The sequence below is a fragment of the Oenanthe melanoleuca genome, chromosome 4, assembly GCF_029582105.1.
Source record: "Oenanthe melanoleuca isolate GR-GAL-2019-014 chromosome 4, OMel1.0, whole genome shotgun sequence".
NCBI lineage: Eukaryota > Metazoa > Chordata > Aves > Passeriformes > Muscicapidae > Oenanthe > Oenanthe melanoleuca.
Window position 1 is genome coordinate 60,974,475 of NC_079337.1, and position 62,881 is coordinate 61,037,355.

A 62,881-nucleotide genomic window follows, 5' to 3' on the forward strand; every position below is an offset into this window, starting at 1 on the left:
ACAAACAGTGGAGTTACTTACATCTGCAAGTAGTTTTAAGATCACAGCTTAAGCCAGAAACAATTAATGGACACAGTGCTTGCAGGGCTGCACATTCCAAACAACTTATGAAACTGCTGGATAGCCTGACAAAAGCATAAGCTGCCCATTGTCTGACATCCCATGCCAAACAGACTGGAAGATGCATCAACACAAAGTCAGTGGTGCCAGGTTAAAACACTCACACCTCTCTACCTCTGCAATCCTGCAATACACAGCAATAAAAACAACCTGAGGGTTGTAGGGCAAAGAGCAACACTGAACCCACCACGTTTGGGTGTCAGAGGCACTTTTCCTACAGGTAAAATGATAAATATGTGTGTGCCTTTTGGTCATCCATGTTTGTGTTTCAGTGCTGTAAAGAACAAGTTAACAGCTCTTAAGGCATTTCCATTTTCTACTTAGCACTCATTACAAAAGTGGCTGCCATGTTTGGTTTTTTGTGAAAGGAGACTGCTTCACATCCAATCAAGAAGTTACAGGAGACTTTTCATGCCCCCTATTTTGCATTTTTTGCAGGCAAGCAAAATTTTTTAGCAATAACATTAGATTGAAAATCTGGTCTTCAAAGTACAAGGGGTTCATCTGCCTGCAGTAGTTCACAGATTCACAGTCAGCTGGTCAGATTTGCCTCAAACACAGGAATTCTTGCTCAAGACAGCCCTGCCCAAGGTTTCTACAGGAACTTATCTTGGTGTGTTCATTCTTACTGCTTTGATAACTTCAAACCCTTTAACCTTTTCCAGAATGGTCATCTCTGCATTTCCCTCCCTCCTTTATAACTTTTTTTTTTTCTAAAAAACTCTCTATTTTCTGGACCTTTTAGCATGAAGCTGTCATGCTTTGTGAAAAAGTTTATGGAAATCTGAGAGATTTTAAAACAAAAAAAAAATTTCAAACAGGAAGCAGTATTTAACCCACCACTAAGTTGACCCAGTACTGACTCCTCAGTAATGGAATATTGGCAAGGGGTATCTATAAATCAGCTCTTCTGCAACAGCAAGATGGCTCTAAAATACTGCATCAGGAAGGGAAATAAATGTGTTATGCCTAAAGAAAAACATTAAATTAATTCTGCTTTTGTCTAAAGCATGAAAGAGGCGCGTGAAGAAAATAAACTACAGAGGCTTCATCTCTACATTTCCTGTACAAATACAACCAAAATAAACAGAAGAGGTGTATAACTATTCAGATCTAAATTTATTTCATAAACTGTTACACACTAACCCTTAGAGCAGAGAAAAAGTGGAAAATTGCTTCTCGCAGTAAGAAACACACCAGTTTAATGCAACTAATTTCCAAGAGGAAACTTCAATGCACAGCCAGACCAAGCGCACACATCAGCAGGAGACTCAGGAACTACTGCACCTGTAAACATGAATTTAGACACAGTACGAGGCTGGTTCAGTCTCACCCTTGACCTGTACTTTGTCAGCATCAAATCTACAGAAAACGGTCTTAGCAGACCTTCCCTGCAAGACGGGAAACACTTGTCCACCATCTCAATTCATTTGGGATAGCAGTATCCAATTTGCACTGGTCACTTGGGGATAAAAGCAGACAAATTAAATCAGCACATGCCAGGTGTCCTCGCTCTCTGCTGCTCCCAGAGGCACAGCACATCGCTTGCACAGCGCCTACACCTGCAGATGGACGCGAACTTCGTACCTAGACCGAAGCGACAGAGCCGCTTAAAATTGACTAAAGTTGATAGTAACACTAAAGAAAATGCTGTGCAATGCATTTGTACCCTTTGTTTCATTGCCACGATTCAGCTCTAAAAAGTCTTGCCTCATCCTTTAATATATATATGTTATCATTGAAAACATGCTAGGCAATGGCTCCCAACTCAACGCCAAAGACACAGCTCAACATTAGTGGGCAACACAGCTCTTCCATCCTTCCCTTTCCAAATGAAAGCAGCTACACCTTTTTTCTGCCGCCAGAAAAGCCTTTCCTTTCCCCACGGGCGGATTGGCACCGATGACTTTTCTCCATCCCACCTTCCACCTGCGGGTGAGCAAAGCACCGAGGAGAAGGCACCAATCCATGGGACAGAAGGCACAAGGCATCCTCCCGCTGTGTCCCCAGAGCCGCACCTTCCCCAGGGACCCCGGGCGGCCGCTGCTGGAGCCGCCAGCCCCGCGGCTTTCCCCGCCCGGCGCTTCCCGAGCTCCGGGACTCACCCCAGGAGATTCCCGGCTCCCTCCGGCAGCGCCGCAGCGGGAGCAGGGCCGGGAGAGGCGGGCACGGGGGAGCCCTGCCCTTCTCGCCCCGTTCCCCCGGCGGGACAGGGGCTCGCCACCGCGGGCACAGGGCTCACCTCCGCCGCAGCCCGGCTCAGCTCCGCGGGCAGCCACCGCCGCCGCCCATCGCCGCCGCGGTCACCCCGCGCCCGCCCCTTCCTTCACCTGCCGGGGCTGAGCCTGAGCCCGGCCCCGCTCCCGCCTCCCTCCCTCCCGCCGGCACCGCCCCGGGAGCCGCGGAGCTGCGGGAGGAGCGCCGCCCCTCCCGGGACAGCCGGCGGGACTGCCGGGGACAGCCGGGGACACCGGGCTCTGCCGGGCTCAACCGGGGACTGCCGGGCTCTGCCGGGGACAGCCGGGCTCAGCCTCAGCCCCAGTCACCACTCGGCTCTGCCTCTGCTGTGTCCGCACCTGGCACAGCATCGCTGAATCCAGACAAACCTGGCACCGAACATCACCGTGTCAGCCAGACCGTGGCACTGAGAGCCGAGTAGTCTTCCCTTCGACACCTCAGGGACCGTCACTCCATCACCTCCCGGCTGCAGCCCCAGAGAACGTGTCCTGGGGAGCGGTTCTGCCTGACTGCAGCAGGGTCTGACACAGGTGCCTGCCTGGAAGGCACCAGGGGCAGGGAGAAAGGAGGTTACAGCATGGCTAGAGACTGTGACGTTCCTTTGCGAGCGTCCTGTGTCCATGGGGAAGCCATGGAGATGCTATCCCAGATTTCCTGTGTCCATGGGGAAGCCGTGGAGATGCTATCCAGGTGTCCCGTGTCCATGGGGAAGCCATGGAGGAGCTATCCCAGGTGTCCTGTATCCATGGGGAAGCCATGGAGATGCTGTCCCAGATTTCCTGTGTCCATGGGGAAGCCGTGGAGATGCTATCCAAGTGTCCCGTGTCCATGGGGAAGCCATGGAGATGCTATCCAGGTGTCCCGTGTCCATGGGGAAGCCGTGGAGATGCTATCCCAGATTTCCTGTGTCCATGGGGAAGCCGTGGAGATGCTATCCCAGATTTGCTGTGTCCATGGGGAAGCCGTGCAGGAGCTCCTCACTGCCTGTACTGCTAAAAGATGTTACACGGTTGGAAAGGCTTTTTTAAGTTCTCTAAAAGGTGTTATTTAAAATGTGGTAAGATGAACTTTGCTTAATTCTCCCACTTTAAATGTTAATTTAAGATATATTTCTATTTCAGGCAAGATTTTTAATTTTATTGGGCTTTTGTTTGGTTTTCTATTTGCCTTTTATTACTTCTCAGATGTTTGGGAGTGGGGAGTAGGGAAGATGTTGTAGGTAAAAAAAAAGAAGGGTTTTGGGGTTGGTTTTAAAATTTTATGTGGTTATTTTGTTATAAAAATTAAAACCATTTAGTGTCAGAGAAGGTTTACGGTAGATATTAGAAGAAAGGTTCTTCAGCTAGAGGGTGGTTGGGCAGTGGAACCTCCCCAGGGAGGTGGTCACAGCCCCAAGCCTGACAGAGTTCAAGGAGCATTTGGACAACGCTCTTGGACATATGGTGTGGCCCCTGTGCAGGGCCAGGAGCTGGACACAATGATTCTTGTGGGTCCCTTACAACTCAGCTTATTCTGTGATATGACCACTGGTGTGAAAAAACAAAATTACATTTTAAAATGCGCAGAAGGAAAAATAAGAAAAAATAGGAAAAACCTATTTTAAAATGTTAAGCAACTTAAAATGTGTTTTTGTCTTGTAAAAATTATTACTATTAAAAAAATGTTACTATTAAATAATTACTATTCTGAGAGGTGCAAAGTGATCAGTTTTAACTCCATTTACTTTTTTAGCAAGCACGTAACTGAAAGGAGAGCACTCAAATAAGGCAGTATTACTAAAGCATTGATCTGTGTATCATTCTGAGGCTTGTTTGAATAAAAAGCAGCAGATTTCTTTAGTGATTACACAGCTTATACTTCAACCTAGTTTTAAAGCTTTTGACCTTTATGGTGGTACCAGAGTAGTTTCTGTGGTCAGAAAATAAAGTGGTGGTGCAACACTTCCTGTCAGTGCTATTTATTAGTATTTCTCTTTGTCATTCACAGAACTCTGTAGTATGAAGCAGCAAAGAGAATCTCTCTTCTGAATACAATAGAGAGGAGTCTTGGTCTGTGAAATGAAAATCCCTGTGTTTAAAGTACAATAGAAATGACTAAAGCTGTAAATGGTGATGACCATTGATTGATTTGTAACACAGCACTGTTACTTGGATGTGAAGGAGTCTCTATGAGAACAGAAAGATAATTTCTGAGTATGAAGAAGGCATTGGGCTGGCAGGGCCTAAGGAAAATGAATTTTCTTGAGCTTTCTCACAGTTGCAGCCAGCAGCAGCCTCAGGTTTCTGTTGCACCAAGACTGAGAGCTCTGCACAGCCGTGGGCAGGCTGGGTAACACAAGTTCCATATGAAGACCACAGCCAGGAAAGCTGTTTGAATGTAGCTCTTCCACCGATTTTGGTGTGAGTTCTGTGTCAGAACATCCTGACTGTTGGTGGAAATGACAGCATTTATTTTCCTGTCTGACTAAACCCAGAACTTTCAGTCTCTAGAGAAGGCAGATTAGTGCATTAAGCTGAAGCAGGTGTGGGGAACCTTCACTTTGTTGGCTGAATATGCTCTGTGATTTCATTTTATAGGGTACAGCCCATGATTAAAATGACTCTGTGTGTTATTGCTGGATAGCAGAGCGGATGGGCTGCCAAACATGTTGGAAAGGCACACTTGGTACTCTGCAAGGAAAATGCTCCCCAGCCCCAGCCCAAAGTCTAAGTCCTGATACAAACTGGGTTTCAGAGTAACATGGCCTTTCCCATCTCTCTTCTGAGCTGAAATTTGCTTCTGTACAAGCTATGCTTTCTGTGTGACCTAATTTGCATGCAGTGATCCAGCTGGGAGGACTTGGAGGCTTGCTCATTTCTCCTGGAAAAGCTGTGCCCAGTACTTTTTAGAATCACTCTTGTGTAACATCAGGAAATCATAGTTATTTTATGAGCTTGTTCTTTCTCAGTTTTCTCAAACTGATATTACTGGAGTATGAAGGTTTTATCAGTTCACATAATACATACTCTTGAAATTATGGAATCATTGCTTATCCTGAGTTGGAAGGGACCCAGACATGAATCATGGAGTCCAACTCCTGGCTCTGCACAGGAATACCCCAAAAATCACACCATGTGCTTGAGAGCGTTGTTTGAATGCCTCTTGAACTCTGGCAGGATTGGTGGTCATTGAAGCCATCCAATTATTTTGAATTACAATAATCTGCTGTTGTAAGGGAACATTCCAACCTAATTTTATCAGTAAATATAACTATAATACTCTTGTCAAATAGAATGGTCAGGTTAGTCTGACATGGTCTACTTCTGGGGGAAAAATCTGTTTTATCTCATCTATCTCTACATGCTCATATTCTTTTTTTTTCTTCAAATTTTCATATGGCAAACCAGATTGAAGGGACTATAGTTCTGATACTGCTTTCACCTCTGTTCTTCTAGAATACAGAATTTGCATAAACCTCATTATGAAAAACAGGATGTAATTTTTAGCTGAAATGGACTCCAAATCTAACAGACTTATGAAAATACTTATTTGTGAGTTCATTAGCTAGCTCACCCAGAATTCTGAGAAAGACACTGTCCCTCAATGCCTTGTGGCTCTGCTTCCTCCTTCCTGGTTCTCTTATTTTTTTTTAACGTGCTTGCAAAGCCTTGGTTTATTTGCTGTAATTGCCTTCCCATGTCTAATTTAAGTGACACTTGGCAAGTCTCATTTCCCAGCCTGAGACCCACTTTACCACTGGCCATCAGTCTTTCTGTTTCTTGCACAATCTCTGCTTATACCTGATTTCCCTTTTGTGATGGCTCACTACACACTTTGAGCTCCAGCTGCACCAGGAATGTTTCTTTCCTTGCTTTTTATTCAGTCATGTGGCACCAGGAGTCATAAGGAGCCCAGTGTAAGCTGTCTGCACCAAATCAGGCACCACCCAAAGTGTAAACCTGGGGTGGCAATAAGAATAGGGTGCTTGGGGATTTTTGTTTTGGTTATTTGTGCTCTGCCAATTACCCTACAAAAAGAAAAAAAAGCACAAAAACATGCTCAGTCTCAAGGAATGTAAGCATTTGTGTCAAATTTCAGATACTTGTACTGTGCTTGAAAAGCATCAGAGAATGATATAACTACAGAAATAGAGAAGGGGTGATTAAAAGCTGGTACTGTGATATCAATAGGAGTCCTGACTGTGGGATTCAGGACTGGGTTACCTGTCTAAGTATGCAACTCACCTAAGCCTTTAAACATGCTCAGGCCTTTCTCATTCTGTTGTTTATCACAAAATCGTGCTCACTTTGGATTTTGCTTGCTGCTTTTTCTTTAGCTGCTCTCCCATGGGAATGCAGACGAGTCTGGCTCCAGAGACACTATCAAGGGGCCCTAAAGGGGCTCTCAGTAACAGAGCAGAACACATCAATAATGGCTTGCTTCCTCCTTGCTCCAAGAGGGAAAAGGATTCTGATCGTTCTCCTCAACAGACATGCTTTAAAATGGCAAGGTAGTTATGTACAAAGAGGATATTTTTCTTTCTTTGTTCATTAGAATTGCCAGAGAAACTTGAAAAACATTTAAATTCCAAAGATAAAGAGATGTGAAAAAGAGCAAATGTTTTCATTAGCAATATTCTGTTGTGTTTATAGGACTTTTACCAAAACTTTGGTAAAAATACAATCTCCTTCTTGGCTTTTTTTGTTGTTGTCTTTTAATGCTGACAAATACTGCAATTTATTTGTTACATAACCAATTCCAGGGCCCAGCAGTATCCCTGTAGAGCCAGAACAATCCATTATGGAGGAGGAAGCATGCCAGAAAAAGCAAGGCTTCATGAAGGCATTTTGCCTATTTCTGTCACGCTTTCCGGCTGAAGCTTGAAGGAAATAAACTCACTAATACTTCTCCAACATATTTGGCTGACAGCTTGTACATCCCTGTTTGTCTTCAATATTACAGAGTTGCTGATGTGCAGGACAAGGGCAAAGTGATCTGTCTGTGGTTGTTACTGTCCCTGGCATCACAGATTATCTCATTTCTTTTTTGCTGTGCTGCATTTGCAAGCAGATTGTGTCACTACAGCAAACAACATTCTCTCCTGCCTGGCTCTCAGTGTGCTTGTGTGGAAGCAGCTCTAATTTGGGTTTGGCATCTACTCTACTGAGGTCTGTAATGGGAAACTCAGGCATGTCCATTTGACTAACGTGTTTTGCAGTAGCATGAAATATCTAGAAAGAACATGAGCAGTGTTTGAAAAACAGGGTTTCATAAAAATTCCAAGAAAGTAATCTGTCACCCCCCTAGTTTTCAGAGGAAATAACCACACAATCCTCATGATTATACTTATTAAGTGAGGAGAAAGCCATTATTGGGACTAGAAGAATGTATTTTCCTTGACTTGCCTGCCCTTGTTAGCACAAAGTATCAACTTTTCCCACATGACCTCATCTGCTAACCTGTGTTCTGGCAAGCCCAGTGAGAAACATCCGTTTCCATCATGTATTCCAAAGGAATATCTCCTTAAAATACAAAATGTAACCAGTTTCACACTAAGCATATTATTAGAATGACACTAAACACCAAATTTTTAGTTGCACTGAAACATATCTCAAGGCAAAGTAATATTTTTTTTCATTTTTGAAACTGAGCAAACGAAAGATAGCCTCAGCTGCAGGGGCAGAGAATCCCAAATAAGCCACTGCTACACCTCCAAGATACAGTTCATGATTTGAGTGCTCTGAGCTGTGATCTCCTCCTACTCCTTCCAGTCTGCTGCAGCAAACTGCAGAGTGATGGAAACCATCAGAACAATTCCAGCCTGCTGCTGGTGACTAACAACATTCTCATCTTGTCAAAGCCATATAACTTACATGGCTGTGAAGTTTCCAGAAGGAAATTACTACTCACATCACTACAGCCTTTTTAAGATGGCTCACACCGAGAGGAGTGGAGGGCAAGACAAAATCCAGCCCAGCAGTGCAGCCTTTCAGAGCTCTCCTGCTGCAGGCATGCTCAGGAAGGCAAGAGCACCAGCAAGATTGCTGGCTACAGGTTTCAGCACCATGTAGGAGGATTTAGATATGAAATCACCATTTGGAGAATGTGAAAGCAGACATGTCTCAAGAGCAGGCTTTATTTTGGGCACAACAAAAGGAGCAGCACCCCAGAGTTGAAGGCTGCAGCACCAAAACCCCTCTAGTGTGAGGAAGCTGGAGCTCTTGCAGAAATCTGCCTGGAGGAGGGAGCTGAAGCTGCTGCAGTGGGTGGCAAGTACTGCTAGGGAAACCAGGCAGTTTCCAACTTTGCTCCCTAACAGCTCATTGAATAACCCTCATCCTGCCCTTTGATCTTGATGATACCCCCATGCCCTTTCTCAAATCCTTCTTCATATGTGGGCTATGTTTGCCCTGTTGTTCCCACACTTACCTGTAAACACGTGTTAACATGAAGACTTTAATTCTCTTTAACACTGTTTTTAGCATCTTCCTGGCAGGCATCTTCACTGCAATCCTCCTTTTGAGCTGAGCAGACCTGAGCAGTTATTTTCCATCCTGTAAGGATATGGAATCTATCACAGTGTCCTTTAAAACCCCATGCATATGCAAATACATACATAATAATGAATTTTAAAAGCTTAAAAGTGAAGTAAAATAGGCCAGAACTGTCGTCTAAAAGCAACTTGCAAGAAGTATAAAAATTGAATATAAATCCTTTTTCAAATGCATCAAGTGCAGGAAGCAAACCAGTAAAGTCAATCTGTGATTAAAATTTAAAGTTAGCCTCAGAGAAGATAAGATCATAGGAGAGCTGAATAAATATCTTACTTCTCTAAGAGAATTAGGGAAATTCCCATGCAAGACCTTTTCACCTAACAAGACTGTATTTTCCCAGGAGTTCTAAGGTAATATAGTCAAACTGCAGTGTATAACCTTTGGCTTAAAAACAGTGTTTTCTGAGAAGAGAAAGACAATAAATGTGATTGTGATTTTCCTTAAATTGTTCCAAAAGTCAGGATTCTACAGGCGTGGCATCTGGAGCAGAATGAATTAATAAAGAGTGTAATAAAACAATTAGGGGAGGCAATAATGGGTTATGAAGGAGTCAGTACAGTTCTTAGAAAAAAGACTCATGCCTCACAAGTAAATCTGCTGAAGTTCCCTGAAGGAGTCACTGGGTATGTGAACAGGGAGATCCAGCACACATTGCCTATTCAGATTTCTAAAACACTTTCATTGCTGTTACTTTTCAAGACTTTTCAAGAAAATGATCACCAATGTCCAAAAAAAAAGGCAAAAAAAATGGGAAAATAAGGCAGGATTGAAACAGAGTTTTCACTGTGAAGAAAGGCATTTTCCTTCCTTGGGGACTGGCATGGCATTTAAGTTGTTCAACATAGTTATAAACAACCTAATAAAAGTACTATAATGCAAAACTTCCTATGAGAAGGGACATGAAAAAATGTGCTGATACTGAGTTACTTGGGGTAGTAAAGATAAATTCTGGGTGTGGGGAGAGACTTAATCATACTGAGCAACAGAGCAAGCTGAAATGCAGAGCACATAATTGCAAAAATCTTCCTAACAGCAAATAAAATGGTCCTGAGCTGGTTGTTACCACTGAGGAATGAGAGCTTGGGTTGTAAGAGCTCCAAAAACCTGTTGGTTCAATACTCAGCAATAGTAAAACTGCAAACAGAACATTTAGCTACTATCAGCTATTAAACAGAACATTTGGTGACTATCAGCAAGGGAACCAAGAACAAATCTGAGAACAGTCTCATGCCATAGTACAAATCCATCAAGCTTCACAGCCTGGAAATCTTTTAGTGCAAGATAACCCACTGCAAAAAAGGCATAGGAAAATGCCACAAAATGTGGCAATTTTGTGATTAGGCTGTAGATCTCCTTGCTTCAGGATGCTGTGGATGTTAGGAGTTCAGTCAGGTTTCATGTGAGCCTGGGAAAAACTAAAGCAGAAAAACCCATTGTCAATTAAAAAATATAACACTTCTCCCTCCAGAACATTCACCACTTTGAAGGTTTTGGAATAAACAAGTACTGGGCTAGATGGACCTTCCATAGGACCAATAAAAACATTCTTACATATGTTAAAATATGTTATGCAAATTTTTCCTTGTCATTAAGGGAATGCCTCAGCTGATTTCTCTGTAGTCACCTGATGAACTTTAGGTTGACTCAGCACCTGAGTCATTGTGTCACATTTCACCAGGCTCAATCCAGTGCCTGGTACATTCACCATGAATTTTGCTGGGACTTCCTGCAAGACTCAGGTGAAGCTAGTACAAACAGTTAAAACTCAGCAGAGGTAGGACCTCTGAACTTTGGGGATTTTTACCTTTTCTCCAATGGTTAAATAAGAAATATCTGTGGATTAGATATAACTGAATTATTGTGACATAGCAATGCTATCAGGATGAGAGAGATCAGAGCTATGTAGAAAGTCATGTTACCCTTCAGAAAGGTGGTGGAGAGGACAGCTATTTCTCAAAAGGGCACAGACAATGAAAAGGGAGCTGAAAGCTCCTTAGAAACCAGACCTAACAACCAGAAGACCCAAAAACAGTCTTGTGACTGTGACTGCTGTGGACATCTGTCCAACAACTCTGCCAAGAATTCAACTAATAAGCCAAGAACACAGCCAGAACTGAACAAAGGAGTGCTGTCTCCTTGGGAAGCTGTCTGGTACCCTGCAGTCTAGCTCTGAAGAGCACACACTCTGTGACACACAAAATACAGAGGATTCCAGACCCCAACACTCCACTTTAGACTGAAGAATGTATCCAAAATGCAGCATTTTCAAGAGAAGTTTAAACATAAAACTCTATCCGTCCTGATGAAAGTATGAGACCCTTGAACTGAGAATAAGGAAATAGGAGAGACATGGGTGGCATTGTCTGTGACTCAACTCTTGATAATTTTGGTATCCATAAATTAACATGATAGTTTACCAGAAACAAAGTTATTATATCCATGCCCCACATAATCTTAAGGTAGAATTAGATATTCTAATTAGAATTAGATGGATCACTATAAGCAAACACAAGAGATGCTGTGGAGTTACACAACAGACCTGCTGCCAGGACCATTGTGAACCATTGCAGTCTGAAGTTGGAATACAGGAGCAGTTGCAGCAATCTGATCTTTGAAGCCTGTCAGTCAGTTCTACTCTAATATTTATCTGCATATCAAGAACAGATAATAATGGTAAGAAAAAATGGTAGTCACAAAGTGTACAGTAAATTGAAAAACTGGAAGTCTATAGGAAGGCTTTTAGAAAACATGTGGGCTACCCAACCAGCAGTGAAACAAGGTACCAAAAGCATCAGTGCAGCATAAAATTGTCTTTGCCTGTGAGTTCTCATTCCTGCTGCCAAAAATCTGAAGAGCTTGAGCTGTTCCAATCTCCAATTTGTAAACAGTCAGTGTTTATTTTGTTTCTCTATTTTTTGAATATTATGATTATTTCTGCACTTAGTACAATGATAAGGCAGCTCATTTATTTTTCCAAGCCCTTTTTTTTTTGAAATTGAGCCAACCACGTTTTCAGCATGATATGAATTTTCCTTCACCTTGCTTTAGATCACCAAGTGTTATGAAAGTTACTTTCTTGCTGTTTGTAAAGCAATTTGAAATCTTCTTCTGACAGGTATAATATATCCAAATAATCATTCAGCCCCATTCATAGCTGAATCTGCTCCAGTGCATCAGGGCAGAATTACCTGGTGACATGTTGAGTGGCTCAGAAATAGAAGGGATTTCTCCTCTGTTTCTGCTCACACAAAACTCACTGATGCCACAAAGCATTTCCAGTGATTTTCTCCTCCAGGAAAGTGGAGATCATTTGGCCTTGATCAGAACTGCTGTGTTTGCAGAAGTAGAACAACTCTCTGTTTCTGACGTGAACAGACTGGTGCCTGAGAAAGTCTTTGCAATTTCCTCTTTCTCCTCTTGCAAAACATCTCTTCACATCAGGAATAAAGCACAGCAAAATCGAGGTGACAGAAGCTGTAATTTGTAAGGGAGAGCCACACAGTGCTGCAGCTCCTTGCCCACATGATCTCAGTGTGCCCATGGTGGACATTGCTAGGTGTGCTACACTCTCCTCTCCCTGTGGTCACTAATGTGCATAAATTATGTGAGAGCACTGTGGGTCTCAGTGGTGCAAAGGACAGAAAACTGCTGGGACATTCTGCTTTTACAAATAGTACATCTGAACCTAGGACATATCCTGTGTAGGTAAAAAATAAACCATATAAAAGTGTGGCCACAGCAGCTACATTTTGACATGCAGTCTAGAAATGTTACCTTTCCAAACAAACTAAGCACAGCATTAGGCTTGGAAATAATGATTATTTCAATTTATATGAGTCCTGCATCAAACACAGCAAGTGAGATTCAGCTCCAGATTAATATACCAAAATTGAATTATCTGTGTGAGCTGGCTGGGTAATGTTCCTTTGTGGTGGAGTTCTAGGGCTTGATTTTGGCTTTCCTGTTGCACACATAAATGGTTAATATTATTTAAGCTGCTGCATCTGTGACCCCTGCACAGCGGGGGCAGCTATAAAAGAAGCCCTGCACCCCAGGAGCAGCAGCCAGGGGCCAGGTGAGGTACCTGACCAGACACAATGTGCCTCTGTTGAGGCAAAAGTGTCCTATGCCTGATCAATGGCTCAAAAGAGCTTCTCAGCTTACCCAAATGCAGCTCCCTATTCTTTATCTAATTACTAGGGTGCATTCCCTAGATTTCCATTGGTTATGAAGGAAGCTTTATTTGCAAATAAAGTATCTCCACTTAGCTTCCTCAATTATGCTGTATTAATCTGACTCTTGCTCAATGTGCTTAATTCAAATGCCTGATAATTTGCATTTTTTTTTGCCATTTGAGATGCCTTAAGGTATCCTGAGCTTTCCCAAGGAGCTGACAGCTATGAAATAGGAGCTGCAGGAGGCACCCCTGTCCTTGGAGCTGCAGCTGCAGACATGGCCTCACTGCTCAGAGCACCTCCAAAGGCACCTGGGGCTCAGGCAGACCTGGCCCCACTGCTCAGAGCACCTCCAAAGGCACCTGGGGCTCAGGCAGACCTGGCCCCATGCTCAGAGCACCTCCAAAGGCACCTGGGGCTCAGGCAGCCACAAGTGCCATGTGTCCATGTGCTCTCTCTCTTTTCCCCTAGACTGATAAACAGTATACTGATTTATAAGAGCTCAGCCTAGGTTCTGCTGCTGTGCTGAAGGCAGGGTGTGTTAGCCATTTCCTCCCCTTCTTCGTGTCTGTGTGGCCTGTGCACAAAGCCCTTCCTCTGTGCTCTCCCCTGACACAGTGGTCACAGTGCATGTCACGTTCTCAGGATCTGGCAGGCTCAGGCAAACCCACAGCCTGACCTCAAGGCTTTCTGGACATCACAGGCTTGGTTACCTCCTTGCTGAAGACATGTTCAGCTTTCCAGGGGATCACTCACTGCACCAGCAACACCCACAGGCAGCTCACCCACATGAATATCCTAAACATCATAAATTCCCTCCACCCAAACCTGCACTGCTTATCACAGAAATACTTTCCAGCACAGCTAAAACCTTCCACACAGGTACAGATGGGCTCAGCAAACAATCACTGAGCCCTGGTGCCTTCTGGGCTGCAGGTAGCTCAGGTCCTACTGTGTGTGAGTGCCCTTTTTCCCAGGAAGCCCCATCCTGGGAGGATTGTTTTGTAGCTGTCAGAGACAGGTTTTCATAACAGGCTGCCCTGGGGTGGGCAACTGCAGTGTATGGCAGAAATCTGTTTAAAGAAGAAACTGGGAGTGAAGTTCAGATAGCAAGCAGAAATTTTAGACAAGCATTAAGAACAAAGTAAACCCTAGCTATCATAGAAGGCCCATAAGTCAAAGGAAATTATAAATCTGCAGATAACAATGTAGAAAATGCAGAAGTACTAAAGAGTTCTAGTTCTTATTTGGAGGAAGGAATATGATATTCCCACACCACATGAAGATGATGAACTGCGGTCAAGTTAGCAAATAGGTCAGATGATGATAAAAGGCATCTCTTGGGATACTGTTACATAAACAACCTGCATTATTTGCACCTAGGAATAGTGAAAAAGTAGACTGTGGAGTACCTCTGGCTACTGTTACTTCTTGATAGATTTTTGGCATTAACAACATTAAATGCAGGAAATGTGAGATTCCAAAAGACTGAAGGAGTGCAACTGTTGTGCCAACATAAAAAATATGCAAATATATTGGGGGGAGATCTGTGCAAACAAACACATAAAAAATGTGTCCCCCTCAGGTAAAATAGTGGCAAAATAGATAAAGAATCTGATGAAAGAACAAGCATGTGTTCAGTGTTTCAGCCTTGACATCCTGACAGAAATGAGTGATACAAGATATAAATGAAACAAAAAGTGCACAGATTCAGAACCAGCTGAAAGACATCAACAAGTCTTCAGTGAGGCTCACCATGGAATCGCATGGAAGTAAGAAGAAAATAACCACAGAAAAATTTGCAGATGACACAAAGATGGAGTCCTAAATGAACCCAAGATATTTTTATTAGTGGTATGGACAACTAATACATACAGAGTGGAACAAACTAGCTAAGGAAACAAATTCTCCTTCTGTTGATATGAGGAGATTAAGGCCAGTTGCCATTCTGGTGATGATGCCTCAGGAAAGCACAAAATATGCTACACTTCACTAGCACCAATTATCTTTTAAACAAACACAATTTTGCTTACACACCTTTCTGACTGAGTGCTGACATTTGCATGAACATTTGCACAGCATTACAGCTATGATTGGAAAGCCCTAGCAACTTCTCTAGAACATGTTTTCTTTTCTGCCCTCCAGTATTTGTTATCTTTTGTGTGGCAATTGAGGACTTGAGAATTTCTCTGAGAATTTCCTTGCATAAATCTAAACCTGTTATCACCTCTCAGGCAGTTTGCTACAAATTGCTAGATTTGTCTAACCCACGTTAGGTGTCATGGTTACAAGGCTTTGGCACCAGCAGATCCTTTTCCCCGTGGGATCTGAGTCTGATGCTTCCATCTGGTGAGCAGCCTGCTGTCAGCACAGCCATGCAGCATCCTGGCTCTGCTGAGGGCACAGCACCACTGGCAAATAAACACCCAAAAGGACACATCCCCTACCCCCTGCAAAGGCTTCCCTTCTCCCACATGCCCATCCTCTTCTTTGAAGATTGTTGTACAGAGTTTCTCCAGTGCTCCTTTAGGCTTCAGGTTTACCAACATTCATTATGCTTTTTCATAAAGATTTCAGCTCAATTTGAAACACTTTATTCTTTTCCCCAAGTCTTCCTATGCATTTTCATTCCACTGCTCCACAATATATTTCTAAAACATATTTTATGTTTTTAAAGGACAATAAAAGTCAAAAGAAGAATTATTCATAAGTAGCCATCCTTGTTCAACCCTTACATAAGTGATCATAGCTTTGATGAACAGCATTGCATTTTCTTTCCTCTAAGTTTTATACCCATGTGAAGATAACCCACTTAGAGATCTTTTTCTTAAGCCTGCTTTATAGTCTTTATAGCTTTTTACAATGCTGTGTACACTGCTTAATCTTTCCACTGGAATATATGTTTGCCAACACTGGCAGCTACATTAGAAGCAATATTCAAAATAATTTTTAGTGCTGTTATTGCAAAATAAAAGTAATCTCTGAGAAGCATTAGGTAACTTTAATATTAGAAGTTGTTAAATACTTGTGATCTAGATTATCTAGGTTAGGAAGTATGTACTCTACCAGTAAATAATATGGGCAAAATTTGGCCCTTTTCACTTGTCTATCCTGTGCTGGAGGTCTCCAGGACACATAACAATGTGGGTTAGCAATGGCACGTGCAAGCAGTGAGAGTGCTGCAGAGTGATTTTATGGGCAGCATGGAGAATATATTCACACAGACAATGTGCTACTGTCTAGAAATACCAGAGCTGGCTCTGAACAAACTGCCTCAGAAAGCAGATGCAGAGTGACTAAATCAGTATTGCTTTCCACTTGGGCTAATTAGCCCAGATAACACCCAGGCCAAATTAGCTGGCACAGAGCTCTACAACTCTTCACATGGGCTTGTTCCTCAGCCAGCTCTGATTGTGCTATGTGAAAATCCTTTGTGCCACGAAAGCCTGCACAGCAAGTCCCTGTGGGGGTTATAGAATGGCTGTAAACCTTTTATCAGAGGGAATGCAGCCTGGAGGCTGCAGGAGGGTGGTGTGTTTTATATGCAGTGTCATACAATGAAGTGTGTGGAGAATCCCACAGACAGAAACTGCAAACCAAGTGCTGGGTTCTTCTTCCCAGCATCTCCTCTCACAAGCATCTGGACAACAAGGGTTTGTACCACCCCAGACACACAAAAAAAGGCTTGAACCTGGATTTCCCAGAGTGTCACTGCCACCACCACTGATGGAGCAGAAAATAGTGGGGAAGAAGCTCAGATTCATCTCCTGTATGGAAGAAGCTGTGTCCCACTAATTCTGACTGGTGCCCAGGGGCAGGTGTGTTCCAGGACATTGGCTTCCATCAGCAATTCATGTACTCCCAGAGCTCTGAACTTATTCCTTGGGATCAGAGCAGTGCTGAGTTTGCCAGAGAAAGGATTTCCCTACAATGTGGAGTTGGGCAATGCTTTGCCTCAGGCTGACATCTCCAATCTTGCAATATCACCTAGACTGTCCCTGAAAGCTGAGAACTGCTTCATAGGGACACCTGAGGTTCAGGTGAGGTTTGTCCTCACCTTGCCACATGCCAGAGAGCTTCCTCATTGCCATTAGCCACTGGGACATGCTGCTGCTTCTGCTGCTTCCACAGCAGCACCTTTCAAACTGGCCTGTGCAGTTCCTGTGGGCAGCATTCTCTTACCCTCTGGGTACTTCAGACCAGCTGAAAACTTGCTTGAGGTCTTCTGATGTTAAGGATAACAACTTCTTTAAATTAAAATTATGATTAGGAAGCTATTTTGAAACCACTCCTGTCTCCAGAGAGTTCAAGTAAAAATATATATACTTACAAAATTCAAGCCAGAAAACAAAATTTAAAAATGCTGACCAAACATAAAGCTTGCCTCAGGTTTATGAATTATCTTTATCCACTGGAACTTAGATTTTGTATCTATGTGTAACTTAAGAAACAATACAAACATATAAATGGAATTGAAGTATCTGCTCATTATTGGCTTTTTTCTTCCTGAGACCAGTCCAAATGATAGTCTGATGTTCTGCACCAATAATGAATAGAGGAAACCAATTCCACCAGACTTGTCTTTGAGAGGCCTTGGAAGAACTCACTACATGCAGGCATTTTTGATTCCATCCAGAAGAGAACATCACAAATAAAGCATAAAGAAGTATTTCTATCAGGAAGAAATCAGCCCTTGAAGATTTTGACAGTTTTCTGTCTGTTGAAAATGCCACAAAACAAGATGGAGGACATTGAGGTCAGGACATACCCTCACATCTGAGATCAGCAATTGTAAATCTGTTTTTCTTATAGGACAGGAGAGAACATGGGTGCTATGCCAAGAAAAGTGTATGTCCCTTTCATGGAAGATTCTGCCTTGGCAGAAACCATTAAATCTTTCTCAGCACCTTCTTTCCTGTCCACTGCAACTGCCAGTGCTGCCACCCTGACCCATGTGTGCTGTCCAGTGACACAGAGGTGTGACACAGCCAGCTCACATCCTGCAGAGCTGGAACCCAGCTGGAGCCCTTGAAAAGACCCTTTGGAAATCAAGAGACAGAAAATCTGGGTAAAAGTGTGAAGAAAAGCTGTAGGAGAGAATTCAGAACTAAATGTTGGTAACCAGGCATGGCTAATCCAGCTGGTGACCAGGTATGAGACATATTTACAGGATGTTAAAAGCCATGTATTGGTCACAAAAGTTGGGTGTCCAAATTAACCTGCATAATAAAATAAATAAAACAAAGACTGCATGAAAATCAACTTTACCTGAAATGACCAGCATTATGGCCACAAGATAGGGGAAAATTACTCAGCCTGCTGTCAAATTATCTAAAAGAATAAGACATTGGGAAATTCTTTAAACAGACTTAGAGAGGAGAAAAAAAAGGTGAAGGAGTCTGGGGACAGACTGGTCTTTGTTGTAGCTACTTAGGGCCAGACTGAATTATCCTCAACTATTAACAAATGATCCCTTCAAGTTATGGTTCAACAACACCATGTGGGCAATATTCCAGTGTGTGCTCTGCGGGCAGAGACTTTGATATCCAGAGTGTCAGTCCAGGGCTTTTCAGAAGGCACTGCTATCATTACAAAAAAAAAAAAAAAAAAAAAAAAAAAAAAAAAAAAAAAAAAATTAAGGGAAAAAGTCCCACTTTCATAAAAACCCCACTTCATAAAACCCCCTCACACACAAGAACAGGAAAGCCTAGCTAAAACCACACCTCATGAAATTATTTAGATAGATTAATAGATCTGAGACTGAGGCCAGGGGAGTTATTCCACACAGCTGTGATAGGAGCTCAGCCTTCAGTCTTTGGAGAGTTGAAACACTCTCTTGTTTCAAAGGGAAATCACTGAAACTCAAGCTGTAGGGTTTGCATCTTGGTGCAGATAGAAAGGCCAAGCAAAACAAACATCAGAAAAGATCCTGAGAGTCAGCAGAAACTACAGCTATCCTTCCCTTATTAATTCATGTTTATTTTAACTGTCTTTCCTTCTGACATTTTCCTAGACAGAAAGGCTTATAACCAGAGACTCAGAGCAGCACCTTTTGTTGTTACTTCTGTTTCAATTCCAGTTAAGGCCAGTAATAATCCCTAATTATTTGGTGGTTTTGAACTTCTTCCCTGATAGAACATACATGTTTTTAAAATGGAAAATTCTGGCTGAAAATCCTTTCTTTAATATCCAACCTAAACCTCTCCTGACACAGCTTCTGACCATTCCCTCAGGTCCTGTCACTGTCACTGAGAGAAGACATCAGTGTCCTGCTCAGGAGGAATTTGTGACTGCACTGGGCTCTCCCCTCAGTCTCCTCCAGGCTGAACAGACCAAGTGCCCTCAGCTTCTCCTCACACAGCTTCTCCTCTACCTTCCCCATCTTTGTTGTCCTCCTTTGGACACTCTCTAACAGTTTAATATTAATACTTACATTGTGGCCCCAACCTGCACACAGCATTCACGGTGAGGCTGCATTGGTTCTGTGTGTCTGCAGGCAGACAGTACCAACAGAGGAGAACACAGAGATGATCCCACAGCCATTCACATGGATTCACATGGGATGGACATGGGGAGCTCAGCCTGAGGGTCTGACAGGCTCCTGGGGCACTGCTGGCAGCAGCTGCCTCAGCAGCCTCAGCCTCCTCCTGCCAGGAACAGCTGGAGCTCACCTCATGCAAGTGCAAAAGAAAAGATCCCTGCCAAGGGACTGTGGAGCAGTGTGACCGTGGTGCAGGACAGGAACTGCTGCAATCAGGGCAAGTCACACAGGGAGAGAAAGATGGAGCCAGAAGGGAGGAGGATGCAGTGACAGCAGCTTTGCTGGGCCTGGGAGGCAGCACTGGCTCCTCCACTCCCCATGTGAGGGTAGAAGTGTCCTCATGGGCAATGAATGCAGGTAAAGAGCAGACTGCCATTTCACCCCTTAATTTTCTATGTACTAACTGACCATCACAAATAGTCTTTCTTGCTGTGTAAAAATACATGTCATGCTAAACCACATTTTAAACAAGTTATTAAGTCAAAAGGACTAGATCTTCTCTGGCATCTTGGACTAAGCACCCAACATACTCTCTAAAAATTACACAATGTGGGTGTACAGTAAGTGAGTTTTACTAATATGTTCCATTCAATTGTTATTATGAAAAAGGAAATTATCAACAGCTAAAAGACTTTTCATTTGTTTCCCATATTGTTCTTCCTTCTCAAAAGTGACTTGCTCAAATAATCTTCACAGCCCACGCACATCCACCTTTCAAAAAAAAAAAAAATAACAAAGCAACGTTTGACTCGTTATCTTCACTTCTACTATTTGTAGTGACAGTCTTTTTATTTTTGGGTTGTGGCTTTTAAATTTGAAACTAAGAATGGCAGCCACCCCCAGAGCACCATTTGCGTGGGGGGAATGTTTAGTACACAAAACTGTCTGTGACCCTTCCTCCTATCACTCACCCCGCCCACGCCTCCATCCTCCCAGGCAGTTTTCTGTGCAGACCTGAGAGACACACAAAGCAGAAGCCCAGCTCCTGGTGAGGAAGTTCAGTCAGGCATGTTAGCTCGTGACTCCTCCTGCAAACAGGACAGTTCTTCACAGCAGCCAGGTCCTGTCCTAGAAATAGATGTGCAGGGGAGCAGCTTATTCACTTCAATTATATCATCTGAATCAAAGGAGTCGTAGTTATATGGGAACGTCCTGACTAGAGCAGATGAATTTTCCACTGAGTTCACCAGCAGTGTTCAACATTAAAAGAATTGTGAGGAAGGCACAACAAAACATCAGATGGAAAATTAGAAAATAACTTCCCCATAAGTGAGACTTCCTTTGCTAGATACTTCTTTCATGCCCTGAAATATTTGTGTATCTCTGAAATATCATCCCATCGAATATCCTGGAATTTGTTTCCAGCATTGTGGACCCTGAGCCCTGGCTCCTGCTGCACTTTTGGCTCAGTGAGTCCCAAGCACAGGATTCTGAGCACACACCTGCTCACACTGTGCCACTGTGCTCACCACCCCCATGACTAATCACTTCCATTGCCTGCTTTAGAAACCTCTTTATAGCTGGGATTCTTTAGACATGAGTATAGCCACAAAGAACATGCCATTCCTTTATCTGTGGCACTGTACCTTCCAGTCCTTTATCCAGCCAAGGATTTAGGTAGTTTTTCTGGCTGGTACTGAACACTGGGACAGCATTTTCCATTGTCAACACAAGGAAATATTCAGAGTTAAGTAGTAAGTGATGACAAGGAGTACAGGAATTAGTGGGGTAAATTAATAGTTTAAATTATATTTTTCCCTTTTATAATCTGACTATTTCTTTGCCTACATCATAGCCCATTCACCCCAAAGAGCTGGATTCCTCCACAGTTCTTCCCAACACTCAAAATCCTGTTAAATGTGAACTATGTATTTTTGAAATTTTATTTAATGTTTCTTTTCTTAAGCTGTCAGAAATAAATCAATCTGAGCTCTGCTTAGTGCAGTGTTGCACCAGGAGGCACCAAGAGGACCTTGCCTACTTTCCTTAATGATCCCCCAGCACACCTGAAATGTAGGATTGTCTTGTTGTACCCACAGGGAAAGCATCTACCAGCAAGAGATATTAGCTAAGCACCTCAGAAAGTTTCTCCACAATAGGGGAATCCCAGGACAGCCCTTCTGATCCAACAGAGAGGAGGTGAGGAAATATTTCAGAAACAGCTTGTTTTTCTAATATGTGTTTTAAATTTTTAGCCATGTCTCTTGTAGATGAAGGATATGGATTATCAGAAGGAACAGAACTGGCACATTTTAATCTTGAGAAAAATGATGCAACTTTACTAATTGTCTAAAGAAAGCTTCCCTTGTCAGCTCAAAATAAATGCTATTTTGAAAAAGAGCGTGTGAGCCGTATATCGAAACGCCCACGGTTGTCATACACAAACATTGCACTTGCACATTAAACAGCACTTTTTCTGGCTCTGAAAATAAGACCCACTTTGTTTCTAAAGTAGTTTGTTTTGAATTTTTGAGATGTGAAGGCTGTCAGCTGGAGTTTCAAGAGTTGGGCTGGCAGGAGACACAGTTAGGAAATGACAGGGGTTTGAGGCTCAGGTTGACAAGGACTGTGATGTAGGGTTAAGGGTGGATGTGAAAGGCTTTCCTAAGGTGGGGCTTGTGCCTATATGAAATCCCTTCCTAATTTTAGGTCTTCACATTCCAGAAGTTTTGATATCAAGATTAATTAGGATTTTTGTTGGGAAAAACTTTAGGCCAACAGGGGCTGGTGAAGAAAGATCAGTACTGGATTGAGAACTCCTTAATAAATTTAGGGCTGGTACCAAGAGAAGAATCAATCCAACACCAGAGCAAATCCTGACTTTGTTTAACACAGTGGGGCCTTCCAGCCTTATAAAAACCAAAGAGGCCACACTTTTGATCAAACCTTGCAACCCTTGCCAGACCCAAAAATAACAAAAACTCTCTTGACTTTGCCTGTCTGCCCCCTCTTCCATCGTCTAAACCTTATGGGCTACTGTCTCCCAGCAGACCCAGACACATTCAGTTATTCCCAAATCCAAATCTAATTCAGTCTGGGTGGCAAATTTAACTCCAGGACATGTTTTTATCCCATCCTGAATAACAGTCACTCTTGTGACCCAAAAATCAATTTAAGTTAATACTAAATTTAATCTTACTGGTTCCTGCTCACCCCAGATACCAGAGTTAGGTGGGGTTGATATGACAGATTTCACATGGTGTCTGAAAGCAGCTGATAATCTACTTTAGGGCTGGTGTTAAGGTCACAGTTTTAGGCAGCAAGGAGCAGGGATTTCAGCCTGTGGCTGTCTCCAGCAGAAATCTGACATCAGCCCAGGTCACATCACTTATTTCAGATCCAGGGCTAGAAAAGGTCAACAGATTGCAATAAGTTGGAGAATCTACAACTGCTGTAGCATCTTCTCTACCAAAATCAGGCAACAACCCCAGAAATCATGAGTCTAAATGTTTCTGGCCATGATCACTGAAGGTCTCTTTAGTGGTGTCTGGTAGGCACAACTCTATAAATAAACTTCACCGTGAGACAGCCTAGGAATAAAACCTAAGTGACAAAATACATTTGTTATTTTTAATAATTACAGTATTACTTTTAAAATTGCCTAGAAAAACACAAAGGTGATGAAGTCCAGGCCTCAAAAATTGGGGAACGTAAATAAATGTAATTAATGAAATTCCTTACATGCACACATGCAAGTCCATTATACAACAGCCTTTAATTGCATGACAGCATAATGGTTTTGCTTGTGTTATTGAATGCATTTGGTGAATATTTCTCTTCAGCATAAGGAAAAATGTATCAGGGATAGGCAGCTAAGAATGGTATAATTATTAGTGTCCTTACCTTCCAAGCTAAAGAAGTTGTAAAATATCTAGTAAATGGGAAAAATTATTCCAGAAAGGAGAAAAAAAAATCATAATTAAAGAAAATAAAGACCCTGAACATGCAAAACACTGTGCTCACTGAAGTCATCAAATCACTAAAATGATGGTCATCTGACACTTAGTATGTCCAGATCAGAGACACTAGCTGTAAGTCAGAGATAACACTACCTGAAATCACAAGAGTATTGTGAAAATAATTCATTTCAACTGATAAATGCAATATTAATTCAGATATGATAAAGACACAAGTGCAAGAATGCCTGCAAAGAAATACATCAATACTGAGCTGGATATATAAAAATATGTTTATTAGAGGAATATTAAAGAAATATTGAAAAAGTACAGTCTCATCTGGTGGAGGAAAATAGCACATAAAAGAAGAATTTTAAACACCCCTCCTACGTACCTTTGTGCAGGTATTCTGATATCTTTTAAAAAAAGAAGACATAAGACCGTTCCAGGAAACATGTACAGAATATTAAAAGAAATTTAGATGTCAAAGTTAGTAACCAGTCACTCAAGCTCAACCAGGAAAAAAAAAGTCAAAACTAAAAATAAAGCTTTGAGACTCTCTCATGGGCTTAAAAAAAACACAGGCTCATTTCTGTGCTGAATTTGGAGCTGAATAAGGACTCAGTGGAAATAACAGAATCTGTGGCACATTTTTGCACCACAGTGACATCAACACCTTCGTGGATGAGATGCTCCAGTGCCCAGCACTCACAGCCTGCTGTGCCTCACTGAACCTGTGGGTCCAGGCCAACACACTCATGAAACCATGAAACTCTTGGTCTCAGTCCTTTCCAAAGTAATTTTCTTTGCTAAAAGGTCAAACAGACACTTCAGTCATTCATATGACCATGCTGCATCAGTAATACCTATGGTAAGCAACTGTCTGATCTAAATAAAATTTAATTTCTCTGCCTCATTGTGAGGACAATGAGACATTCATGGTCCCTACTCTTGAAAGTGGTTGTTGTAAGAACTAATTAATGTGTGCTATATAATTCTGCTAAGACTGAGAAAATTGCCTAATAAAACTGAATTCCTGGGTGGCTTATGACTATGATTTACTCAGGACTTTCATTAAATAATAACAAAAACTACAGAATATGTTGGATACTAAACCAGGTTTTAAGGAAGGACAGGGTCTACAAAGAACAGCATTGAGCATGGACAGTGTTTGTGAAAAATGTACAGAGGCACAACTTTCCAGCTGGACCCAGAAACTGGAGCAGTTGAGAGTGTATCAGGAATTTTTACTTTCTGTCTATTACAAAGAAAAACAAACTGGTACATCCATGAATATTAAATGTATTGATGAGAAAAAAAATGTTCTGTTACTGTGATAAAAAAATGTTCTAGTCATAGGCAGTTTTTTCATCCTCCAAATGACTCTAAGGAAGAGGGTTGTGCACAGCCCATGGAATATTCTTTTACTGTAAATGTCACAGAGGTAGCTCCAGAGCCTCAGACACAAAATGCCCTGGCAATTCTGACGTGTGAGAGTGTTCTCAGGCAAAAAGCAATAGAAGTTTAGCATAGGGAAATATTTTTTAAATTTTGTCCTCTATAATAACTGGAGTTTCTTGAGTCCTACCTAAGCATAAAGGGCCAGAGAAGCTGATTTTTAGCTGCAGGGTGGATGGTGGTGGTGTCTTCCTCCTGCCCCCAGGCTGATCTATGATCTGGGAAATGCTCAGAATCTTGGGTACTTCCTTCCCCTTCAGGGGGAGTTGTCACCCTAATGCACAGATTTGGTAGCTCTGACTCCAAAAACTAGAAATAACTTTCAGCAGCAATCCCACCCTAATGTTCAAGCATCAGGTTCTTGGATCAGGCTCAATGCACTTGTTTGACTTTTAAGTGAAAACCCAAAATGGTTGACCAGCAAATCCTATAATTTTTTAGTAGGTATTAATACTAGTAGTGTTGTCAACCCCAAAGAACCTCATTTCTAAACTCATACATAATTATTCCAGATTCTGTACAATGAAAAATATTTGTTCCTGTGTTGAAGAGTCTCTTGTGCAAGTGCAACATGGAACACAGAAGGATAAAGAGAGGAAATCTGAGAAAATAAATTTGTAATTGATGTGACAGCATCAGCAGGCCAGCGTAGGGACTGGTCTGCTTCTGGGGGGAGGCAGCACAGGGAAAGAATGTTAATGACAAACCAGCAGCAAGATGATGATGAATCTTGGTAAGTAATTACAAGATGGAAAAAGGGTAGACCAGACAAAAGCCACTCAGAAATCTAATGAGTAGGCAAAGGAAGCATCACAGGTCTCTTGAAAGCAAGAATCAGTTACTAATTTTTCCCTGCCTTGAACTTGTGTGACTTCAGACCAAGCACACTGGTCAGGATTTCCAGAAGCAGCTTCAGCAGCTCATTCTTCAGATGTCTAGTCTGAGATCCTTTAGAAGAACCTGACTTTCAAAGAGCACACATCTCACCTGCTTTGGAAAATCAGCTCTGCAGTTTATGCTGGACACCAGCAGACTCAGCTATTCACCCCCAAATCTCAAGTCACTTCTGATATTCTTGGTTTATATCACACCTCCATATTCTTATCCCTTCAAAGGAAACAAAAAATGCTTACCTGAGTTGATTGTTTCACTAGTTACTGTGTGCATGTGTGATGGATGAAAGGACACCAAAAAGTGAACAATTATAAACATGTATTAACCACTGACTAGAACAGGCTGGTGTACACCTCTGAAGAGGCAAATAAGGCCAGCTAGAACATTAAGCACAAATGACAGTGAGCCCAAAGATTACATGTACTAAACTTTTCAACCATATCTGAGATTTAGAATCTGTTTGTTCCATAAAGTAAAGCATATTACTTCCCAGAGAATCAGAGGAGAATAGAACTGCAATTTTGCAGTCACATCAGGATACTGGTACAGCTGAGAGAAGAGTCAAGTTTTATAGATTGCTGCATTCTAGGGAGTCAGTGCCATGTGAATAGCAAAGAAACTTCCTTCTATGATATTTCTCCATCCTGATTTTAAACTAAGCACTAGAGAAGATTGCTGCACATTAACTATGTTTCTCATATGAGTAATAAAGAAATAATCATACACATCTACAACATTACCAAAGCAATTGAAGCTGAATTATAAGCAAAGTCTATTTTATTAATGACTATGACTCAGAACAATTCCATAATCTCTTCTGCTTACAGAGCCCAACAAGTGAGTGCCTTATACTCTGATTGCATGACACTCACCTGAAGGACTGTGCTCAGCTCTGGGGCCCCCAAAATAGGAAGGCCTTGGAGGCTACAGCTGGCATTTTGGCCATGGAGCTCTATGTGGTGGAGCACACCCAGAGGAGGGCTATGAAGATGCTCAGAGGGCTGGAGCATCTCTCTTATGGAGAGAGGGTTGGAGTTATTCAGCCTGGAGAAGGCTCTGGGGAAAACTTACATTACCTTCCAGCATAAGAGAGCTGGAGAGGGACTTTTGACAAGCACATCAAAAGGGGATAGAAATAAACAAGGGGGAATGGCTGTTTAATGAAATAGGGTGGATTTAGATTAAATATAAATTTAGGGAAGAAATTCTTCACTGTGAGGCACTGGAACAGGCTGATTAGGGAAGTTGTGGCTGATTCTTCCCTGGAAGTGCTCAAGGCCAGGTTGGATGGGACTTTGAGCAACCTGGTCTAGGGGAAATTGTCCATGGCAAGGGTTTGGAGCTAAGTGACCCTTAAAATCCATTCCAACTCAAACCATTGTAGGATTCTATGATCTCATTACATAAAACAGGTTATTGCTGCCTCCCCTGTTCCCTGTGATATGACTCAGTACCTTGCTTTATAAGATCAAGCAACTCTTGGGGTTGGAAGAATTGTTTCACCTTGTTTAGCTCCACATGGTGTTTTCCTACAAAATTTGACATGATTTATAAAACATGCATTTTCATTTCAGTAAACACTTGCACTTCTTTGCTGGGACAGATTCTCATCTTTTTACAAACATTGGAGAATGCATTTTCACAATGAGCAAAGATTGTAGGAAAAGATTGGTAGAAAGGGGAAAGAAGAATTAAAAAATTGGTGAACTGCACTCCATGAACTTGTTGTTTTTCTGTCTCAGGAAGTTCCTCAGCTTGCACCTTGGGTGACATTTACTTGAATTGTCTTAGAGGGAGGAGATGATGCATCAAATAGATGATTGGCTCACATAGCAACAGTGATTCAGTAAAAGGTCAGCTTTATACCATACATAGGCAACATACAGGCTTCATCCTACTCTTAATGAAGTCAACATCAAAAGTCCCATGAACTTCAAAGTGCCAGGGAGGAGGCTCTTACTCCAGGATGTTTAGCAATGTCTCATGAGATATTCAGAGAACAGCTCAGCCACTGAAAGACATCTCTGCCATAGTCATTAATAACATAGACTGCTTATAATGTAATTTTACTGCAAACCTAGAGCTGTTGACATTTTGGCCATGGAGCTGTATGTGGTGGAACCTAACAGGAGGTCCAAAAGGCCCTGGAATTCCATGGAAGGAACAACAAAATGCCAAAGCAATTAAATAATTTAATACATAATACAAATAAAGTATCTACTCACTTTATTTCATGGTAGCACATTAAAAATAAAGGGACTAAAAGATTTGGAAGGAACACTGTGTAACATGAATCTTTCATTTCTTTAGCTATTTCTGTCTCTTTCTGCTGCTTGTGTAACATATTGCATGAATCTGTGCAGATTCTGCTTGCATCCCTCAGGCTGAATTGACTTGATCATTATCTACAAGAGGAGACGTCTGTATACAGATTACTGAGTCTGAATGCAGGGTCTGAAATTGTTAATTAAAATACAGATGAGATAAAAGAAAACACCAGCAATTACATCCCCGTCTCCAGGAACGATGGCTTAGCTCTCTGTACTGTGACCTCGGGATTTACTACTCTTATCAAAGGGTTCAGAAGAAGGCAGGACGAAACCAAGATTAGGGTGACCCTCTCAGCAGTTCTGCCACCAAACCAGAGCTTGGGGGGCAGGTTTCCGTGGCTGTGATTAAACCAGGGTGAGCAGTGGCTGAGCAGCCCTGGAGGGCGATTCTCGAGGCAGTGGCACCACCTGCAGACCGCGCTGGAGCAGGACAGAGCCTTGCCTTTCTTTCCTTTTCTCTCCCTTTGCCTTCCCTTTCCCTTTCCTCCTGTGCCCATGGAGCCACACCGACACAACTCCCCCCTTTCCTATTCCCTCCTGGACCATACTCCCCCCACGCCTTTGCTCCTCTCAGTTGTTTCCCAGCCCTTCCCCTCTCCATCCTGTTCATCACTTTTGGATAACATTTCCTTCCTCCTGCCCCACTGTGCCCTGCACGGCCCCACCAGGCAGCTGGGGGTGGGGGAAACCACCGGGACCAGCACATTGTGGCTTTCCTGCACTTTGGACTTCTCAATGCTTCCAAAAGGTTAGAACACCCCATTCAGGGAAGCACCACTTTAATTAAGCTAATTACAAGATTAGTATTGTTTGCTGAACCAATAAATAGCAAATTGATGATTGATTGACAGCTGGTGACTGATAATTGGATTGTTAGCTTAAATAATTACATTGAATAATTTCAACCCATTAGCTAAAATATTTCCGTGTACAACATGAAAAATCGATTTTCTACTCTAGAACACTGCAAGAGAAGATCAGGCCTTGCTTCACCCAACTGGCTCCCATATTCTCCAGCTACCTTTGCCTATGGTATTTATTTACCATTACTTCTTTTAAGGAATGCAAATGCTACTCTTTCTTTCCTTTTGAAATGGTGTCTACCACAATGTTTATTGTGAGCAGGATTATACATTGAATTCGAGTATCTGAGGGGGTGAGCTAAGAGGAACAGGGACATGAGTGAATTTTTTTCCCTTTTTTTTTTTTTTTTGAGAACAGCAGTTTTGGAGGTTTTTTAATAGTGAAACTATTACCAAAAAATTTATGTGATATCTTTCCTACACATCCCAGTTTCTGCCCTATTTGCTCTCTTATCCTGGCCAGACCAGGACTGGGCTTAGCTCCCCCCTTCTTCCTCCAGCCCACAGATATTTCTTCTATATTTCCTTTAGGAAGAACTGAGCAATGAATAATACTTCTTGGTTTTCTGTTGATTCCAACAAGCACCCACACTTTAAATTGAGAGAAGGTCTTTTTATAGAAAAGTTCTGCAAGGAAAAAAGAAGATATGGTCTGACTGTTTCTATTGTATCATTAACATTAAAATAAAACAGGATGAGGTGAAACAGTCACCAGCATCTGGACTTGTTGCCTGAGAAACCATTGCCAGTTACCAGAAGAAAGGAATTCCTTGGAAACAACAACTTTAGAAGCCAGAAGGAAGTTGCACAACTTACAGTGGTGAAGGCAGCAGTTTTCATAACACAGCAACAGGCTAAAGATGTGTCCTGAGTCCTGAGTAATACCAGCTCATCAAGATGTGGCTGAAACCCTCATTATTACAGGCCCTGGTAACCACTCAAGCCCTCCAGGCTGCAGACAGTGGAACCACATAGCTGCTAGGAATGCCATCACAGGGTATTTTTTCTTTTTATAGTGCTTAAAAATCCTTAAAAGGGATTAAGAACCCTACAAGGAGGGTAATTACTATTTTCTCCTCCTGACAAACCAGGAAAATGAGATCTGGAAACTTTAACTGACATATGCAAAATACCCCATGTTATAATTAAGAGATCAGAGCTCCTACCTTTGGGGTCAAGCTGCTGAATTACTTTATGTTAATATATTATGCAAATAGGTTACCTTTAAGAGAAGGTTTAGAATGAGTCTTGACTTCTAAATTTCCCTTCTGGTTCTGTCACTTGTCTATTTAACAAAATGCAAAAGGCATATGCAAACCAAGCCACACCTGTTTCACACTTGCAGCCTTTAATCTGCTGATGACTAGGAAGCTTTCTGATGCCTACAATGAAAATATTTGACAGCAAATATCACTGCCATTATATATACTTTTGTATTTATACAGAAGTATGAACAGGAATTGGGAAGTTTACTCAGGAGTGACAAAGCAGAAGGAAATGGACAAGGGATTTTACAGAGTTTTTCATTCTATTGAGACATGGTAAATGTGGGCGATGCATTTCTGATTTTGCCTGGAAACAAAGCACATCCTACTCCCTAGACCTATTGCACTACAGGATTTGAATTAACATTGCTGAACATTCTGCTCTATGAACAGAAAGAGTTCTGGTTACTGTATGCAGGGGGAAAGATTTGTGCTGCTTTAAACCCCATTACACTCATATATAATGTGGAATTTCTATTCTCTTCTGTTCTGTATAAAGTTTAGTATTGCCATCTCCTCTAAGACCATGAAAAATATGTGCCCTTTTGTAATTTGTTGGGTTGGATTTTTTTATTTTGTTTTGTTTCTTTTTTTTTTTTCATCCTTATTAGAAGAATAAAATGAATTTTGAGCCAACATATTCAGGACAGATGTGAGATAAATTGCTGTCAGATGATTCTAATTCTGAATGCACGATCCAGAGATCAACAACTTCTTCACAGACTGACTGGAATTCTGTACCAGCCCATTTTTAAAATCCACCATGCAGTTAATAAGGTTGATGCAGTCTATCAGCACCTGCACATGTTATCTTTTGATGCAGTGAAACATGTACTGTCCATAATTTTCATGGTCTAGAGCTCAAGCACGCTCATGCACCCTGTGACCTGAGAACTTCTACAGAAGCTCCAGGCTCTGTGCACTTACATCACTGTCAGCCTGGGGAAGATTGATCAAACAGCCCATGGACAGCCACACTCCCAAAGGAAGGCATTCCTCAGGCAGGCCTAGGAAGAGCTGTGCAGCACCAGAGATGAGGTGAAACTTGCTGTGGCTTACTGGGACATGCACAGTGTGTGGGCTTGTTGCAAATCTAACATTAGCAGATGCTGAGATGAATCCCAGGATTTTACAGCATTGCAGATGATTACTGTAGAAGTAAATATTGGCTAATGCAGGGCTGTGTGCCCATGACTCTTTGAACTGGGGCACAGGGGCATTGCAGAGTATCCAAAGACACAGAATGACCTGTAAGGAGCTCTGTACTTGGTGATTACTTCCCACCAGTCACACAAGACAGGAGTGAAGGGACACTGTGTTCTAAGAAGTGGACACCATAAATAATTGCAGGGTTTGTGGTAATGACTCCTGTGGCCGCAGTCAGGGTGAGAAGCACTGTACTGAAGAATGACTCATCAGGAACTGAAAATTTTTCATGTGAGTTGGCTTAATGATAATGTAAAAGTAAATATTCTGAAGAATGAGAAAGGCAACAAAAAGATTTTTAATGTAAGGTGTGAACCCCTGACTGTGATCAGCATTATAAGAAGGAATTCAAGGTGTTACAGACAAGGAATTATTCTCAGCAGAATAAAGCATGAAATATCTTCTTGTAAGTTTTTTTCCTGGCCTGTACATAATCTGCAATTAAAATGTAAGCACCAAGGGCCTTCCAATATTTATGGGCTAATTTTCTATTGAAAGAGCCTCTAAATGCAGTTGCATTCCCCTCTTTTATGAGAAAATACCTGAGCAGCTTTTGGTGGCACACATACTGGTGGGACAGAAACACCTGGTGCAGCATGCCTTACTCTTGCCAAAAGTTTGACCCTGCCTCATTTAGCAGGACATCAGTATCCTTCACCAACAGAGTACAGCAGGTCACACCACTCCTCAGCAACAATGCAGAGTTATCAGTATCTTATCCTGAATTTATCCTGAGAGCTCCACAGCCAAGAAGCACCACCAGGGGCTGAGCTCCTCTCTGACAGAACATGTGGCACAGCTGTCTGTGTGTCTGTGGCTGTGCTTTGTTACCTGTCACCAAAATGCAGAAGCTATGGATGACACAGGAAAGTCCAGTGAACATTAGCCTATTCCTTCATCACACAAAATAAAACCTGCAAATAAGTAATAAAAAAAAGTTTGTCTTTAACTGGGGCCTGTGATTTGTAAGACACAGAAATCAGCCCCAAGGCTGGTGTAGGCATAGTGGTGTAAAACTACCACCTAAACCAAGGGTAAAGGTGGCAATAATTCAGAAATTCAGATAACATTGTATCAGCAACAGCATTTTTTGACTTGTGATTATCATTTGCTTCCACCTGGGCTGTTATCAGTGTGCTACACAAACTGTATTTGTGAAGCATTTCTAAAGGAGGGGAGAGGATAATGGGAATTTCAATCACAGCTGATCTCAGCAACTCACCTGTGTCAGCCAGCACAACAGAATTCTTAAAGGTGAAGTCATTACTGTTCCATTATTTATTATTTCAGCAAGAGTATTGTAAATATTTAGACATAATAGAACAGGCAAAAAAAGGTATCCCTCCTAAAAAGCCAATAAATGAATGAAAGTAATAAAAAATCCTGTTACAAAATACCATCGGTGAACACTGAAGAAGCCCAGAGGGTTAACATATTAATTTAGTGATTTTTACCTTCATGTCCCTCGCATGGCTGGGCTCTGTCACCTGCTCCCGGCTCGTCACTAGAGGGCAACGAAGGAGCTCCTGTTCTCCTCTAGTGCGAGTCACAGGACCGTCACCCCCGGATGGTTTCACCCCCGGATGGTTTCAGCCCCGGATGGTTTCAGCCCCAAATCCCGGCGCTGAAATGGGGCGGGCAGAGCCGGGGAGCGCTCAGCACCCCCTGCATCTCCTGCTGCAGCCTTTGTGCACAGACAGTATCCCAACCCTGCTCCTCTCGCCCTTCAGCCCTCGGGGGCTCTGCAGGGCTGGTCACAGCCGTGTGACAGCGCTGGCTGGGACACGGCTGCGTTCCGCTGGGAGGGAGCAGGGCAGCGGTTCCCTGTAAAGGGCTCTGCTGCTGGGGTGTGATACACACAGCCGTGCCCTGTGAGACCGGGGAAACAGCACGGATCGGGTGTTCCCTGCTTTACAGCCCGTGCTCAGACACAGCGCTGTCCCGGCCCCTGGCTGCTGCCCCGGCCTGGCTGCGACCGGGAGTGGCAGGGGGATGTGGGGATGGTTCTAATTCTGAATCAAAACTCTCCGGCAGCTTCACCACCCCCAGCTGCAGCCCAGCCCAGCAATACATGAAACAAAAGGCTGCAGGTGCAAGGTTCACCTCTTGCTTCCCCTCCTCTTTCCATGCCACCACGCTGTGGGAAGCCTTCCCTTCCCTTCCCTTCCCTTTCCCTTCCCTTTCCCTTCCCTTTCCCTTCCCTTTCCCTTCCCTTTCCCTTCCCTTTCCCTTCCCTTTCCCTTTCCCTTTCCCTTCCCCTTCCCTTCCCTTCCCTTCCCTTCCCTTCCCTTCCCTTCCCTTCCCTTCCCTTCCCTTCCCTTCCCTTCCCTTCCCTTCCCTTCCCTTCCCTTCCCTTCCCTTCCCTTCCCTTCCCTTCCCTTCCCTTCCCTTCCCTTCCCTTCCCTTCCCTTCCCTTCCCTTCCCTTCCCTTCCCTTCCCCCATTTCTTGGCTTGTACCCCCTTGCATTTTGCCAGTGAAAAAACCACAGAAACAGCAAAATTCTAGCAATTATAAGCCCCAGCAAAGGATCCCAAGCTGGAAGACTGAAAGGTCAGTTAAGTAAGTGGGAGGTTTGGTGGAGCCTGGTGCCAACTTCACCTCTCAGCACAGAACCTGCTGTGTGACCTCCCCTCCAGCTGCAGCCACTGCTCTTTCCAAGACAGATAAGCAAGTATTTATTTATTACTGAGTTATTATAATTTTTTTATACTGCAGTCAGGCTGCAGGAGAGTGTGGGACTGGAAAGAAGGAAAAAAAGGGTCATTGGTTGGCTATGAAATAAGGCTTTCAATAACAATTAGAGCTGATAAGATTAGAAGCATGGGAAAATACTGGTCTTGTTAGTTTTTCTGTGTTGATTTTCACATGCTTTCTATTTTTCCAAATGCTGTATTTGTTACTTTGTTACAAAGTCTCAAACTGGAAAGTAAAAGTGGGAAAATATGTGGTCTATACACTTATATATTTATTATATTTATTTATATTTATATTTATATCTATTTATATGTATAGAAATATATATAAACATATGGATACATGTTCTGTACACAGGTGTATACAAAAAATGTATGCATATAAATATATACACATATTTGTTGTCTATACATACATATGTATGCATACATGATAAACTATGTGTTTACATGAACTTTTAGCTCACAAACTTGGCATTAATCTTCTGCACAAGGGAAATGAATGGAGAATTTGTTGTCCAAAATAGGGTTATTCTTGAGCAGACCACAGAGATAAATTTAATATTTAAGTAGAAAACAGTTTAAGGCAGTTAAAGTAGAAAAGAAAGTGTAGAAGAAAAAACTTGCAAATGTACATTTAATCTTCCTCTGCTTTTACTTCCCCTTCTCTTTATTCAGGGTAACAGAAATATCATTTCATCTGTCTAAACAGTACCAGCACAAATACCATGGCCTTATAATCTTGTAACTTTAGCTACAATAAATTCTAATTTTATGCTGTGAATAGAACAAACTGATTTGGATGTGTGTAGGAGCCCAGCAGGCTGTCCTGGATGTCCTGCTGAGGCACAGAGCAGTGAGGAATGGCAGATGGACTGCAGAGGAGCCAACAGGAACCCCCAGCATGTGGGAAGAAGCAGAATTATACAGGAGCACACATCCTTCAGCAGAGCAAAACACAGCCCTTCATAGCTCTTAATTGTGGTGGGTGGATCATCAAAACCAGCTGGGAGTGTTGGCTCAGGGGTGTAGTTCTCATGGAAGGATTAAATTGTGAGACTGTAATGCATGGAAAGCCTAATCAGCATCCAGCCATGCATGAGCAAAAGACTGGTCTAAAAGAAGGAGTGATCTGGTCAGTATTTTATGCTTTCATTCTCCACATTTTGTCAATTTATTGTTGAAGGAATTTCTGCCTTCCACTTACTGAGTGATGTTGATGAGGTGGTATTTGTCTATGAGGATGTTGCCCAGGATCACTCTGAACCACAGAGGAGCCACTGCCTATGTAAAGCTGATGAGATCAAGTTATTGCTGAGCAGAAGATCCAAAATAGCTGTGCTCTTGTGCTCCCAAAAAACAGTAGTCAAAAAAATTGAGTCTATTGAATATAGAAACCTGGACAATAACAAAAATGTCTCTAAGATCAGGGAGGAAATGAGTGATATAATACATCCAGGTTTCCAACACTGAAGAACAGGAAAATGCTGTGAAAAGGGAGTAGAACAGTCAAATTTTCCACTGTTTCCCTCTGCTACTATCCATTTCCATGACACCAAACTAGAAAAGCAACAAACCTACTAAAAATATGGAAAAGATCTGATACATCTCTTCAGTGCTAATCTATAACTGTACAGGACATTTTATCAAAGATATCATAGATGCTGGTTAGAAATGATGTTTTCCATTGACTGCCAATTCCAAGGCACTGCTGCACTGAAGTGTCCAGTATTGTACTGGAAGTGAGGAACAGCAGCTGAGTTCTTTTTTAACAGCATCAATTCTCAGCTTCTTTCATAATCTGTTTGACTTCACAGCAGTCAGATGGACATTTTTTTTTTCCCATTCTTTTTAAAAATAAATCAAATCCAAGTCTGAACACACATCAACACATTTGGTACAATTATAACAATAGAAGGGAAGTGGCTGAGAGCTAAAATGAAAGAGCTCAGGACAGAAACAGAAACATGAACATTTGTGGGAAGGGACATCACACTCATGCTGTCAGTGTAAATGCAGATAAATGATAAACTTGGTTTCAATGGCCTTGCCATGCTGTTTAATTTAGCTGGCTTATTTGAAGTGACACGAGAAAAAATCTGTGAGAGGAAGAACTGAATCCCTGGTATTGAATTTGCCTCCTTCTCTAGAAAAAAAGCTGGAGTTTTTTCCCTGCACTGGCCACAGCAAACAGCATTACTAAAACCACAGCAGCTTTACTGGTAGCACAGAAGGAAACCGAGAGGCAACGCACAAACTGCGCCGTTCATGATGGGAAAACGATGACACAGATGAAACTTGAGAAAGAGCACATTGTCCTGTGGGCCTGAAAGTGCTCTGGGGCTTTGCATTTTTGATTCACCTTTATCTTCTTTCTAGAGAAAAACATGTGGCAGTAGTGTGGAAAAATGAGTGATGATGTCAGAACAGGCTTATGAAACAGAGCAGGTATTAGAACAGATTTCATTTTGTCTCATGTTCTTTCTGATACCTCCCCCTCCCCATTAAATTTCTCTATTTACACTCCTTTAGGTAATAATAAATACACTTTTCTCTGCTTATGTTTTTAAATCATCTCTTAGCTCCTCTTCATCCAAAGTCTCCTATCACTAAAAGGAGAATAAGAATACTGACTTATCTCTGTAAACTGTTAAAAAAGCAGAGGAAGGCTCAGAAATAGCAATTTACATTGTACATTATCTGAGTCAGATAAATATTCTATATTTTTATTAGATGTAAATCAATAATTTGAGAAAATATCAATGTTTAATAAAAGTTAAATGAAGTCTGCAACAGTTTCCTGGTAATTGGACCCATTCTGATGAATATTTCATTTTATTCAACATTTTAGAAAGGGCTCTACTAAATGCATTTGTTAATTAGGCCACAGGGATATTTCTTCTCTTTTTGTACTGAATTAGAAAATTCTTGTGAGATTGTGGCTTCTACGAAATGAAACAAATCAATTTATTAGCCTGGGGTGACAAATTTGGTCAACTCACTGTGTGCACTTCCTTTTACTTTACTGAAAACCAAACATGTCACAGTCCCCCATTTAGATCACAAAAGAACAAAGAAAAGGAACAATTGGTAATGGGAAAATGTTTACAAATCTTACTGTAAAGTATGGTTTGGACCTCTTTGTATTACAGCTTTCATACAGCTGTATTATGATGCAATAAAGATAGAAATAACTTATGTTTTGAGAAGGATGTCAGTTCAACACAAGTCTATGCATTACCAGAATCTGATGGTTTCATTTCTTGAAGCCCACTGAGAACTTTTCTCCCCTAAGAACCACTACAGAAATGCTTCTGTAAATATTAAAACCGTGTTGACTGAAATGAAATAGACCCCACAGGGTTGCTTACTTGTCACTAATTTACTTTGAAGATTTTTCACTACTTATTTTCCTGCTGACCCCTATAGTAACCTTCCTGTACTTCTTGGTTTGTTTTTCTTAGGTGGGGTTTTTGATTGAGTTTTTTAATGAGAAACATAACCAAAAGATGAAACTGATCATAGTGTCAGCTTTTTATCTTGGCCATGTGGTGTTAGAACTTCAAGCTGTGGTGCCTGAGTAACTTGCCAAGAGCATCTGGAGCCCTGACCTGTTAGCCAACTATCTGGGTACTGCTAGAGTAAAAACTGATAACAAATAGATTAGCTAGAGGAGTGATTTCAGTCTCAGTTTCTCTCTGATGCTGTGACTCACAGGATTTCTGAAGTAAATGGGTGCAATCCATCATTTTTTTGGTAAGACTGTTTCAAACAAGATTAGATAATTATCAGCACTGCCTTAGGTTGATTTGTGAGACACAAAATAAACCCCACAGCCCCAGCTCAATAATCAAGAATCCAGAGCAACTAAAAAACCTCATTAGTGCTCTAAATAGAGTGAGGGACTCAAATGAATATTATTTGTCAGTTTGTAATCTAGGTCTCTCCAGTATGTTGCATCAGTTATGTACTCTTTTTGCCAAGACTGTACAGCATTGGCTCTGTGTGTGTGTCTACACATGCACACAAGTGTGAACTAACAATATATAACAGCTCCTATGATATGCAATGTCATTTCTATTTCTATATAACATTTTATAATACCAGGTAAGAAAAGTTCTTATTCCAGAATTCTTATATGAAAAGTTTTTTACCTTTTAAAAACCTTGTAATTAGCCTTCAGGGAAAATCTGTATTTATATGGAAATTATACAAAGAAGCAGCAGGATCTTCTGTTCCTTGCAATAACCCCAGTGGGCATGTTAGTACCTATAAAATTTATTTCAGATGGGCAGATAAAGGGGATACAAATTAAGAACTTGTTTTCACAAAGATCCTAAGTTACTGAAATGTAGGACTGGCATCGCCCCGGAAAAGGAATAAGAAATGAATGGTTTTTCCATGTCCTAAAAAATAACTGAACTCATGAAAAGGAATGAGGAAAAAGAAAATGCTGAAAAAATGGTGAAAAAAATCCCAGAATGCTGAAAATGAACTGTAAATTATCTCTCCATTTTTAAAAAAAATCTTGCTTTCTGTTTGCTGCTGGTTATGGGAAAGAAGCACAAGGTGTTCCAGCTTTACCATCCAGTGGTATTTTTCTGCAGTCATCAGGTGCATCTGAGTAAGCAGAGCTATTTTTACATGCCCAGCCATCTCACAGTAAAGCAATCACATAAGTGCAGAGTCATGCACAGCACTCAGGGGAACCACTCCTCTTGGTTTGCAGAGTCACACACAGGGGAAAGGAACACAAACTCATCCTATAGATATTCACGAGTTTGTGACGAAGTCTCAGTTTCAGGCTCTGCCCTGACCCATAGCAAAATGTTCTCAGAAATTTTCCTGCAGTTGCACTAACACAGTTAAGTCCAGATTCAGTTATATTTCTGTTGGTGGCAAGAAAATTTCAGAAAGTCCCAAGTACAGCCATGACAGCCACTTTCCTGGCTGACACATCAAGGAATGCACTGGGGACCTCCGAGAGAGAAACGTGACGGTCCTGAGCACTGAACCCTGAACCCTGATAGTGCAAACTGCAGTGCTACAACTTCTGCTTTTGCTTGTTTGGCACACAGGCTTGAGTACTCACTGTGCCTTACTAAATACTTACAACCAGAAACAAACTTCAGAATTATGCAAACTGAGAGAAGTCAATGCCACATTCTACAGCTCTAACAAGCCTCATCTTCTCAGGAGGTGCCTAGGAAGTGTTGTGCCATTAAATGGCCTGATTGGTGTGTGTAAATCAACATCAAACAAGAAGAGATACTCAGCTAAACATTAACATGGCCCAGAGATGAATATTTAAGTTCATCCAAGTGGAGATGTTCTTCACAGAGATCTGCTAAGGGGGCCTGGCATCATTTATGCCACAGTCTGCACATGGCAGGATGTCACTGCAAATATTCTGACCTCCTGGTATAAGCTTGTTGATGTTTGACACCACCTTTTAGAATTTTAAATGGAAACACTCAAAGAGTGACAGTGATAAATGTTGCTGAACCTTTCAGTATGTACAGGTAACCATTTTCAAGCTTATGGCAAAATTTAAACTTTCATTTCTTCCAAGTACAATGCAGCATGCAGGCTTTAAACAAAAATCAAGAGCAGGCACATGGCAAGTAAAATAAGCCCGGGTTTTCTTGGGGAAAATAAAATAGACCTAATGCCATAAGGTCCTTGTTGTTATTCTGTGCTTTCATCAGCAGCTCAGACACTGTGATAAGCAGGCTGCTTATGGAGATTTGGGAATTTTTGTATCCTCCTGCACTCTGATCTCTGCTATCCAGTGTATTAATGAGCTCCTGGGTGTCTTTTCAGGGTAAAACAACTCATCTTCCAGAGCACAGTAAGGGGACCACTTGCTCAGTGGCCAGACAACATGCACAGGACCTGGCTAAGGCTTTTGCTCTTCTAGCTAGCCTCACTAGCAGCCTTCTATGAAGGAGGAGTGTGATGAAAATAGGAAATTTCCTGCCTAAACCCATGTGCCAGGGCAGGTGTTACATACTCCAGGCTATTAACACAAAAATCTGGAGGATACAAACAGTACTTCTGTGATTTTGGATACCTTAAAAAACAAAGGGGACAGCAAGGCAGGCAGGGGCAGCATCCTTACCCATGAAAGACACGGTCCCACAAGAGTCATTCCAGAAGCACAGAGCAGCTCCCTGGGCAGGAATCAGGGACAGCCCACAGCTGGGTATTTCCTAGATGAGTCTCTAGGGAGGGAGGTGAGCAGCAGTGAGGCAGGGTCAGGGTCAACAAGGTCCCTGGCCACTGTCCCAGGATCCCAGTGGTGCTCAGGCACAGACCAAGGCTGCTGGCCTGAGCCAAAAGCAGCTGCAGGGCTGCTTGCTCCACCCATGGCAGGTTACATAGGCAATGCTGCTTGAAATACAGAAAGTTGAAAGCTCCTTGCATAGAAACTAGGACGTGAACCAAAGGCTGGCTGTGCATGCACACAGTTGTTAAGCTGGATGCTGCATCACACGGTCTGGGAAGCAGGATAATCTGCCAGCCTGATTCCACAGGCAAATGATGGTGAAGGGGGCCCATTCTTAACCGTGTTTGCTATGACCCCCATCACTACAAGCCTCCACAGTGTTGCTGGGTGGTTTACTCTGCTTCAGTGAAGGAGCAAAAATACAGAAAAACAATACTTTTGAACAGTTTGCTTCATGTAAGCAGCAAGGATGATTTATGCATGTTAATCAGCTACATCACACTGGATCACCACCAGCCAAGAGTATATATTTTATAGAACCATGGAATTGTTTAGGCTGGGAAGACCTTTAAGAGTCCAACTGTTAACCCAGCATTGCCAAGTCCATCACTAAATCACATCCCCAAGTGCCACAGCTGCACATCTTTTAAATACCTCCAGAGATGCTGATTTCACCATTGCCCTGGGCAGCCTGTTCCAGGGCTTGAGAAACCTTATGGTGAAGAATTTTTCCTAGTATCCAGCCTAAGCTTTCCCTGGCACAACTTGCAACAAACACACGTGGTGTAGGTATTTCCCTGTTTGCCTCCATACCAGTTGCTACACACACATATCTTCCCATCTTCTGCCAAAATCAGATGACATCATATTGCTTTAAAAGAAGTGAGGCACATGCTGGAGCAATGAAGGACACATCTCACACAAATTTGAAATCAAGAACCATAAATGGCAAACATTTATTCAAATTACTCAGCATCACTCTTCAGAAGTAACAGTAATAATTCACTTTTGCCACTCACCATCATATTGAGCATACTACACTTTGAAAACAGGTATCACTTCCTCATTCTATGACATCTTATGTTGTATTTAGCTAAACCTACCCAGTCTGTGGACAAGCCATAGGGGCATAGTCACTGCAAGGCTGACACTGTCAGAGGGCTGAGCAGAATTAAGGACATCATCCATTTCTATACATGGCAAAGCCTGTGTACACAAGGATAGGAGCAGAGAGGGCCCTTCTCCATTATCTGCCCTCATGGATCCCAAAGACTCCAAATTTCTTTGTAAAACAAAAGCCACAACATGACAGACATGGACCAAATCAGCACCAGGCTGACTCCTCTGACAAGGAGCATCTGTGTTAGTGAGGAGCAGCTCATGAAATTCCTTGCAGCACTGGCCAGCTCCAGACTGAAACAGCAGCACAACAAGCAGGGACAGCTCTCCTCTGCTCGAGGCAAAAGCATCCCCTCTTTCCAACAGGGCACAAACTGCTTCCCACTCAGAGCAGCCAGGAAAGCCCCTTTATCACCATGGCTCTCTCACGATGCACAGGAAGGTCAGATTCTCAACTACATTTGCCTCTGCCTGAGGGAATGAGAGCCCTCTTGGGTAGAAATCCCCTGTGTAGGCTGCTGCAGGAATAAATGCAGAGTGATCACCCTGGGGATAACAGCACTTTGAGTGTCATGTGAGAGCTACAGAAAACCTGACATGACAGGTATCACAGCTCCCTTGTGGCAAAGCCATCCTGTAGCTGTTCTCTATGTTATGTAGGGAAATTTTCAAGGTGCTGCTCTGGCAGAGACTTGTTCCATTTGGCTTATATTTCTCCAAAGGAGATGTACATCTGAGAATTTTGCTGAGGTCAGAGACATTATTAATAAAGATGTGAAAAGGAGAGGCTGGAAAATGTCTTTCATGTGTAAAATTCTGGTATAGATTGACATTAATCCATGGGTAAACCTGGGAAGGAGACAAATTTTGTTTTCTGACTATTCTAAACATCATTTTCTCTATTAGCAGGAGTCATGAACAAATTCTGATACTATTATTATCAGACATTACATCTGGAAACCTGCCTATTCTTTTCCAAAGTGTTTTCAGCTCAAGGATTCTGTGCTTCTTCAGCTCATAATCTTTTGATATTATATGCAACTTTGAGCAAACCTCTTGGTATCTCATTGCTTCAGGTCTCATCATTCCAAAACAGAGGGAAAAAAAAAAAAAAAAATCCCTGCCTGATTTCATTCTACAGAATGAAAATTGTTCCGTGTAAATGCTACGAAATATCGGTGTCTTCCCCCACCTCCGTTTGGGGTAACACTTGCTGCACCGGGTGTGGTCTGGATGGAGCTAATTTTAGCAGCAATGCTGTGTTTTAGATCTGAGGCCAAAGCAGTGCTGATGACAGAGCAGTGTTTCAGCTCTTGCACACCCCAAGGCCTCCCCTGCTTCTCTCTGCCCCCAGGACAAGGCTGGGGTGGGCAGCAGGGAGAGACCACCCCAGGACAGGACAGCTGCCCCCACGACCCGAGAGATTTTCCGTGTATTGAAGATGATGCTCAGCAGTGCAGCTGGGGTGGTGCTGCTGTGTCAAAACAAGCCATTACTCACAGGCCATCGGTGCTGCTGGGGGTGCTGAGTGATGCCTTCAAATCACTTGTTTGGTTTCTTTTTCTTTTCTCTGTCACTGAACTCTCCTTAGCTCATCAAGTTTTTCCCCTCTGACTCTCTCCCCCATCCTGCTGGGGGGATTCTACCTGCCCATCACACTGGTCTAGTAGCTCTGGAAAGAAATAATGCCCAAAGCATTCTTCTCAACAGCTAATCAATCATTTGGCTACTCTCACTATCACACAAGTCAACTCCTTCACTCCACTTCCTTTAAGTTTACAAGAAACCCATAATTTTGCCTACAGGAAAGAACCATGAACCAAGATTTGGATTCATTATCTGGCAAATTCATAGCTTTTCTTTCATTCTGAGACACTTCCTGCATAGCTCACAGGAAATAAGAGATGGGGGCGATTGTGCTTCGTTTTTTTTTTTAAGCTGTTGGGTCAGCTAATGGCCATGGCATCATCTCAGAAATCTGATTAAAAAAATACTGCAAGGAACTGTTTTATCTACAAGTCTCAGTAGTGATGGTGCAAATGTGATATACAGATACAATGGAAGCAAAGCTTGTAATGAGAGACAGATCAACTAGTCTGAGGAAGAAGAGATGATCTCAAAAAGTCTTTGTTCTTTTTCCAGATACAGCAGAGGATCCAACAAAAACACTCATCCTCCAAATCTTCTCTTATAACAACACCTCTAAATTTTGTTAAGTGTAATTTCAGTAAATACAACATTATGAAAATATTATAATCTGCTCCCAGAGAAAATGGAGTATTTCCAAAGTAGGTTACATAAAAATTGTGACTTCGATGGAAATCCTTGAAGTTCAAACCCACTGTTTCTGAACCCAGTCCTTTTAAAGGTCTCTATGTGTCTGCACACCCTGAAACTGGAACATCATAATTGTACTTAATCTGACTTACTAGCCCCCAAATAAGCCAGTATGTAGAGTATTAGAGTATGTAGAGAACATTTCTTATTTTGTTTATGCAAGGTCTAACACAATTAACTTTCTCACAGTTGGCTTCCAAGTATTTCAGTCATAAACAGATAAGTGTGTCAATTAAATGGTCATAATGGGCATTCTGTTAAACCAGTTTGAAGTCAAATCTTTGAGGTTTTCTCTAGAAATTAAGTAAGGTTAAGCACAGACTGATATGATCTTAATTCCATAGACCAAATACTTAATATTCTGCAGCCTTTTTGCCTTTAAGCCATCTACAGCAATGTCCCTATTGTCAGTACTGGAAGATTCAAACAGCAAAGCAAATTAAGCTGTTACAAAATTTACTCAAGTCAAGCAGCAAACTCAAGGGAAGAGACAGCCGAAATCAGTGTCAATCAATTCTTAAACTCACTCCATTAGATGGTGGCCTCTCTATTTGTTCAGTTAAATATATTAGTAGCTCTCATCAGAAACTTTAATGAGAGCCATGCATCTGGAATCCCCTATAGTATTTGCTCTACAGCTTAGGGCAAGAAGATAGTAAAGACTTTGCCAAACAGCCACCTATCCTAAAATGTACTTTAACCCAGCAATAATTGTAATATATTGAATAAATTTAATATAATTAATTAGAAAAAACATTCACTGTACCACGAGTGTAAATTCCTGTGCCAGCAGGTAGCTCAGACACATTCAGCCATGAAAACAACTACAGTGAGATTTTCTTAGGAATTATCGCTTCCAAGAAATAAATTATTTTTTCTTTATGGTTTCCTGATTTTATCTTCTAAAAATCCATATCTATTTGTGTATCCACATTAGACTAATTTATTGTGCTAAGGCTGAGAAGGTACTGGCATGCAGGCTCCTCAGAAATACTGTTTTTCCATGTTCCATTAATTCTGTTTGAGAGCAGAAAGTGTCAAAATGCTTGTCTGCTTCAAGCATGATCTATGACTGAGAATATGCTTACTCTGGCTTATAACAAAAACACATTTGAACAAGAGCTGAAGTTTTCAGCAGCTGGTATCTACATGGCATTAGTTCCTCACTTCTGTCTGCAAAACACTACATTAATGACTTGAATTTAAAAGTCTGCTGAAAACTGCTTTTCCCTTTCCTGCCAGGATGATTGATGGATTCTCTGCTTTACAGATTGAACTCCAGAGGAACATAACTGTGCTGTTTCTTTCCTCTGAACTGGACACTAATCAGAATTTTAGGAAATGTTGCTATTTCTGTGGAAGAAGAGTGAGTGATGTGGTAAGGACACTTCCACTTTCTTATTCTAGTTACTTAATTCTTCCCAACACTTCTATATTATAATTCAGAAACTATTTCACCACTTAGTACCAAGGACATTCTAAGAAGCATCCAAAGTTTCTTTTTCCTGATTTAGAATTCTAGTAGAATTGAATTCCTACTCAACTATGAGTTGAGTTTCTTTTGAGGTTTCTGATGGTCTTAGGAAATCACCATTCCCCATCATCCTTTAAAACAAACATTTAAAATAAGACATTTAAATCAGAAATTTATCTAACCAAACTCTAGAGGTCTGTTTGCTAAAAAGAAAAAGCTAAAGATCAAAAATGTTGAAACTGGTTTTGTTCTAGTTAGAATGAGAGGTCTTGATCAGAAACATTGTGGACACTACTTTAGGAAATTTCATTACAAAACATTAACATATCAAGCAAATCTGCAAACAACTAGGTTTTTACCTGCAAACCTTTTGTTTCCAGTCTTGCAAGTGAATGCCAAATACTTACTCAGATTTAATAATTTTATTTTTCCCCTCAGTTTAGTTTTAAAATTGGCTGGCCTTTGAGAAAAGGTGAATAACAGAAACCAGAAAATTCAAATCACTCTAAATTAACCAAAGCAGAAAATCAACTTTATATATATAAAATCTGCAAAAAGTCTGTAATATGGATCATATTTTAAGAGTCAGCAAAGTGTTTCCTTGAACACACAAAAAAAAAATTGTCTGCAGTATTTCAAATCCTCAGATTCAGGAAATGATGTCCTATGAGAACTACAAGCCAACATATCCTGCACTGCTCAGCAGGAATAAATAAACATGGGCAAACCCCAAGGTTTTATCCAGAACAAGCTCAAATAAGTAACTTGCTTCTAAGTAGGAATGAAGTGATGCAAGCCTGTGAGTAAGGAAACAGCCTCCACTTGTTGATCACTTACATGCACCACAGAGTTTTTTACATTCTTGTAAATGGAATCACAGCTCAAAAATCAGTGACATCATGAAAGGATTTTCTAAAGAACCAAGAAAACTGCCTGAACTTCTTGGATCCAGAGGCAGCAGCAGCACTGCAATAAATTCCAGTCTGCAAGGTCAGACTGAGCCAATAGGTACCATTGTGCCACGGGCAGACAAAGGAGAAACTGCAGAAGTGAGACCATCCAGGGGAAGCTAAAGCAGGGCCTGAAAAGGCTGAACATTTGGGGGGATACAAACAGTAAGCACAGGAGGGTGAACTGCAGCAAACACCCAGAGAATTGAGGAATAACAAAGCATAACAGAAAGCTGCTGCCTTGATATGGACATCAAGCACATCAAGGGCCCTGTGAGACACCCATACAAGTGTGAATCCAGCTTATCTAATAACACCCACAAATATGAGACTGAACCACCTCAGTCCATATAAATGTGAAAGAAACTCCTCTTGGTGAAAAGTGTTGGTTCTGCTATGGACCTGACCAATGTCATGGCTTTGCATGACTCAGCCTGGTTATTTCAGCCTTACTGTGATTAAGAACAGGGGCCTGGGACTCTTCCCTCTGCATCAAAACATCAAAACACTTTTGGTTTTTACATCCTCCAAAGTGCAAACCATTAAAAAAAAAAAGGAAAAATCTTACATTAGAAATAAATAGACCCCATTTTCCTTCCCCTTGCTAAGATAAATATTCTCACGTGTGTAAACAGAAAACAAGGCTGAAAAAGGAATGTTGTGTTCCAAGTCAGAGCCTCGATGCAGAGAGATGGTCACGTATGTGCGTCACAGCGATGAGTTCATCCATGAGTTCACCCAATTTCGGGAATCCTGGCAGCCCCCAGGCCAACTTCTCAGAGAGTTCATCATTCCAGCAGTAAAACATCTCAAACATTACATCACCACAACATCCATACAGTGATCTATGTGAAGGATGTTTAGTCCTGCCCATGGAAGAAGTGCAAGCACGCCTGCAGCTCATAATTATTGTTAATCTATGAGTCACAAAAGCATCAACACTTCAGTAGTTCAGCATGAAAATCAGATTTTTGGATGCACACAGAGCTCTCAGGCAGCATCTTGCATAGCAGGGATTATGTCAGATTATTTTACGGGTTATTTTTCCCCCTTTTGCTCTGCATGATCTATAGCAAAGGAAATGGGAATTTACTGGTTTTTTTCAGCCCACAGCAGCCAGAAGATTACTCACTAATTTCTAATTAGTTCTGTTTAGGTAAATCACCTCAAGGCAATTCTAACACTTTTTAAGTGTCATTATGTCACAACTTACCCTCCAGGACAATTAGTAGTGATTTAACTCCATGAGGTAAACCACAACTTGATTGGCTGAATGACATCTGGAGTTCACAAGTAAAGAATACAATTTCTTACAAATTGAGCAGAGGTCACTATTTAGAAAATGACAAAACCCCCCAATATGTTGTATAGTCTTGTCCACAGAGAATTACTCTTTTAAATACAAAGACTCATAAGATTTTCACTAATGCTACAAAAATAGAACTACTACATCATTTAAAGGAATTATTCTTACTCCCTCAACAAATAACTCATGCTTAAAAGTGAAATTTTAAATATATGTACATTTACAAACCCCTCATTAATCTAACCATACTGTTCACATTTCTTTATTCCTGCTTTCCTAGGAGCAGTTTCACTTCCCTTTTATTTCTAGGCAGTATCTCATCACTTTTGTTCATACATTCTATGATGCATCTCACACATTATAGTAAATTGTGATGTGCACAGAATTACTTTTTCAAAACAACTTTGGCAAGAGTTCTTTAACAAAATCTGGGGATAAATTTTTCCCACATGGGTTTAATATCCTGTTACACCCTATACTGAGAAAGAGTTAAAGTGAACTTCACCTTGTACAGCACAGTATGGAAAATAAAGTTTTTTCTTTATATAAAGTCGTGCAGAACATACCTGTTGTCCATACAGTACTTAATAAGCCCTCATGATTGTCCAACCCCAAAAAAGTACACGTGTGCCACAGCACAAAGAGCTGCTTTTTGGAGAGGCAATCCAGGAAAAGCCAGGTACCAGGGAACGTGGCTCAAGACGTGACTCATTCTTTGGCACGCGTTCCTTTGACTGAATTCCCAGGAATTCCTCCGCGTTTCAGAAGTGACAAAAGGAAACAGTCATCTAAGGGCATTCCCAAGAACATGTGGGGTCAGTTTCTTACTCAGCACTTACGCAGGTCAAATTTCCCCTAAGTCAGTGGTGTTTTCCTGGGGGAATGCTGGCTTCATCCAAGGCACTATGAATACCAAGTTTTCAGCAATGCTTAATTTTAACATGCTGATACAATACTACAAATGTAAATATTATAAAGGATTCTATTTGGCAGCTAACTAAATTCCCTGAGGCTTGGTTTGAGGAGATCACTTCCCCTCAAAAAATCTGAAAGCATGGGATGGCTGAGTTTCCTTGTAGTTTGCTAAATAATTGGCAGGAAATCAAACATTTCTCCAGTACCAGGGCTTCATCGTGTGTTTCTACAAAATATTTTGACAGTCAGCAAAAGCAATCTTGCTCCAAATTCTTCAGTTAGCTCCGACTGTAACACAATAATGAAAATGTAACATGACATCTATGTGGGTTTTTTCACATTCTTTCTAATATGTAAAACGATAAAGCACAGGTATTTTAAAGCAGGAACTTTACTTTCTTCATAGCAAAATCAGCATATTAAGGGTGTAGAATATAACTGTACAAGTAAAACTTTCACACAAATTTTTCATAGTACTAAATAATTCAATATTTACAGTATTAGATGAAATAGCAAATATGCCAGGGACCTGTACCTTAAGCAAGTGCTTTACCCTTTTCTGTCACACAGGGTCTCCCGTGCAATAAAATCCAGTTATTTTTTTAGAAACAGCTGAGCTAACACACTGTTTTGAATTTATTACTCCTAATAGTTTGGATAATTCTTACTAGAATAATTAAGGTGACAAAGTAATGGTTTTCCACCATAAAAAAACTTCATTGAATCACAGGATAACTCATATTAGGAGGAAACTCAGAAGGTCTTTAGCCCTTACTCTGCACTTCCAATGTCTGATTACCCTCACAGAAAAATAGTTTTCCCTGTCCTTGATTGCAATTTATGTTGTTTGAATTTGCGCCCAGTGTCTTAATGAAAAGCTGAAATATTCTATTTTGTGTTTCATATGCACAATGAGCCTTGTGATCCATCACCAGGACGACTGACAGCCTCAACTTTGTAGTTGACCATCTTTTCCTTTCATCATGTTCTCATTCTTGTAAATTCTTCCACACAAATTATTCATTGCTGTCTTTTTACCCTGAGCCCTGTTAACACAGGAGGCTGCTCTCTATCGCATTGTCTAAAGTCTGCTCTTTTTTCTGCTTCCACCAGCAGCAGATTTTCACTGGCTGTGCTTTAGGCACATGGGCCAGAAGCATCTTCCATGACTGTGCTGAGCTAAGGCTGTGTGCAGACATGGAGCTCTACATTGTACACGTTATGATGCACATGCATACACATACAACAAATACTATTGCAAATAATAACTAAATGTAACCTGGGACTTATTTTTGTACTGGTTTAAGGCTCTTTCCTCCTACTTGCTTCCATCAGAATGGCAACATGGATAAAACTAAACCAATCCAAAATATGCTTTCTCTCAGTCCAGGTTACCATGCCCTATGAGAAATACTACACCAGTGTTTCTTTCCAACAGTGATATTCTTGATTAACAAGTTCTGTGCCAATAAAAAAGCACAATAAGGGCAGCCGGTGGGCAGCAGTTTATTAACTGTCAATCAGCTGGTTTTCTCTCATCAACTCATCCTGAGAGTATAAACACCGGCTGGTGATATGGATTTTGGCGACAGAAGATTTTGGTCTCTTCGAGGTCTTTGCTAAGTCCCTCTCTACTCTCGCCCAGGGCCCGGAGCCATCCCGGCCACCGATGCGGACACAGCACGGGCAGAGGATCCCGGGCGGTTCTTCTCCCGGGCCCTGGGGCAGGCGGAGCGGGGAGCGCGGGGAGCTCGGGGGTCGCCGCCAGCGGGGAAAGTCCCGCAGCGAGCCGGGAATTCCCGCAGCGGCGCCGGGAGGACGCGGCGCTCCGGGGCTTTCGCAACGCGGGGCCGGCGCCGCCCGCCGCCCCCCGAGGGACCCCGGCTCGGCCGGGACCCCTCCCCTCCCCTCCCAGCGCCCCTCCTGCACCCGCATTCCCCTCGATCAGCCGGGACTTCCCCGTGCCCCCGAGCCTCCCGCTCGCCCCCGGGTTTCTCCCCCCGCCCCCGGTGCCGGTTCTCCCGCCCGCCCGGCCGGGGTTCCCCGGCAGCGCTGCCCCGGGGCCGCATCCCGCGCTGCCCGCGGGGGAAAGCGCTCTCGGCGGGGCTCTCCCGAGGGCGGAGCCGGCACGGCACGGCCCGGCCCGGCCCTACAAACCAGGCGGGTCCTGCGAGCCCTTAAAGGGAGCGGCGCCTCCTCCCCGCCAGGGAAGGCGGAAGAGCGAAGCCGCCGCCTCGGTCCTGCTGCGCTCCGGGGTTTTATGCACCTGTCCGGGCTCCTGCTCGCCCTGGAGAAAGAAGAGAAGGGAGCTGCCTCGGCCATGTGCTCGGTAAGCGAGGCCGGCAGCACCGACCCCTTGGTGACCCGCTTCAGGCAGGTGGAGGAGACGCTGGAGAAGCTGCACCGGGAAAACAGGAGCTTGAAGAATAAAGTGCCGCGGTACAACGCGCTCTGCACCTTGTACCACGAGTCCGCGCAGCAGCTGAAGCACCTGCAGCTGCAGCTGGCGGCCAAGGAGGCGACGATCCGGGAGCTGCGGGGCAGCCTGGCGCGGCAGCGGGGCGGGGATGCGGCGGCGGGCGCGGAGCCGGCCCGCTCGCTGGTGGAGAGCCTGCTGGAGCAGCTGGGGCAGGCCCGCGACGGCGAGCGCCTCTCGGCGCGGAGAGTGGAGGCGCTGAGCCAGGTAACGCCGCAGCGGCGTCCCCGCACCTTCCCCCCGCAGCGCTGACAGCCCGGCCTCGGCCCAGCTCCTTCGGGCGCTGCCCGCTCCAGCCCCGGCTGCCAGAGCTGCTCCCCCGCTTGTGCCCGGAGGCAGCGCCGCCCCTTGCGTTCAGCTCGAAAAGGAGAACCATACAAGCCTAAACCAAAAACTTAGTGTGGCACTAGAGATCTTCATGCAGCTAGTTTCATGAGCAAGAAAAACAGTAAAAAACTCGTTATCAGATGCAGCAATTTTGATCTCAAAGATAATCAGCTGATGCCACGAATTTTTCTATCGAAGTGTTTTGTTTAAAGAGCTCTTTAAGATGGATTTTTGTATTGACAGGGAGGTAGCACGTTCATATTTGAAGAAATAACTGACAAGTCTGGATTGTGTGGAGATAGATTAGGGAAATCAGTATTGTTCTTGACAGAAAAAAACCTGAAAACTTCATCCCTCTCCATCCAGCACAAGTGCTGTTTTGGTTACTGTCATGAAGATTTTCCCAGGTTCAGCCTGAAATTCTCAAAGATTTTTAAAGCATTTATTTCTAGATGAAGCTGCATGGAGTAATTTCCAAACTGAGCAGCAATACTTAAAACTGAAACAAGTGTTTTTGTCATAAGTAATGTGTTGACCTAATGCTTATACAAAACATTTTCCATATATGACACTCACCTAAAATACGTTTTCAAGAGTTAATGTTTGGAAATTTGTTACAAGGGATGATCTTACTGACACTTTGCAGACAGATGACAAACTTGTGGTATCTGAATATATTTGAAAGGCTGATGCTGAGTATCTTGAAAGGGGAAGTTTAGCATTCAGCATGATGTGAAAGAATTTAAATGTCAGTAATAAAAACAAGTGCTGTTTATCTATGTCAGATGTTAATATTTATTTATTGAAAGAATAAAATGCTATGCCCAATCAGAATGCTGAAATAATTGGCACTAAATAATAACCAAATAGAAAAGACATTTTTGTGAAGCCAGAGGCCAGTGCGTTAGAAAAGAGTGATCCCAGTGATTTACAGCTCTATTAGCACTTCTGAAAACTAGAATGACAGAGCTGGGATTGGAGATGTCTCATGGTCAGCACTGGCATCCAGAGATCCTCAATTCTAGAGGAACATTGCTGCAAAGGTTTCTGGTACCAGCATCTGCTACTTCTTGAGGGTGTGAAAGAGCAGCTTGTTTGTTTACAAAGTCAGGACAAGAGCCTTTCAGGTGCATGGAACTACAGGTGGTTGCACCAGGCAAACCTCTTCCTTCTCAACACACCTGCAGAGATGTTAATGCAGTGTGGATGATCCCACAGAGCTTCCAATAAGACAAGGAGATGCAGAAACAAAGTGCAGTTGTTTCCTAGAGGTGTGTCAGACCACCTCATGTACCTGTGGCCAACCCAGAGCCACTGCTGCCACGGGGATTGTATTTTCTGCTTGTTTGTCCCTACCTTACCATTCCCATCCTTTCCTAGGTAGGAAAGTTGCTCTGTGTGCTACCTCTGCTTTGTCCTTGTGACAGTGCCAGGCAGTGAATACACTTCACTGGATTTGATGACTTTACAGTTCCTTTTTTTCTTTTGAGGAAAATCTCAATTATCTGGTATTTTAGTGTGCAGGACCTGTAAGTATTTTTCAGTCTCCACAGTTATTAATCTTAAATTACTTTGTTTCTCATTTTTATTGCTGCTGTATTGTCATAAAATCTTCCTGAATTTTGCTGCTTGTTCCTCCATTCTTCTGATTAGAAAGTGCTTGCATGGCTGCCTGAGCAGTTCTTGATTGATTTATCCAAGTTCCAAGATCTTGTGATCACACAGAAATGAAATTGATTGAATCTACTTTTTAAGTTCTTTGCAATGAGTACAGGAGCAATAAGGAATTACTGCAATATTGAAGTCTTAGATGCATTTTAGCTTTTGAGTGTATTTTGCTTTTAAATAACTTCCCCTTGCCCCTCTGTTTAGGAAGTGCAGAAGCTGAATCAGCAACTAGAGGAGAAAAATGGAGAGATACAGCAGATGATAAATCAGCCTCCGTATGAAAAGGAGAGAGAAATCTTACGACTGCAGAAGACTTTGGCAGAGAGGGAGAAGGCTCAGGCCACCAGTGATGTTTTGTGCCGTTCACTCACTGATGAAACTCACCAACTTCAGCGCAAATTGGCATCCACAGCAGAAATGTGTCAACATCTGGCAAAATGTCTAGAAGAGAAACAAAGAAAAGAGAAGGGGAATTCAGATGACCAGATACCTACAGAAAGATCTAATCAGGTATTCTTACAGCTACTGTGTGTGTGTTTAAAGTCTTATTAGCTTCTGAGATGTTAATTACAATATGATAGTTGTAACTGGGGAATGGTGAGAATCAGCCCTTTAAATAATTTCATGTAGGGCATTGAGTGCCATGGCAATGGTAAATAATTCTGCATATCTGAAATTTAGGATGGAAGCAGTTGTCTACCACTTCAGTTTTGGCCATCTCATCATCAGAGGCTTTTTTTGGAGAGGAGAAGATCTCTTGAGAGATTTCTCCTCTCATGAAACCTCTTAAGAGGTTTATCTAACCTCAGCAATTCCATGATTACGGTTCTCCCCTCAATACCTGGGAGTCAGAACCTATCTTATACCATCCCTGCTTCTGTGCAGCACTAGATGGTGCTGTGATTTTGAAGCTGATCTCTCCTAATTACTTAAGTATCAAAATCACAAAATAAGGTAGAGATATTTCAAAGGAGTATTTATATTAAGAACTCTGTAACATGTGGTTGTCTCTGCTAGGATTTGGCTTTGCACACGTAGTACAGACCTACAGAAAGTTGGTTGGGGTATATGAGTCAAGGTGTCATACCTTTTTTTTTTTTTTGCTTTGGGATTCCCCCTGGCATCTGAGTGCAGGGCAGTGCTTCTCTTCAGGAGGGATGTTTAAAATAAAGCTTCATAATAGGACAGTGTCAGAAATGCTACTGCAGGGCACAATGAAACACCTGGATCTTGGTGTACTTTGCCAAAGGCTGTTGAAGCTTCAGTTAAAGTTCTCATCATGGGGCAAAGGTAGATCATTGTTCTGTTGTTCCAGAAGTACTGATGGCTGAGACTCATTAGATAATTCATTAAAACACCATAAGGAAATAACATTAGCAGGGCTGCCTCTAGTAACAGATCAGAGCATTGAGTAGGGTGCTACAGACAGTTCTCATGAAAAAGAGTAATTCTGACTTTTGCTCTTACTGCTGCACTGTGGTAATGCTGTTTTTCACATGACCACTCATCTGTGCTGTTGTGATGAACTCTATACATTCTCATGTTTGCTTTGTCAAACATCCCAGAAGTGTTTCCAAAGAAAACTTATATTAAAGTTGCTTGTAAGAAATAGGAGTTGAGTAGATAGAAGAAAAAAGGACTTTTTAAGCATTTGTCATTATCATATTTAATGTGAAATTGATAGACAGGAAACTTGATTGACTTTGATATATGCAATAAGAAGCTAACCTTGTACAGTGGGGACTTCCCTGTTGAAGAGGAGAAATTTCAGATGCCAGTACTAGCTGATTCTAGGGAATTTTGCACAAAAGTGTTCTATATTACTCATGTACACTGGGGTTTTTTTAAGCAGATGTCACAACTATAAAAAAGAGGTATCATTTTAGTCAATTATTTAGCAAGCAGGGTTTTTTCCCCTCCGTAATTTCTTCCTAGTACTGGCCAAAATTGACAGTAATAACAAAGCAAGATGAAGGCATATCTGTGGCCTTGTCAAACATTCTCCCACTCCAGACAAGTAGTTTTGCAAGGAGTTTGTGTAAACTCTTAAATTCTGTTGTCATGAGGTCCATTTAATAGCGGTTAAAAAAAACCTAGATGTGTGTCACTACACATCACTTGAAAAAAAAGAGATTATTTTCAGTTAACAGCACAGCCAGACAGCATCTGAGATTTTTATGTTAAAGTAACACCTGACTTTATCTGAAAATTGCAGCTTTTAGACAATGAAACTTCACTTCAAGCTCTTATTTGCAACCTACAAGAGGAAAACAGGATGTTAAAACAAAAAGTAGCTCACGTGAGTACTTTCATTTTGTTACAGTAGAATAATATTTTTTAGGTATTTTGTATTAGAGTAAATTTGGAATAGATAAGGTCTGGTTAATCTAATTACATGGGAGTTTAAAGCAAGACAATTTTTCTTAGTACTTTCAACATGGCACATAAGTTGTTCTTAGCTAAGGGAACAAAAACTATTACATAATTTTTAACATAACTGGTTTTTGCTGTTAAAAAGACAGTGCAGAAGAAAATAATGTTGTTCCTTCCATGGATCAGTATTCCACCCCAGAACAGCAGTGGGTCCAGGGTGAACACCAACCGCTCCCTTCCCACGTTATTTAATACTGCCCCTTTGGACTGGGAGCTGGCAAGGCTGCCCGGGAAGAGTCTGCACCACCATCTCCTGCTCTCCCAGACAGTGACTTACCCACCCTCAGGCTCCAGTCAGCATGTTACACCAGCCCCTAGAGAATTTTGGTCCTGCACATGTAGACAGCCTATGAAAGCCTGGAAGTTTGTGTGTTCCTGTTCTTCATGCCTCTCCTGGATGACCTTTCAGGTGGAAGATCTAAACGCCAAGTGGCAGAAGTACGATGCGAGTAGGGACGAGTACGTGAAGCGCCTCCACTTGCAGCTGAAGGAGATGAAGTCACAGCTGGAGCAGCACCACAGCACAACTCCAGCACAGAGGAATTCTGACCTGATGCACAAGGAGATATTCCGCTTAAACAAGCTGCTGGAAGAAAAAATGAATGAGTGTGTAAAAACCAAGAGAGAGCTGGAAGACATGAAGAAGGCTAGTGAAGGGGATAACGAGCGCATACAAATGCTGGAGCAACAGGTCATTAAGCTTCTTTTTCCTAGAAATGGGGATTCTTTGTTTCTTCCCAGATCACTGAAGTCCAAGGGGAAAAAGGGATTTATTTTTGGGACATTTGCCTGCCTATGCCCATTTGCTATATAGACACTTAAAAACACAGATTTAAAGGAAACTCATTGCTTAAAGAACCCCATGCAGTTCTGTAGCCTTAATATAGAATATGAACGATCTGCAAAAGAAATACAAACATTTTTGAAATACATATATGATAGAGAAGATAATACTGAGATTCTGGGAATAAGTAGCAAAGGACTCCTAGTCTCAGCTTTTCAACCTAACCTGCCAATGCTCTCATTTATAAAATATTAACATAATAATTCTATTTCAGGTCCTGGTTTATAAAGATGATTTCACATCTGAGAGATCAGACAGAGAACGAGCACAGAGTAAAATACAAGAACTTCAGGCAGAAATTGCATGTCTGCAACACCAGCTAGCAAGAAGACAGGTAAGAAAGCAGCATGCTCCTTTTTTAATTTAAGCCTGTTAATAGAATTTGGGACTAAAATATACTTTCAAATATATTTTAAAATATTATGTCTAAAACAGTTCCAGCTCAGTGCAGCTATCAAAAACTTAGATTGTTTCATAGTCAGTTCTGGTGGAAATGCTTCCCAGCCCAGATGTAATACCCTTTTCCAGTCCCTTTTCTTCTACTTTTGGATCAACATAGGAAGGGTGAATTCTTTGAAGGCAGAGGACAGCCATGGCTCTTGGCATCTTTAAAGTAGCACACTGGCTGTGTTCTGTGTCTTCTACAAACCTTCTTTACAACAACATTAATAACACTGCAATAATTGATTAATAATTTATTTACAAGTCCTCAGTTAAATATTTGAGTGGTGTTTCAGATCGAGGTGATAAAATATCACCCATTAAAGAATATATTTTTATTGCATCTTTTTCAAGAGCTCTTCTTTCTCTTTCTAGGACTCAAGAGACACAAGTAGTCATTTCAGGGTTCATGCTGGTAACCAAAATAATTTGTATGTTCAGACCAATGTCGAACACCTACGAGGCAACAGCCCAGGCCAGACAGGCACGAGAAGAACAAACTCACAGTCTGAACAAGCTTCTCCTCCTGGGGACAATGGAAACTTGGGACCTGAAGGCAGGGCACAGGGTGAACTCAGATGCCCTCATTGCATGAGGTTTTTCAGTGATGAACTCAGTGATGAATTCCTCAAGCATGTTGCTGAATGTTGTCAGTGACCACAGGCTGTGAGGGGTGTAAGTCAATCACTACTTCTATAACATAAAACTTGCTCTTTACATATCTCCTACAGTCCTAAAACAGAGTAATTCAAATGGAGAGCTCTGGGGAATTAGGAGGATGAACAATATCTACCTCTTGCTTGGTTTTGCCTTCTCTTGGACTGTATGAAAGGCTTCAAGAGAAAGCAAAGTGTTTTTCTGAAGAATTATTTTTGACAGATACAAGGAAGGCAAGTGTAATGCAGACTCTACTACAAACTAAACTGAAACCCACGGTGGTAGTTTAGCTTCAGAGTGCAGTTTGACTTTATTTGGGTCTAATTCTCTACCACAGTCTGATGTCTTGTGAAAAAAGATCACTGAAATTGAAATTTTCCTCCTCTTCCAAAAAATGTAGGCTGAAGAACAGGAAGGAGTATTTTGGCAGAAGATAGGAAAAATCTTACTGTGCTTTATGTGGACTAAAAGCAAAAGTATTTTCCTGACTCTTGAGGCTGAACTGTCAGACATCTCATCTGAAAATCCTTCTGTTTAACTGAAATCAGAAGTGAAGAAAACATAGAAGGGCTGGTTATTGACTAAAACTAGCCTGCCTTTTTTGCACAGAAACAAGGTACAGGGATATTTATATTTTCTGTGCCATAATATCTATCTTACAGATTTGTAAATGTATGTTTGTGTAATTATTGATTGTATTCCTATTTGACCTAAGAATTATTTTTATAATAAAAGTGATTGTGCATTTGCTTTACTACATTAGTAAAGAGTTTGAAAAATCTCTTTTGGCGTAAGTTTTTAAATGTGAAATAGTAACTATACTAAGGGTTAATTAAATGTCATGGTTTCAGATATGAGTTATTTCATTACTTTAGTTTTAACCAGTTGCTCAGACAATTTTCAAATATGTTCAAAAGAAAATCATCTCTGAGCAGAAGAATGACATTTCAGAGGCACAGGAGCACATTTAACCCCCTACTCTGCCATGCACATGTGACTATGTCAATGCTAACTTAAACTTCTTATCCTTCTGCACTGGAGAGAGCTTCAACAAACAGCAGGGGACTGTTTTGAGGAGTATCTGCAATTAAAGTGCACAAATATAGGAGTCCCACAGGTTTTTGCAGCCTTAGCTCCAGGTGAAGCTGAAATTGTTTTCTCATTGTGTCAGAGCAAGAGTTAAGGATGGGATAGAAAGTAAAGGCCTAGTGCAAACATGACACTTCATAATTAAACAAAATTTACTTTGTGTAACAACACTCCTGTCTTCTGCTTTGCTTCATTCCCTGTTCCACACTTCAAGAGGAATGTGAATATTTTTTGGATATTTCCTTTTTGGGATCCTGTTGTAGCCCCAAAGGAAGATGATGGTTCATGTCATTGTTGTCTTAGGTGGGATATTACCAAAGGCAATGCCTGGGCCATTGCATGCAGCAATGGTTACTGTTTATCTAATCTACAATAATTGCAATCTTGTGATACACTACTAGCTTGTTCTTCCCAACACAACATGCACAAATATACAGAAAGTTTTTTTTTCTTGTTTTTTTTTTTTTGTTTTTTTTTTTTTTGTTTTTTAGTGACCATTTTTACATTGCCTTTTAAGGTCTTATAGATCAGATTCAGCCCAGAGAATATAAGCTGAGAGACATGATGAAACTTCCTGTGGCATAAACTAATCTTACTGTTTTGACTGTTCTCATTAGACAAGCCTGGTTATAGCTTCAGTATACATCAATATGATAATGCCAGTGATTAACACAGCAAAGCAGGGACTTGATTTTTGTACTGATTTACACTAGAAGACACTTAAGGAAACAAACATAGTAGTAAAGTAAGTTAGGTCTGGGCAGTACCTTTTTTAAATTGCATTGAGATGATGACTGCTTTAATATATATCAGAAGCTGAAGTCTGCTCTAAGTTTCCATTTTTGTTAATTTTTGTGGGTATAGTTGGATAGACTGACCAACAATAAGAAATAATAATTTCTAATAAGAAATAGATGCAGGAGTTAGAAGAATATGCAGTAAACAAAAATTAATAGTGCCTATTCTTGTGGATTTAAATTCTGTGAATTACTTCTTAGTCAAAGCAGAGGTTAGTTTCACACTACTCCTGGAAAAGGAGAGCACTTCAGTGCTGGGAAACTGGACATACCTCCAGCACTGGACCAACAAACAAAATCAGGTGAAGTTACAAATCAAGCACAGATTACAGCTACCACATACAGCAATAAGTGCAATAAATGATGACTGGTATTTGACTACCTGTGGCAGAAATCTAGGACAGATCTGCTGTTTTTTTGTACAAAGATGCCTCTCTTCAGAGCTGTTTGACTTCACCTCTACTGAGGCTTTTGGGTTTTTTTCACCAACTGATAAAAAATATGACTGTTTCTTGCTCTGCCTTAACCAAGAAATGTTATGCTATGAAGAACTACCACTATCTTAGGTGCAAATGCTTGTTTCAGATGATGGGCCACAAACTATTGCTGAGAAAATTGTCTGTCATGCAGTACTTTGACTTTTATACCAAATTCACTGGTAGGTCTCTTGATAAAACACTACAAAATATTTATCTGCCCCCTCCTCACCAGGTAAAGCACACACACCAAGGCATTCCCAGCAACTGCCAGCACCCCCTACCTTCACCAGTCACACCTCTCAACTTAGAGACCAGAATGCATAAAACCTGTCAGCTCCACTCTCCCAACACTGAAGTGAAAGTGGCTGTGAGTTTCCAGCATTTTTGAACCCTTTAAATTAAGAAAAACTCCTTCTGGCCTCACACTGGTGCTCTCTTCTTGTTGGATGGTTTCCACAGTGTCTTGCTTGGTTGAATGAGCAACCCAGGTCTTTTCCTAAAAGAAAGCAATAAAGGCAGAGTGAGTAAGAAAGTAACTGCCTGCAGTGAAAGGAACTTCAGTAGCACAAACTTTGTGAACTTTCGTTATCCATTTGTACTACACTCGTTCACTGAAACACACATCATCTGTAAAACTGCAGAAAGACATCCTCACACAAGAGACTCTTGAAATCAAACAGAAAAACTCTGACTGTGTGGATGGGGCTCAGTTCCTTTTTTGCTGTATTGGTAACAAAAGGTATCCAAGAGAAATGAACCCTGTTTTCAGGCAAAGCTAATTCCTGTTTAGGCTCATTCAGCACTGCCTGTACTGCAGTGGGATGCCAAAACCAGACAGAAGGCAGACAGACACTGCAGCTCCACAGAGGCTGAGAGCAGCCAGGATAACTGCCTCTTCTTGTAAGAATGTGTCTTAACATATTAAAAGCTGCCAAGATGGATTTGTCCAATTACCTTCATGATTAGTCCCTTCTCCTAAAATTTCTCCTTCACCAAATGACTGTTCCTCAGTTTTGCTCTCCAAACCAACCTGAGTCCAGACCCAAGGCAACTCAGCTTCTGAGGATCTGTCTCACCTCACCAGTAATGAGATTTTCAGACTGTATAATCTCCAGCTGCTGGCAAGCTTGTTCTCATTTCTCCTGGACCTAATTATAACACACTTTGCTCAGGATTTTAAAGCAAAGGCTGTTTACCAATAACCATGCTGGTTGCCATGCAGAAGTGGGCCCTTAGCACACAATCACAGCAGCAGCTGTAGGCAACACTGACTCACTGCATCTTAGAAAATATAATTGCAAGAAGCCTCAGAAGTTGGTCCCTACCCCAAAAGCCCCAAGAGAGAAAAGATAAAAAAAACATGCTCTTTCCTGTAGCATGGGCAGTACAGAGCCTAAAAGGTTTCTCAAATAACATGCAACATCAATGTCTGCTTCAGGCTTCAATGATTTAGGATGTCACATCTTTTAAAATAAATCTTAAATGATGCCTCAAGATAAGGTGCTCACTAATAATAAAACCAGCTACAAGAATAAAATTTGTTAAAGAGGCAGATACCTATGCTCTTTGCTTTTTTTTCTTTTAAACTTCCATTTCCTGTGGCTTTGCTGCATGTGTATATATAGAAAGCAAGGGAAATTCCAAACAAGATGCTACACCATTATACTCAGAACAGCAGTGCTTCTCATTCTAAAAAAGGGAAGTCTCAAATGCTTTTTCTACAAAATCTATGTGAATTCAAAGTATGTTGTAGTAATATTTCAGACTACCATGCTCCAGTAGCTATCAGCTGGGACACAGAGGGTGTTTCAGCTAAAATCCTAAAGTGTAAGAAATGCTTATGAAGCACTAGGTCAGCCCAGCAGGACCTCAGCAGAGCAATGGGATATAAGGCTAAGCACTCCTGCCTTCTTACCTGATGTCTCAAATTCTTCTCTGAGGGCAGAGCACAGCCCAGCATCCTCACTGAAGCATTCCCTGAAGCAGCCTGTCCTGGGGGTCAGGGCTCCAGCAAGGTCAGTGGGGATTTACAGGAGCTCCTGGAAGAACCAACCATCCCAAGTGGCACAGCACTTGTGTCTCCACTCCCACTGCTGCTCAGTGCATTATTCCACTTTTTACCCCTCCTTTTACACTTGCTGGTGAGAAGCTGCTGGTGCAGGAACACTCCACAATATGTGAAGGGTGTATGGTGTCAACAGAGGCCAACAGCCTCTCTCAGGAGCTTGAGATATTTCCACGGCACAAGGGGCTCTGGTATGGAGAACACTGAATCAGATGGGGGGCTAAGAGACAGCTGATTTCAAATGGGTGGTTTTGGTGCCTTCTAGAAGTGTGTACTTAACCACACTCATTGCCTCACCACCCTTCCCCAGACCAACCCTCCAGCACATCATCTGCAGACCTGGCTGATGGCTGGGCCAAGCTGGCTGCTCGTGCTGATCCCCACCTCCTCAGGGTCACAGGAACTCACCTTGTCTGAGCTTTCACCCTCTCATTTCTGAAGGAGTGGGAGGGAGCAGAGAGCAGTGGGACCCTCCTCTCCCATCCTGCACTCATCAAATCTCTTTGTCAAATCTGTCTTCATAAAAAAACATTTTAATTCTTTTTGTTGTTGTTTACTCATAGGCAGATGCCTTGGTACACACAAATACCACAGGCCATTTAGACAGGAGGGGCACCAGGCAGCCTGGTCTGAGCTCCAGCAGCTTTTTGGCCAGCACTGGAACACCCCATACCTTGCTTAGCTTCTTGATTCCTGCTGCAGCCAGGCTTCCTTCAGCCACATCCCAAAACTCCCCTGCACAGCCCAAAATGACACATCTGGACAGGACAGAGTTTCTCAGCTCCACAGCTGTCTGTGGTACCCAGTTACTGGGTGATAGCTAGTTACCTTCTCTGCTGAGACAGGATCCCACACCATGGGAACAGTGCCCTGATGGCACCAAGGGCAGGGTGATGAGCTGTCACCTCCCTCCAGCTGTGCCCCCACAGCCCTCCCTGGGCTGTACCAGCTGCAATTTCAACCAGCCAGCCACCTGCACCTACCACCTGGGCCCCAGGCACGGACCAGCTCTGGCAGCAGCCCCACTGTGGCTGGTCCTGCTCACAAGACCCTGCTTGTTTT

General features: G+C 42.0%; 2 protein-coding genes across 5 annotated transcripts in view; one reads left to right on the top strand and one right to left on the bottom strand.

Moving 5' to 3' along the window:
• Positions 1 to 2,428, bottom strand: part of SH3BP2 (SH3 domain binding protein 2) — a 36,075-nt gene extending 33,647 nt beyond the window's left edge. For 2 of the 3 annotated variants that reach the window (XM_056490313.1, XM_056490315.1), the window contains exon 1: positions 2,226 to 2,428. The gene's annotated coding sequence lies outside the window, so the exon portion shown is untranslated. The remainder of the gene's footprint in view (positions 1 to 2,225) is intronic. The other variant, XM_056490316.1, reaches the window with a different exon arrangement.
• Positions 2,429 to 50,739: 48,311 nt separating this feature from the next.
• On the top strand, positions 50,740 to 58,172 carry TNIP2 (TNFAIP3 interacting protein 2). 2 transcript variants are annotated; one of them, XM_056490766.1, is made up of 6 exons: positions 50,740 to 51,226; positions 53,219 to 53,524; positions 55,230 to 55,313; positions 55,857 to 56,138; positions 56,506 to 56,625; positions 57,108 to 58,172. In XM_056490766.1, exons 1-6 carry the CDS (start codon positions 50,804 to 50,806, stop codon positions 57,387 to 57,389), a joined length of 1,497 nt encoding a protein of 498 aa, XP_056346741.1. In that variant the 5' UTR covers positions 50,740 to 50,803; the 3' UTR covers positions 57,390 to 58,172. The 2 variants fall into 2 exon arrangements, with proteins under 2 accessions (XP_056346741.1, XP_056346742.1); XM_056490767.1 differs by having other exon boundaries at positions 50,740 to 50,872.
• Positions 58,173 to 62,881: the final 4,709 nt, after the last annotated feature.

What these genes read in the sequence shown, in the direction of transcription:
- TNIP2 (XM_056490766.1), top strand. Translation starts at nt 50,804, where the DNA reads ATGCACCTGTCCGGGCTCCTGCTCGCCCTGGAGAAAGAAGAGAAGGGA. An exon ending in GAGTGGAGGCGCTGAGCCAG is followed by an intron (nt 51,227 to 53,218) that starts GTAACGCCGCAG and finishes CCCTCTGTTTAG; the next exon opens with GAAGTGCAGAAGCTGAATCA. An exon ending in TAAAACAAAAAGTAGCTCAC is followed by an intron (nt 55,314 to 55,856) that starts GTGAGTACTTTC and finishes ATGACCTTTCAG; the next exon opens with GTGGAAGATCTAAACGCCAA.